At 37.9% G+C, this 72,089-nt stretch overlaps 1 protein-coding gene and 1 long non-coding RNA gene across 2 annotated transcripts; one reads left to right on the top strand and one right to left on the bottom strand.

The window, feature by feature from the left end:
* Window positions 1-9,250: 9,250 nt before the first annotated feature.
* On the bottom strand, window positions 9,251-10,076 carry LOC122139762. The gene is made up of 3 exons (XR_006156519.1): window positions 9,913-10,076; window positions 9,584-9,640; window positions 9,251-9,310 (listed from the first exon to the last, which is right to left on the bottom strand). It is a non-coding gene; the product is annotated as an uncharacterized LOC122139762 (long non-coding RNA).
* Window positions 10,077-21,857: 11,781 nt separating this feature from the next.
* Window positions 21,858-60,356, top strand: LOC109075878 (cytochrome P450 2G1-like). Its single transcript, XM_042738924.1, has 9 exons — window positions 21,858-22,126; window positions 22,910-23,072; window positions 23,151-23,300; window positions 23,402-23,562; window positions 46,838-47,014; window positions 47,101-47,242; window positions 57,944-58,131; window positions 58,256-58,397; window positions 59,546-60,356. The coding sequence occupies exons 1-9, from the start codon at window positions 21,956-21,958 to the stop codon at window positions 59,725-59,727; spliced, it is 1,476 nt and encodes a 491-aa protein (XP_042594858.1). The 5' UTR covers window positions 21,858-21,955; the 3' UTR covers window positions 59,728-60,356.
* Window positions 60,357-72,089: the final 11,733 nt, after the last annotated feature.

The following is a 72,089-nucleotide window of genomic DNA, read 5'->3' as shown; positions in this document are numbered from 1 at the left end:
ATATATTTCAAGTATACTTCTAAGTTACTTGAAAGCCAAGGCCTTACTTAAGGAACACTTTGGAAATGAAGTCAAAATATCTTCAGCATTCATGGACAAAGTGCTCTCTTGGAAGTACATAAGACTTGAGGACTCAAAGGCTTTGCAAGATTATCATCTTTTCCTTAGAGCTTGCTGTAATGCCATGGAGGATGTTCGTTATATGAAAGAGTTAAACTTGGTAACTAACATGCAAATTATTCTTTCTAAATTGCCTTTTAAGCTCAGAGACAAATGGAGAACAGTAGTGTGTGATTTGCAGGAAAACCGTAATGAACTAGCAATATTTAAAGACATTGTTGATTTTGTAGAAAAGCAAGTAAAAATTGCTACTCATCCTGTGTTTGGAAATATTGTTGAGGCTCCTCTGGGAGGTCGAAGCTTGATTCGTTCAAAACCTGAGGAAAGTAGTTTCACCGCTACTGTCACTGTAACAGGAATGGAAGACATTAGGAAAGCTAATAAAGGTGTATCTGTACAGAAATTTCTTGAATTTCTGTACTGTGCGTACCAAAAAACCCCATAAAGAAAAGATAGATTTTCTGAAGAAAAAAGGAATCTGTTTTGGCTGTTTATGCACAGGCCATATTAGTAGAGATTGTAAGCAAATTATATGAAGAGTGTGTGGCTTTAAAGACCCTAGTATTCTTCATGTTTTCCGGCAAATATACTACTTAAAACCATGAATCAAGACAAACTTGTTTCCAGTTATGTCGTCAAAGATTTAGAAGTTGCTGGATTGGATCAAATGCACTATTGTCTTTTGCCTGAAGTGTATACCCAGAAAAGCATGCCAGTATCTAAGGCTAATAATCCCAAGTAGAGTGATCTTGTTCAATGGCCTTACTTAAATCATATATCTTTGCCCTCAGTTGAAGCTGGAGTTGAACTCTTGACTGGAGCAAATATACCAGAGGCACTGGAGCCGTGGCAGGTTGTTCGTGGTCAAAGGAATGGACCATATGTGGTTAAAACCATACTTGGATGGACGGTGAATGGACCTCTTAAAGGAATGGAAAAGTATGGAACTTTCTGTAATGACCAGGCTCAGGTGACTGTAAACAGGATCTCTGTCTCTAAATTGGAGGAGCTTTGGAAACAACAGTTTAAGACTGATTTCACTGAAAATCATTTCTATGTAGATGATTGTCTTACTTCTGTGCCCACAGAATCTGATGCGATCCAACTATATAAGGAACTCCATGCAATGTGTGCTAAAGGTGGGTTTCATCTGACCAAATGGATGACCAATAGTCGTGGAGTGTTGAATGCCATACTAGAAGAGGACCGGGTGAAAGAAGTAAAGGATCTTGACTTGAACCATGATGAGCTTCCGATGGAAAGAGTACTAGGTGTACAGTGCTGTGCTGAATCTAACACCTTCAAATTTAAAGTAGTAATCAAGGACAGACCTTTTACTAGAAGAGGGATACTTTCCATGATTAGTGCCATATATGATCCTCTCTGAATTTTGTCTCCAGTAGTTCTTTCCGCAAAGAAGATTCTTCAAGATCTTTGCAGGGAAAGGATTGGATGGGATAGTGTCATGCCCATCAAATATGTACAGAGATTGAGATCTTCATGGCTTGGAGAAATTTGAGACAAAAAGATGTTTGAAACCTGTAGAGTTTGGAGAAGTCACGTAGGCACAGTTACATCATTTCTCTGATGCCAGTGAAGAAGGCTATGGTGTGAAAAGCTATCATTGACGAATCGTTGATAAGAATGTATGGATGTCTGGAAAATGCAGTCATGCCTGAAGAATCAAAGCATCCAATGATACTGTCAAAGGATCTGCATATTTCTGAGCTACTCTTACGGCATATTCATGATGAAGTTGGACACAGTGAACCCACAACCTTTTGCGCTGCTTACGCAATGCTCTACCACTGAGCCACAAGAACACCAGTGTATAAATATACTGCTTCTCGAAACTGAAGAGGATTTATATATTTTTTTTTCTTTTCTTTTTTTTTGAGCGCTCAATGACGTACGGATGTAATGACATGTATATGATGACTGACTTGTAGACAGACCTTCCTTGGACCCTTTTTGACTGACATGACTTAAGATTTGGACTAAAAGATATACAGACATTTTTTTTACATGGACAGATGCATATACACACATACATATATTTGTATACTTGTAAATTATTTTGTATGTTATACAATTTATTAACGTATTTGTTGTTGTTAATTGATGATGATTATTATCTCTCTTTTTTGTAATAATCATGGGGCCGGAATGTAAGAGCATTAATTGTTTGTTATATCTTATTGGTTATTCACGGTCACATGCGCACAGGTGATCACTTCCGATTCTTTATTATTTCCTTTGTTGGATTGTTTGGGAGGTTGGAAGGGGCGAGGAGTGGGAGCCAACTTTCTGTTGACCGTATTGCATTGGTCTGATCATGTTTTATATGCTTTAATAAAATTCAAAAGCATGTTAAGATCATCAGTTTTCCTTTGATGAGAATGACCGAGTGTGAACAAGTCACAAGCCCACTTCCTAGCCTCTATGTGGCGATTGGATGCCGCTAATAATATTTATATAATGCTTTATACAACCCATACAGAAGTCACATAGATTTAAATATATTTTTAATAAATAGATTTTGATATATTTAAATATCTTAAATTCAAATAGAAGAAAATATATTATATACAATATATTTTGAAATATATATTAAAAAATATATTTCAATATTTGATTTTGGCTACTTTTTAATATTTTTTTCAGATATATTAAATATATGTAAATATATTTTTATTGAAAATATTTACATATATTTATGTCCTTTATATTTAAATATATTTAAATATCAGACTATGTAAATATATTAATTTGCAATATATGTCCATCTATTAATTTCTAATATGTCTTAACATATTTCTGTAAATGTAAATATATTAGATTTATATAAAACCAAATATATCTTAAAACATTAAAATATTCAATTAAATAAACTTAAACATGTTTCATAGAATATATTCCCGTTTACTCAAACTTTATGTACAGTAAATAAATTAAATCTCCACACATGTAAATGTTTTCATTATCGAAATTATAATTTGCCCCTTAATAATAAATATAATACAAACTAAATTTGGAGCCTGAAAAACTGGAAAACTCTCCAGACAATGTAACTTAAAAACAGTGACAATATAAATTGACTAATTAATATAAAGAGTACATTTATCAACAACAGTTCAGCATGAACCAACAAAATTATGAATGCTTATGATGTTTCTGGCACATAAATGAAGGATTACCCTTCTGTAAGCATCCAGGGTCAAAACATTATGCACAAATATGCAAGTCAAGTCAAGTCAAGTCACCTTTATTTATATAGTGCTTTAAACAAAAAAGATTGCGTCAAAGCAACTGAACAACATTAATTAGGAAAACAGTGTGTCAATAATGCAAAATGACAGTTAAAGGCAGTTCATCATTGAATTCAGTGATGTCATCATGCAGCTCAGTTCAGTTTAAATAGTATCTGTGCAATAATTTGCAATCAAGTCAACGATATCACTGTAAATGAAGTGTCCCCAACTAAGCAAGCCAGAGGCGACAGCGGCAAGGAACCAAAACTCCATCGGTGAACGAATGGAGAAAAAACCTTTGGAGAAACCAGGCTCAGTCAGGGGGGCAGTTCTCCTCTGATCAGACGAAACCAGCAGTTCAATTCCAGGCTGCAGCAAAGTCAGATTGTGCAGAAGAATCATCTGATTCCTATGGTCTTGTCCCGGTGGTTGTCTGAGACAAGGTCTTTACAGGGGATCTGTCTCTGGGGCTCTAGGTGTCCTGGTCTCCGCTGTCTATCAGGGCTGTAGAGGTCCTTTCTAGGTGCTCGGTCAGTTCACAAGGCAATAGAAAAAAAAAACTTACCAGTTATGAAAGTTTATGAACATCATTGCAGCGGTCACATAAATTCTGCAGAGTTTTTGAATGGTTGTATACAACAAGATAATAATTCTTTCACCATGCAAATTATGGTCATTTTCGTCAGTTAAGCCTCGTTAGCATTCGGCCTGTTTTAAATCAGACACATAAATGCAGTGCGGTAATGCTGGGTACACACCAAAAGATAATCGGCCTGATTTTGGGCCGATTTCCCCCCTTCCGACAATCCTAGCTATGTCCCGATTATCTTGATGGTTCTGCAGATTATCTTATCAGATTTTCCCTTTGTAGCGTATCAGTCCTGAACCAGACAAATTAAAGATTCGATCGGGAGCATGGTTGAAACAAGAGGAGCCGAATTCCTCAGAAAGGCAACAGGATGTTGTAAATCAACTCCTAGCACCACAGTCTGAAGCAAGATAACCAACCAACTCTTTCACAGAACAGCTTTCAACATTAACACCATTAGAACAATTATTGACAATTTCAATTCGGAGAAGAGAGTTGTCAAATTTGGGGCAAGTAATCCAGATTGATGGTCAAAGAGATGCACAGCGTGACCATCACATGTAAACCCATGATAGTAATCATGATCACAAGCTCTTTGGATTGACTTCCCCCACCTAGAAGGAAACCAGACTGAAATTCCTAAGGAGACCTGTTAACCTCTCTGGTCTTCACAGGACATATCCTTACTCCACAGAATGGCACAGAGAATGCCTTCCAATGCATATATGCACCAAAATGAACTAAAAAAAAGACTTCTCAATGTATGATATGGAGTTAAGCAATGGACTGATATCCATGTAACCCACACATTTGACTATAATGTTTCTAATCACTTATTGTGTATGTCTTTTTAATAGCTATTGAATAGTTTAAGTATTCATATTTATGTTTAGTATGTGTGTGTTCGAATCTTCTTGCTTGAAATGTTTCTGACCATCAGTTATTTGTCAAATGTATCATATTCTTATCATAGGAATCATGTCCAAAATTATACCCTGCAAGAGCGGGAAAATTCGGACCACGTGATTGATAAGATAACATATGATTTAAGAATGGGTAGGACAAACATCGCAACATCCTGAGCAAAGACAATATCTAATTGGTCAAGACAACATTTGAGGTGTGGCCAAAAGGCCAGTTTAAATACTCAGGACACCATCAAATTTTGCTTTTTGCTTTTGCCTTTAGCTTTTGCTTTTAGTCATGCTTTGTCATCACTTTTAGCATTCTTCGAGCGCCGTTCCAGCGTGCTTCGGCCTGCACGCCTGCTGCTTAGCCACGATGAGAAGAAACACCACCTAGTCTCGTCAAACTTTACTTCTGTTCTTTTACTTTAGTTTCTTTTCTTTTCCGTTGAGAGTTTCGTTGTCTCAGTTAAGTTTTGTAACGCCGTGCCCCCGAGTCTGACCTCGCGTGCCCGTCTGAAACTTCAACCAGCCCACAACTCCACATCGTCAACCAACGCCCAACCATGGGCTTCCCAAGACGTCACTTCAACGACTACTGAACTTCCAGCCAATCAGCAACCTCGGGAAACCCCCTTTTCAGCGACAACAAAGGAAACCCTGTTACACAGGCAATGCAAGTAACTTTACCTCCAGACTCTGATCTGTACTGGTTTATCTAATATAATTTTAACCTCATTAAGAAACTAAATGCGAGGGTTAATTAAGTGAATGATGGTTGTTCATGTCTATGCAATTTCACGTATTGCTGTAAACTTGGGATTTCACATTTTCATTCCCTTAAACTCATTCTTTCCTAACTCTCTATCCTCCTGCAACTTGTGTGAATGTGTGAGTGCGTGTGCTTATGTGTTAGATTAGTTTATATGTCTTAGATTTATCTAATAAAGGCTCATTCATATTGAAAAGAGAAGTATCTTGTGTTTTGTGCTTACAAGTTAATGTCTTAAACTGACGATCTTGTTACTGTGCTAATTAATAGTGTTTTCACTACACTTTGGATATTAATATCCAGCGCAGATTTGATGTTAAACGGCTCGTTCAGTGAATCGCTGGCCGTTTCAGTGATCAGCCATGAAACAGTGATTCTGTTCAAATTCCCTTTAAAATCTTAAATGATTCCCTTTGAGCTAAATTGACCTGTTTCCCTTACACCTTGGTGTGAGGTGTGTTAAGAGTGTCCGAACCTGATCGGAAGAACATAGGAGCCACCCCGATCGCGAATCGTAAATAATATAACCAGAATCAGAAAGCGAGATGATGGAAGACGGAAGCAGTCATGGCGCAGCACAAAGTAAAATTGATGTGGACAGCACATTTTTCAACCCTTTTCTTTTTTTCCCCGTGAATTTTCTGTGAAAATCATTCCAAACACTATCATTGCAATTTCTTCCTGCATATCGTCCGCCATGCTTATTCTGAAGTTTCGCGAGATTTCCTATGTTCACAGTCGAGACTCTAGTTGAAAATCTGTTCGTGTGTGGTGTGCGGTCTTTGTCACATCATGGCACATCACAAACTATAGGAGCAAAACGGTTAAATCTAGGATTTTTTATCCTCATGTTTGTGGTCTATCACATTTTGAAAATCTTATGTGTACCTAGCATAAGATCGCATTTATTTGAATGAATTAATTATATAATTTATTTGAATTAGAGAGAGAGCGAGAGAGAGAGAGAGGGAGAGGGATGAAAGTTGCGGGTGTTAACCTGCGTCTGTGTGTCTTTCACTACAAGCAATGAGGCTTAAGCCCTATTCGCACGGGATTAGTATTATCTGGGGACCTTGTGTGATTTTGAAATTACCCTCCCACATCTGAATTTCGTGTGGTGCATTCGAATGGGATAAGCCAAGCCTCTGATTTTACTCGAATTTACTGACTTATCTCCCAGATACCCGGATGTCAAAGGCTTTGAGAGTCCCGTTCTATGGTTCAGATGGATTAAAAATAATAATAATAATAATAATATATTTATAGTTTCTTGTGCTTCATTTACAGTTCACTGGGTTAAAATAATATCTCACGCTTTATGCTTGATTTATATTTAACACATTAACCTCAAAAGCTTTTCAGCTTTCTCTTTCTGCAAATTGTATGGTGTAGCGATATGACAACACCCAAAATACTATTAAACACTCCAACGCAGCTCCATTCTTTGCAAAAGATGGATAAAAAGGCGCACAGGAAACAAAAACCTTGAACAATTATATTCAACCTGCCAAATCACAGAGATGTCGATTCACACGGGACTAATATTATCACAGGACCTCGTGTTCGGCCAAAAATGGTAGATCATTTGCAGGGGAATTTTTACTTTACAAATTACAGACATCAGCTAAACAGGCCCTTAAACAACCCACTTCCAATAATTAATTAGAAATCATATGCAAAAAAAAAAAAAAAAAAAAAAAAAAAAAAATGCAGGTTACATTGTAATGCCAGTAGCTGGGAGCAAGAGACTGTCTTAACGAGTTAGTAGACCACTGAAAAAATACTATGACAAAGATATCACTTTATGGATATACAGCAAATGTGGGGGAAATTATGATTCACACTGGTGCACATCTGAATAGATTATAGCAAACCAAGTTTAATGAATCTCACACCTAACATACAGCATTATGGTCATTTCACACTGCCACAAATTTTGTTTTGATTGGTCAGTGCGTTCACCCTGTTGGAGTATGGCAAGTGTGAAATGGCTTTTAGATGCTTTGAAAAAAAAAAATAAAAAAAATAAAAAAAAAAAAAATATATATATATATATATATATATATATATATATATATATATATATATAATATATATAAATATATAAGGCTTTCATTTGCAAAAAACGATAAATGCTGCTTTAAAAAAAAAAGCACGCCGTGTTCAGGTCAGGTGACAAGGCTACTTTCACTTTGAAAAGACGTGCTAGCTGAGAGGAGTTTTGTCAAAGCAGACTAAAAAAAAATCGAAGATGGATAATTTCAAAGAAATTGATGAACCTGTGATATCTTCTTCAGGGCGTAAAAGGAAAATAAAAGCTGAAACATTTTTACGGAACCTTGCAAAAGTAGCATGTTACAATGGTGAGGGAAAAGCTCTGTGTATTGCTTGTAATCACATACATACAATCTATGATCACAACAACAACAACCTTTGTCAGGCATCTACATTGTCATCTGAGGAGATTACAAAGATTAAACAAGTTTTTTTTGTTTGTTTGTTTTTTTCTCTAAAACATGAAATGTGGAGTTATCTGCTTTTGCCAAAAAACAACTGTTAGAGTTATCAGCTTTTGCTATAAAACAAACTTTTAATATGTAATAAAAAACAAACTTTCAATAAACCTAAATTTTGTAAATTGCCTGTTTTTGTGTTATAATTACTTAATCAAAACAACCTAACTCCAGTTTGATTGATGTTACTTGGAAGGCGTAATAAAAAAATAATAAAAAAACGTGATTTCATAAAAAAAAATTAAAATGGAGTTATCGCTTTTTGCAAATGAACTCTTCATATATATATATATATATATATATATATATATATATATATATATATATATATATATATATATATATATATTAGTTTTCATTATATCTAAAATCAAGTAACATCTGCATGCACCTAACTCTGAAGAGACACATAATATGCTAGTAGACAGCAATCCTTGTGAGTGGGAAGTTGAGGTTAGATCTGGAGCTGAATTCTGTCCAGGTTTTCACAACATCTCTTGATTTTCTGTCTTCATGAACAGCCCTGAAATATAATTCAAATATTAACAATGGTTGTTATAAATGTAATGTGAAGCTTTTACATTCACAATGCTCATTTTGATTTTGGTGGTGAAGTGTGCAGAAAATTTTGCCAGACTGAAATTTAGTCTTTGGTAAACCGTTTTCAAGAGTGCAAATAAGATTAAAAATTTTAAGCACCTTTCAGTCTTGTGTGAGGTTTCCACAAGCAACAAAGTCTACTTGAACAAACACTTTACTAAATTTAATGTTTAGAAAATCTTACTTATAATTCTCACCTTCACCATTGATCTGGCATGGCAGATGACCATTACAGACTGTTTTCACTTTGAAGTGAGGCACAGTCACAGTACTCGGTTCTGTCTTACCAATATTAATTTTCATTTCAAAGCACATTTTTATTATCATCTGTGTCTCATTTGGAATTTTGTTGTACCTCTCTGGTTGTAGTGTCCTCAGTGCAGTGTTAAACAGGGTGGTCTTGTAAGACATACAAGACTCAAAAAATATTGGATATTTATTTGATTTATTTTTTTTTTTTCATATCTGATACATTTTTGAATGTTTGAGGTTTTACTTACTAGTCAGATGGTTCATAGTGCCTGGAGAAGTTCTTCAACAAGAGGTCAGCTCCAACTCTGCTGCACGGTCATCAGCATGGATGAATATAGGAACATAAACAATTTGTCACAGAGCCAACGTAGTAATACGTAGTATAAAATGTCAGTTGTTTTAGAAATTAACCACAGCAGAGGTGACATACAGAAAAGAGAAAGTATAATGTCCAGAACATACAAAAAATCTTAAGAAAAGAGAACTTACATTTTTAGGTTTCAAAGATGCATGATAATATAGGTGAAATATATTGTGAAAAAAGCATTAAGTTATTTAAGGTTTGAGGTTTCTCAGATCACCTGTGTTTCCTATATCTCTAGCAGCAGCTCCCATTAGAGGTTTTTTTTCTCACACTCCTAAAACCACAGTACAATTTTTTATTAATATTTGTCTACAATGAATGATAAAATCGTGTTTGGAATAGTTTCAGCCCATTTTAGTTCATGTAAGTGGATTAACAGTACAGTGCATACTTTTAGGTTAAATTAATTATCTTATTTCAATTCATCCATTAACAAATTGCCAGCAAAACATTTACAAAGCTATAAAAAAACACACATCTACACATAATATGTGATTAAAATCTCAAACTTTCATGAATAAGAACTCAAATGTATAGTTAGCTTACCTATTATAGTTAGCCTCTGTAGTTAGCTCACGGTTGTGATGCTAACAGACTTATTCCGATGACACTGAACCATTTCTGTAAAGTAAATATTCAACAAAAGCATCTCAATTACATGTAAGAAAGTGTCAGGAAAAGTTGTATGCATAATTTGTGTAATTTTAGAGACTAAAAGCAGTAAAAACAACAGTGAGAGACGGAGAGTTTTGCTACTTGTCAGCTGAATTGCCACCCCATTTCCATGGTAACTCCCTCCACTCCAGTTTAAATGCATCTCAAATGTTCAACGCGCGCACCCAACACATGAAAGTTATGCAGCGTTTACATAAATAGTACATAAAATTAGAAACTTGTCCTGAAACTTTATAACATATTAAATAGATAGTAGGCATAAATTGAATGAGAATATAGGATCTATATAATATAATATAATATAATATAATATAATATAATATAATATAATATAATATAATATAATATAATAGCTTTAAAAATCATAAACAGTGTAGAAACAAAATGCATTGCTGCATTGCAAAAATACATTGATTAAAAATCAACGTGGCATGAATATAATTTCACAAATAGCCTATGTAAACACACACACGCAACATATGTATTTTTAAAATATATATTTTCAAAATATATTTCAATATATTTAACAGTGCTTCACATATATGTGAATATATTAACTTTCCATATGGGAATACAGATTATTTGAAAACCGCTTTATAGTGATAAACAAGAAAATAGTGATTCAGTATTGCAAACAAAATTTGATTCTGCTGTAAAGCAGCTCTAAAAAGGCTATATTAAACAGTCATCACCCAGTTGAAATCTGTTCATTGTTGATTCAGTTCGGTTCAATAACTGTGCAAAGTCCATGAATTTTTGGAATGAGTTTAATTTATCTATAAAGCAGCGCTAGAGAAGTGATTTCATCATCATGCTCAGTTCAGTTCTCATCCAATAGTGTCCACGCAGCCAAGTCAATAATATTGCCAAACATCATGTTTTCCCAGCTAAGCAAGCCAAAATGTGACAGTGGCAAGGAACCCAAGCTCTATTGGGACAGAAATTAAGAAAAACAACCTTTCAGAAACCAGGTCAGTTCTCCTCTGGCCAGATGAACCAACATGATGTGGCTTAATTCCAGGCTGGCCATCATAGTTCAGAATTGTGGACTGGGTAACACTTTATAATAACATTCATTAATAAATCATTAATGAACATTATATAATGCTTAATGGATCAGTAGTTATTTTTAATTCAAATAGCTACAGTAGAAACATGAGCTAATGTGCTTGTTAATGTTTACTAATAAACTTATTAATAAACTTATTAAACATTGTCTAATGATTAAAAAAAAAAAATTCACATGCATTAAAATCCTTACAAATGTCATTAAACTTTCACTAATTCAAATGATCATACACTTCTTAAAAATCAACAAATGGTTTTGATATATTTTATACAATGATTAAAGGCTTATTTGTGAATGTAAAATACTTTTTCTGGGCACAATTCTTCACCCCCACCCAGACTTGTTGAAATTTTGGAACTGGCCTCTATGGGAGCCTAACTCCTAAACTGTTGTCTCTTAAATTAGGTCGTTAAGACTATACTGAACTCTAGAGCTCCCTTCACAAAGAAAACTTGGGTAACACTTTATAATAACGTTCTGTTATAAGTCATTTATAAATTATTAGTTAATGATGAGCTAATCATTTACAAAACATGACTATACATTCATAAATGATTAATAAGTAATAAGTTCACATTTTAGTAATGTTTTATTAATTCAGTTATAAATCACTTATAAGTTATTGGTTAATGATGAACAAATAATTTTACAAAACATGACTATATGTTCATAAATGATTAATGAGTGGTATGCTAACAATTTACAAATGTGTTGTAAGTTATCTTTAAAAAAGTTCAAATCATGAAATAAATCAAACGGATCATTAGTAGATGGTTTATAAGTTATTAGTTGATACATTATTTATCACTTATAAATCATTGAAGTATTTATGTCAAAATTGTTTTGTATAATTATCTCAATAAACAATTGTTAATCATGAACAAATGATGAATAAACCATTAGTAAATGATCAGTATATGATTTATTGGCGAATTTGTTAGCTGGTCCGTGTTCAAAAGCACAAACATGCAGGTATGTTAAAGCACTATTTGTAAGAGGAGTAATTAATTTGTTTTGAAGTTGATAAACATTTATAAATGCCTTAGTCAGGTGATTCCAGTGGCTTGTGTCAAATCCTTTCACTCATCAGCACAGACTTGTGTTCTGTGTGGAGTGTGTGGATCTAGTGATGAAGTGGATCCCTTCCACTGAAGCTCACATCAGGTGCACAGAGTTAAAGACTCCATGTGTGTCAGAGAAGACAGCTGTCTATACCCTCACCAGTCAGTACTTAGTACACACTACACAGTGTTCAACACCTGTTATAGATGATGTGTAAACGCATGAATAAATCATTTACAAAGCTTTCTGCATCCCCTAATCTAAAGTGTAAACTATTCATCACTTGTAAATTGTGTTACATATCATTTGTAGACCTTTCTTACGTGTTACACATTATTTGTATATGAACACAAGTCATTTATAACACTTTCTGCATCCCCTAATCTAAAGTGGAAACTATTCATCACTTGTAAATGTGTTACATATCATTTGTAGACCTTTCTTACCTGTTACACATTATTTGTATATGTACACAAGTCATTTATAACACTTTCTGCATCCCCTAATCTAAAGTGGAAACTATTCATCACTTGTAAATGTGTTACATATCATTTGCAGATCTTTCTGTTACATGATCCATCTCATTCCATCACTTTACCCAAGCTTGAACTTATTTTTTTTTAAATAAATAAATTAAAACTTTGCCACCATTTAATCAGCACCTAATTGTTTATTTCTTATTTTGTTTCCCATGGGACAGCTGCTCGCCATAACATGAAAACGCACCATAAACGTAGTCCATTATTTTGTGCATTTTATTCCAAGTCTTCAGAAGTCGTACGATACCACCGTGTGAGAAAAAGATTTGTTTTCCGTAATATAATCATTATACATTAATAACAGTAGATAGCTTCCGTCTCATCCGTTAAAACTTTCAAAATTGGCGCTCCTACACAACGACACTGGTTTGCGGCATTGACGTCAAACCTCACTCCTTATTGGCTGTCACTTGTGATTTGCAACCACCATAGATTGTTTGCGACATGCCAAATTGTGTTGAGTGAGATGCAGCGCGACGCTTTGAAGGATGGAAATGCAGATCAGGAGAATGTTTGCAGCGATTAAACTCTTTAATTTCATTCTGTAACTCACACAAAATTGTTTTGCTGTCAGAACACTGGTAATGTAGCACACGCGTCGTTTTATCTGTTCTTTATACTGCTTTTTGTAATGTTTTAAATAAATTATTGTGACTAACGTACATTTATCTGTCTGTTACACTTTGTATATTGTCAAAATGGTTATGTTTAAGATTATAGGGTGGAGTAGCGAGCTTAAAATCATCTTTTTTATACAATAGTATATTAACTAAGATAATAGTCACTGTCAATATATCTATATTGCTTTTTTTATTTTTGTGCAGTGGCTAAAACGTTGTGTATAAGGGATGTAATATAATAGTAAAATATATTTGCATAAAAAATATTTATAATTTAAATATCATATAAGGGATTTGTATAGATTTGTATATCCTGTAACTAAAAGACATACCACAACCTTTGCATATGGCAAATACATGGTAAATTTACAAACTGCAGTTTGTACATAATTTATAAAGATCTGCAAATTATATGTAACACATTTACAAGTGATGGACAGTTTACACTTTAGATTAGGGGATGCAGAAAGTGTTATAAATGACTTGTGTTCATATACAAATAATGTGTAACAGGTAAGAAAGGTCTACAAATGATATGTAACACATTTACAAGTGATGAATAGTTTACACTTTAGATTAGGGGATGCAGAAAGGGTTGTAAATGATTTATTCATGCATTTACACATCATCTATAACAGGTGTTGAACACTTTGTAGTGAGTACTAAGTACTGACTGGTGAGGGTACAGACAGCTGTCTTCTCTGAAACACATGGAGTCTTTAACTCTGTGCACCCGATGTGAGCTTCAGTGGAAGGTAAAACCAGTTCACATCACTAGATCCTACACAGAACACAAGTCTGCACTGATGAGTGAAAGGACTTAACGCATTGCAATCCCCTGACTTTAAGTCATTTTAAAATGTTTATTCATTTGACAACTATTAATTTATTATTTTAAAAAAAATAGCTTTAGCATAATTGCATTTTCGTGGGTTTTAGCCAACCAACTTACAACCTTAACGATGCATCAAATTATGATATACTTATCGTTTACTAATGTTTTGATCATCATTTATTCATGATTAACAATTGTTTATTGAGATAATGGTACATTGACATTTCAGTGATTAATAATATATTAACTAGTAACTTCATAACCATTTACTAAGGATCTGTTTGATCCTTTTATAATACGCTATTTTTTTTAAAGATAACATGACAGATTTGTAAATTGTTGCGAGCTTATAACTTAATAATCATTTATAAACGTATAGTCATGTTTTGTAAATTATTAGTTTATCATTATCTAATCACTTGTAAATGACTTGTAACGGCATTTACAAAACATATATAAAATGTTAGCATGTCACTTGCTAATCATCTATATATGTTTTGTAAATGATTAGTTCATCATTAACTAACCACTTATTAATGACTTACAACTGAACGTTATTATAAAGTGATACCGAAATTTCACAAAGTGTGGAAATCTTCAGTTGAAAAAGAAAAAAAGTGAATCTTGCACTTGCCTCCATCCAGATCCTCTGAGGTGTAAATGTATCAAGTAAGTTGTAAATATCACTGATAATATGTGTGCTATGTAGTAATTGTGTTATTTTTTTCTATAAATTAGTACTAGTATTAGTGACCATCACAATAATGTTAATAATGTAGTTTAAAAAAAATATATTTTGTCCTCAGTGTCTTTCTTGTAACTCTTCTCTCTCAGTCACACACCTGGCTGAAAGGCTCATTATGCAGCTCATTATCCGGGCCTTTGTCTTCTCAGTAGTGAATCACAGCATTATGCATGATAGTTGACGCCTTCTCGCATATACCTTTCCTACACAAAAAGTGTCTTAAAAACAATTTAATCAATATATTATTTTCTGTGAGAGAGTAATCAAGATGATTTTCACATCATTTTGAAGCATCACTGCCTGTCCTGCCATGGCCAAGGAGGCCATTCAAAAATTCTCTGCCCGCTCTGTCACTGTCAAGTGGTCTGTCCATGTCTCTGCTCCGCCATGGCTTCTTACTCTGCCAGCACAACCCGGCCATCCTGCTCTACCTGCTCCGCCATGGCTGCCTTCTCTACCATGGCTTTTTGCTCCGCCGGCACCACCCGGCCATCCTGTTCTACTTGCTCCGCCATGGCTCCCTGCTCTGCCGCTAGTACACATCTTCTGTACAGAATTTCCAAAAAAACATGAGTGAAGAAGAAAAAGAAACACGATTATCTGACATGAAACATCAAAACTGTAACGTTATGGAATTAAATGTCGACCAATGAAGAGGTAATAATTACAGTCAAGCTTTGGGGTGTTGATCGACTCCATCTACATTTTGATTATCATTCTGAATCCAATTCATAGTCTTTTTTCAGCTTTTTGTTCAAAATGATTTTTTTTTATTTTTATGAAACTTACCCACATTAAAGTGTTTAAAAAAAGAATGCATGAAGCTAGAATAAAATGTTTTTGTTTACAAGTAGATACCATGTTCTTTCTTTGGATGTTTTGTGTGTTCAGATATTCATATAACAAAATGTATACAAATTAAAACCTAAATAGGAACATAGTAGTATACTTAAAGTATGATGTAAAGTTCACTTAAAGAAAACATGAGTATACTTGCAGTATAAAACTACTAAACTAGTAGTTTACTGAGACTATACTTCAAAGTATACAAAGTATTTATTTAGTACACTATCAGTATACCTTTGTTTACTTTTAGTATAATTGCATTACAAACTACAAATATAGAGGTGAACTAGTTGTGTACTTAAAGTTTGCTACTGTTATACTTAAAGTATGCTTAAAAGTATACTTTTATATACTAGAAAGTGGGCCAATTTAGTCCCAATGAGTATTGAAACAGTACACTTACAAGTATACTACTAGAACACGTCACTTCCTGTTTGTTGCTGTCGTATGCCTCTAGTTTGTGCTCCGTCACGTTATTTCTCTATCGTCTATTTTTTATTGTTGAAATCTATTTTATACACCATCATTTTCATTTCTATAACATGTGAATATATCCTCTATCGTATTCTACAACAAAAACAATCAGAGCGCCTTATCACTAGTTTTATTTTGATTTCCAGAGTCCACTAGTAGCTTATAGCCCATTAGCACCACCAGCGTGGTTGTCGCTAAACCCGCGTGCATCGCTAATACTCTATTCACACACATTACAATTGCTTTACTCACTGTTACTTGCTTTAATGGCGGATGTTTGTCTACCTTTGAGTGCAGGTGTATGCAGTGTGCTACTAACAGTCCCACCACCTCCACCCTGTGTTTCTCTGCACAGGCCCGGTGCACCCAGGACGCGTTCTGCCCCGATGTCCTTCACTCCGGCGCCGGGACACCACGGACCCTGGGTGCATCTGCAGCGGAGGACGCGAGTCAGGCCCCGGGCGATGACTTCTCCCCCTCGGGTCTTCGAGATCTCCACACGGAACCGCTTCTCTCCCCTCCGCGAGACGGAACGCAACGCTGTGATCATCGGAGACTCCATCGTCTGACACGTCCGTGCTACATTAGCCGAAGGTAAAGTGCACACTCACTGTTTCCCTGGTGCTCATGCTCTCGATGTTTCTGCGCAGATATCCGCGATCCTGAAGGCCGACGAGAGCCCCAGAGTGGTCGTGCTTCACGCCGGGGTTAACGACACCACGCAGCAGCAGACGGAGACGCTGAAGAGGGACTTCAGGAGCCTGATCGAGACGGTGCGCAGCACAACGCCCGCGGCGATGATAATCGTGTCAGGACCACTGCCCACGTATCGACGAGGACACGAAAGGTTCAGTAGACTTTTTGCTCGAAATGAATGGTTATTGTCATGGTGTAAAGAACAGAAACTGCTCTTTGTTAATAATTGGAATCTTTTCTGGGAGCGTCCTAGGCTTTTTTGCGCTGATGGCCTGCACCCCAGCAGAGTCGGAGCGGATCTCCTCTCGGACAACATCTCCAGGACTCTACGCTCCATATGACTAGTAAGCCAATTCTCAAATAACTGCTATGATGGCTTTTGTTCTGCCTGCTTAAATGTTAGAAGTACTTGCGCTGTCCAATCTATTAAGACTGTGTCTGTTCCCCGAATAGTGAGGTCAAAATATAAATTTAATGTAGGATCTAGAAAAAATCTTATCGTGATTAAACCAGAAAAACGTAAAATAAATGAACAAAAACAATTTTTAAAGTTTGGGCTCATAAACATTAGATCACTCACACCCAAAGCAGTTATTGTAAATGAAATGAGCACAGATAATAGTTTTTGATGTACTCTGCTTGACTGAAACCTGGCTAAAACCAAATGATTATATTGGTCTAAATGTGTCTACTCCACCAAACTACTGTTATAAACATGAGCCCCGTCAGACTGGTCGTGGGGGAGGTGTTGCAACAATATATAGTTACCCAGAAAACAGGATACAGGTTTAAATCATTTGAAATACTTATGCTTAATGTTACACTGTCAGATATGCAAAAGAAATCTATTGTATCTCTTGCTCTGGCTACTTTGTATAGACCACCAGGGCCATATACAGAATTACTAAAAGAATTTGGAGATTTCCTCTCAGACCTGTTGGTTACCGCTGATAAAGCGCTAATTTTCGGAGATTTTAACATTCATGTTGATAATACAAATGATGCATTAGGAATTGCGTTTACTGACTTATTAAACTGTTTTGGAATAAAGCAAAATGTCACCGGGCCCACTCATTGTTTTAATCATACGCTAGATTTAATTATATCGCATGGAATCAGTCTTACTGACATAGATATCGTACCTCAAAGTGATGATGTTACTGATCATTTCCTATCGTGCATTCTGCGTATTGATGATAATAACTATATAGCTTTGCGTTATCGTCCGGGCAGAACTATTGTTCCAGCCACCAAAGACAGATTCACAAATAACCTGCCTGATTTATCTCAACTGCTCTGTGTACCCATAAATACACATGAACTAGACAAAATGACTGGCAACATGGGCACTATCTTCTCTAATACATTAGAAGCTGTTGCCCCCATCAAATTGAAAAATGTTAGAGAAAAACGTACTGTGCCATGGTACAGCAGTAATACCCACGCTCTCAAGAAAGAAACTCGTAGTCTTGAGCATAAATGGAGTAAAACTAATTTGGAAGTTTGTAGAATTGTGTGGTAAAACAGTATGTTCAGCTATAGACAGGCTCTAAAAACTGCCAGGTCCGAGCATATCCACAGACTCATAGAAAACAACCAAAACAATCCAAGGTTTTTATTAAGCACAGTTGCTAGATTAACAAATAACCAGACGCCACCTGATCTAAATATTCCCTCACAGTTAAATAGTAATGACTTTATGAATTTCTTCACTGAAAAAATAGATAACATCAGAAATACAATAACAAATGTAGATTCTACAGCGTCTAATACTTTAGTTTTATCCATCGCACCCAAAGATAAACTGCAGTGCTTTACAACTATAGGACAGGAAGAGCTAAATAAACTTATCACTGCATCTAAACCAACAACATGTTTATTAGATCCTGTACCCACTAAATTACTGAAAGAGTTGTTACCTGAAGCAGAAAAACCGCTTCTCAATATTATTAACTCGTCGTTATCTTTAGGTCACGTCCCAAAACCTTGTTAAAATTACAAATGACTTGCTTCTTGCATCAGACCAAGGCTGCATCTCATTGCTAGTTTTACTTGATCTTAGTGCTGCGTTCGACACCATAGATCACGACATACTCATAGACAGATTACAAAACTATACAGGTATCCAAGGGCAGGCTTTAAGATGGTTTAGATCCTACCTGTCCGATCGCTACCACTTTGTTTATTAAAATGGGGAGTCATCTCATTTATCACCAGTAAAATATGGAGTGCCACAAGGATCTGTCCTAGGTCCTCTGCTATTTTCAATATACATGTTGTCCCTTGGTAATATCATTAGAAAATACAGGATTAGTTTCCACTGTTATGCTGATGATACTCAACTATATATCTCAACAAGACCAGGTGAAACTTCAAAATTATCTAAGCTAACAGAGTGTGTTAAAAATGTAAAAATCATATTTCCCATGTTACAAAAACTGCATTCTTCCATCTTAGAAACATTGCCAAGCTACGAAACATGTTACCTGTTTCTGATGCAGAAAAGCGAGTTCATGCGTTCATGACCTCTAGATTGGACTATTGTAATGCACTGCTAGGTGGTTGTCCTGCATCCTCAATAAACAAGCTACAGGTAGTCCAAAATGCAGCGGCTAGAGTCCTTACCAGGTCAAGAAAATATGATCATATTTCCCCAATTTTACAGTCTCTGCACTGGCTACCTATTAAGTTCCGTATCAGATACAAAATATTATTACTTACTTATAAGACCCTTAATGGCTTAGCTCCTGCGTACCTAACTAGTCTTCTACCACGCTACAACCCATCATGCTCCCTAAGGTCACAAAATGCTGAACTTTTGATAGTACCTAGGATAGCAAAGTCCACTAAAGGAGGTAGAGCTTTTTGCATTTGGCTCCCAAACTCTGGAATAGCCTTCCTGATAATGTTCGGGGTTCAGACACACTTCCTCTGTTTAAATCTAGATTAAAAACACACCTCTTTGGCCAAGCATTCAAATAATGCATCTCATAATTTTGGACGGCAGTTATATCTGATCAAATGCGCATTATTATTCTTTAGCTTGGGTTAAACTAATTAATTTTACTTGGCTGGAACAGCAGCTACGCTAATTATGTCTCTATTTGTTTTTCTGTTTTGCCACGGGATTTTTGTTCTCAGAGGACCTCAGATGATGCTAACCCAGAGACAACATACAGAACTACCACATTTTGCTATAAGTTTGATGCATAATTGCTGTTAATAGTGTTCATCGTCTGTTTGATTATGTCTTTTATTGATTTTTCTGAACATTTCTGCCGTATGCACATAAACTGACAGTCATCACTGATAAGCTACTACTAAATATTGTAGAAACTTAATTTTCTGTTGCTTTGCAATGATTTGTATCGTAAAAAGCGCTATACAAATAAACTTGAATTGAATTGAATTGAATTGAACACTGATATTTGTATACTTGCTACATAAAGTATACTTAAAAATATACTTGAACTTTAAGTATAATAAAATAAACTTGAATATACTACTTTTTGTTAAGGGTAGTTTTATATGTGAAGATGAGACTTAAATGTGAAGGTTAGACTTACAGAAGGTTTTAAAGCATAAAGTGTCAACAATTTACTCAACTTAATACTTTTTTCTTTTTCTGTAAAACATGTTGGCAAACTTTACTCACAGCAAAACCTATTTTGTATTTTTAGTACACAAGGTGATGTTATAACTGAAGACTGCAATATTGTCTATGAGAGATGTTTCACAAGTTCACCCTTACATCTAATCTGAGCAAATAGTAAGCATATTTTGACGTGCTTTCCTGGGGGAGGGCCCAGAGCCCTGAATATAGACCGAACCCAGAGAACCCCCTTATCCCTAGTATAGGATGAAAATAAATAAAGAGTTAGGAGCTAGGGTGGAGGAGAGATACCAGAAAACTGTCGTAGGATAGAGATAAGTAGGCTGCATATATATATTCCAAACAGCAACCAGTGTCGGGCCAGATCTGGCCCGCATGTATCCTAACCCTAACCCTAAGTTATGTTGCTGTCTTGGAACATTGTGCTAGTTAGGATGGTTAGCTAAACGAGTTACACCTGTGCCAAACTGGTTGATTATCTGATCATGCTCCTTCCGAACCTTGTTAATAAAACATAATTTATTGTGATGTCTTTAAAAAATGCAAGTTAACTAAACACTGACCAACTTGAGTGAAAATTCTTCTTTCGTATTTTTGTATAATTGTAAAAAAGTATAATTATAATTTATAGTTTGTACATAATCAGAAAAATGGCTGCCCACTGCTCTGGCTGTGTGTTCACGGTGTGTGTGTGTGTGTGGGTGTGAAATGCAGAGCACAAATTCCAATATGGGACACCATACTTGGCCACACGTCACATCCTATCCTTTCCTTTCCTTTCCTTTAAAAAAAAAAAAGATTAAAATTTGAAACTATATAGGTTTGATTTTCTCTTATATGGGAGGGCAGTTTCTCTGTTACTTGAGACTGACTTAACTCAAATTTATAAGACATAACTCAAATTTATATTGCAAAGTTTTAATGGATGACTATATTGCAGTTTTAATGGAACGGTTTTAATGGACTTGCAAAGTGTTGTTCACAGAACTAAAGTGTATAAAATATAGTTGTACAGACTTTTTGCATGCGAGGTGGGTTTTTTTTTTATAATGCAGTTTTATAAAATCTTACAGAGAGCAGACCCAATGCAGGTCCCTTCATAAATGCCATGATGAAGATGATATAACAGAACAATATCATATTACAATATTACAGAACATTGAAGAAACCCCTTGCACTCATGAGCTGATACATTTCATGTGTATGTTGGTGGAAAGACAGAAGAAATTAGGTTAGGGAGCACTCTGGTTAATGTGTACATGAAGGTCCTCACCTCTTTCTCATTCCTGCTTGAACCACCCCCTTTCCTATTCTGCTCCCACTGTGCATATAAAAACCTTTAAAGCCGACATAGACACATACAGATACTGAAAAAGAAAAAAACTGACCTGAACAAAACATCTTAGGTAAGAGGGATGGAATTGTCTAGCTCATTAGTGTTGGTTTTAGTCTTGGCTGTGTTGATGTTGGTCTGGTGGAAGGGGAAGGCGAGTGGATTTTATTTGCCCCCAGGGCCACTGGCACTGCCACTGATTGGAAACTTACTAATAATGGACAAGCGTGCACCCTTTAAAAGCTTTATGCAGGTAAGAGGACTTTGTGTCTGAATTTTATAAATAAAAGCATTTTGGAACTCAACCCTGTCTTTGAAAATTAGTTTTGAATTTGCAGTCAATTATGAGCAGTTCATTTTAACTTAGAAATGTACAGATTTAAAGTTACATGGCATCATATAAAAAAGAAGAGTGTGCTATAAACACAATCATGATAAATAAAGTCATGATTGTCAGCTATAGAATCACAATTATCCTTTTAAAACTTTTTTACTATTTTTATACAGAAACAGGCTTAAAAAATCTCAAAATTCTAATATTATATTTTTATGTATATCCGTAAATGCACAGTTGTAATTTTACTTGCTTTATAAAGAAAAAAAGAAAGAAAAAAGACAGAACTCAAACACATTTTTCACTCATTAGGACCATGCCCCTGTAACAACAAGCCATAAGACTGATATTTTTTTAGATTTATAGGTTCCGATTTTTCGATTTATATTTGATTTTTTTATCCTTCCTTTTTAGCTTTTCTAGCAAGACAGAAAGGTATGCGGTAATACAACTGGTGCAGGTTCTTGTCAGATCTTGCCTAGGGCACAATGTGATTTGTCAGTGCTAATGATCATTGGGCTGGGGCACCATGAAAGTCTTCATGAATCCTTTCAATGTCTGCAAAATATAAGGAATAATCTTCTATTATTTCTTATCTGCTGTAGCAGAGAGCAGTCTATTTACAAACGTGAACTGTCACAGTGATCAAATTGTTAATGCTTGCACTGGTGTGTGATGGTAAAATCTGTTCCCTTAAAACAGTGGAGTAAAACCTATGGGCCCGTGATGACGGTGTACCTTGGGCCACAGAGAATGGTGGTTCTTGTCGGTTATGATGCAGTCAAAGAAGCTCTAGTGGACCAGGCAGAAGACTTTTCATCAAGAGCCCCCATTCCCTTTCCGAACAGAGTTGTGAAAGGCTACGGTACGAGTAATCTTTCTGTTTACTACTGTTTATAGAAAATCAGTTCAATGTAGTTTAGCCTACATTACATGTTTGCAGGTTTGCTCATCAGTAATGGAGATCGCTGGCGTCAGTTGAGGAGGTTCACTCTCACCACGCTGAGGGATTTCGGAATGGGACGCAAACGAATGGAACGGTGGATTCAAGAAGAGAGCAGACATTTGCTGAAGAGTTTTGAGGAAACCAAGTGTGAGGAACTGACAAATATGCACCAAAAATTATCTACTAGGGTTTGTTTAAGTTGAAAGTTCTGCATTCAAAATGAGAATGTTAAGGTTTTTTTCCTTCAGCAACACCAGTTGACCCAATCTTCTTCCTGAGCCGGGCAGTGTCCAACGTGATCTGTTCATTGGTGTTTGGTCAGCGCTTTGATTATGAAGACAAAAATTTCCTGGGCTTGCTCCAGATCCTCTCCAGACTCCTGCGCTTTGGCAGCAGCCCTTGGGGTCAGGTGAGCAGATGTGTAATGATCCCTGTCTTGTGTTTTGGACTTTTATTCTGAAGTGTATCGATCTGTAATGCTGGAGCAGTGAAAGTGAAATGAGACAAATCCAAATGCAGTAAAGATTTATTAAAATGGTCAAACTTTAAATTAAAAGTACATAAATAATCATCTACTAATACCTGAATTAATACTTACTGAATACTAAACTAATACTTAGTCAAAACTTGAGCTAATCATGAATCAGTAAAGAGCTATCCAGTCACGCTTCGTTTTAAGGTCCACTTCTCGCTATTAACAAACCATTAACTATGACTTTTGCCTCAATAAACTTCTAATTTGCTGCTTATTAATAGTTAGGGTAACACTTTATTTCAATAGTTCACTTTAGATACTCTACTAACAGTAAGTAACTTTGCAACTACATGTCAACTAGCAATTAGTTGAGTATTAGTAGACTGTCTGCTTAATATCTTCTAACACTTTCTTTGTCAACTTATTGTCAACTTATACTAACCCTAAACCTACCTAATAAGCAACTAGTTAATAGTGAGAATAGGTCCCTTTATTAAAGTGTTACCAGCTATTCTTAACTATTATTGGAGTTATCGCAGCCTAAACTACATCAGTTAGTTTGATAGTTAATGGAGCATAGTGTTAGTTCTGGCAGATCACGTTAGTCAAGCTCGCATCAGCTGACACTCAGCTGATCCATGTCTACCTATAGGAATACGACCCCAATCATAATTCCCTTTATAAGGTCCTTTCAGTCATTATTCAGCAGCTATCGCTTTGCTCAGGAGATATTCAGACAGTGAATTCCATCTCTATGGGAAGCATTCAATCAGGAATTTTGTGACAGGTTCGTTTCCCACAGAGTATCTCACCAGATTCAAGTTTGTGAACTTGGAAGCTAACTCGCCACATTGATTGATTGGTAAGCTGATAGACTTGCAAGTGACTTGAGTGAGCACTGCTTCTCACAATTGACATAGACTCTTTGCACGCAATTCATCGCTGAAGTTGTGCTAATGTGACTGCATCAACAATCACTGCATCACTTTTACATGAGACCTGCTTTTCCCGCTGGAAAAAGGAAGATTTGAAGAAGGGTTAAAGGATCCTCATAACAACTGGGCATGTCACAGTTGGGGCAGCTGTGGCCTAATGGTTAGAGTTGGACATGTAACCCGAAGGTTGCAGGTTCAAGTCTCAGTGCTGGCAGGAGTTGTAAGTGGGGGGAGTGAATGAACAGTTCTCTCTTCCACCCTCGATACCCATGGCTGAAGTGCCCCTGAGCAAGGCACTGAACCCCCAGTTGCTCCCCGGGCGCTGGATATAGCTGCCCACTGCTCCAGGTGTGTGTTCTCGGTGTGTTCAATACTCACTGCTGTGTGTGCACTTGGATGAGTTAAATGCAGAGCACAAATTCCGAGTCTGGGTTCACCGTACTTGGCAAATGTCACTTTCACTTCACTTCACCTTTTTAATCTCTGAATGTCTTCACGAAGTTAAGCTAAGCTAAGTTTCTTATTTCATTCTCATTGCCTAATGCTATGTTGGCAGATATGCTATTGTCAAATACTGCTCATTGTTTAAGGCTAGTTGTTCAGTCTGCTAGGTATGCTGTCGTATTTTGACATGCTGGTAACATTACCCAGTTAAACTTACCACAGCGAGCCTTGTTTTAAATCTGTTGTTTAAGGCTGTCTGATATGAAATAGGCTTGCTGCTTCAAGCTCATCTAGTATTGGGAATGCTGTTTCATTAAATTTATCAGACTATTATTTCCAACAGGCTGTGCTTTAGTCAGTGATATGCTGTTGCTTAAAGCTATCTAGTGTATCGGTAATGTGCTTGGTACTTAACACGCAGTATGTAGATTTTGCATTTATCTGGATAAGGGCAACATGCCTGTTGCCTAAATTTTGAGTATTGACCATATGCTGTACTGCATTAAAGGGGCATGCTGCTCTTCTCAGCTGCTTATTAAAGAAGAGCACCCCTTCGCTGCTTCTCTTCTTCTGTAAAGGTCATGCTGCCCCAGCCTATGCTATTTCAAAAGGTATTTGCTTTAAAGCTATTGGGATTTTGCTTGCTTGTTAAGGCTTATTTATTGTCAGTATCATGTTTGTTGCTAGACCTGCTTGTTGCTTTAAGCTACGGGATGTTACTGCAAGTGCTGGTATCCGGGTAAACTTGCAACAGCAAGAAGCTAATGTTTAAGTTGTTTAAAGCCGTCTAATTGTTCTTGAAATATGCTTGCTGCTTATGGCTCATCTGGTTATTGGGAATGCTATTTCTTTAGGTTCTCTGACTAGTGCAACATGTTGTGATTAAGCAAGCAACATGCTTGTTGCATAAAGATATTGAGTGTATCAGTAAGGCACTTTGTACTCACACAAGTTATCAGATTGAGGACATGTATCAATGAGCGCAAATGTCAATGGGAGGCGACAAACCTTTAAACTCATGAGTTGATTTATTGAGTCATATGCTATTTTATTGAGTTTTTGAATGGATCTTAAAGCTTTAGGCCAGGTAGAATCGGCAATCTCTGAATCAGTTCATTTGCTTGCTTCTACAGCTGCAGTATGCTGTGTTTGCTGTGAACTGGCAAACTAGGCTGCAATTCTAGTGGGTTTTCTGCATCTTTAATCATTTTTAGGTAGTTTATTAAAGGGGCTTGCTGCTTTTCTTAGCTGCTAATAAAGAAGAGCACCCTTTCACTGCCACTGTCCTCCCAAAGGGGTAAGCTTCTCTTATTACCTGCTCATAGCAGAAGAGCACCTCTTTGCCGCCACTCTCCTTCCGTAAGGCATTTTCAGTTAAATTACTGTCAGCATGTGGTTGGGTGGCGTTAACCATATGGTTTGTTTTGGGGGGGTTATTTATGCTCTCCCTGCTCCTATCCATACTAGGCTGCATAAATGGGCAGGGAGTGTTGCCCAGAACAGAACCAAACCCCTAACCTAAAATGTGGTCCTGACAGAAATGGAGCGTAGTGTTAGTTCTGACAGGTCATTTTAGTCAAGCTTGCATCAGCTGACACTCAGCTGATCCACATTTACCTATAGGAATACGACGCCAATCATAATTCCCTTTATAAGGTCCTTTCAGTCATTATTCAGCAGCTATTGCTTTGCTCAGGAGTTAATCACCCACCACCATCCTCAGCTCCTCCTCTCGTCCAGTCAGGACTTGGCATTGGATATTTCTTCTTGAGTCAGAACACTGAATTATGTTAATATATATAGCGTATATATATATATATCTGCTACATTAATCATTAACCCTCTGAGGTCTAGGGGGTTTTATGGGGCCTGGAGAAATTTTGACATCCCCTGACTTTTGTGCTTTTTTCAGTTGCTTATAAATAGATACAGGGCTAAAGTCTAATAACACTGTAATCAGTACAAACTGGACTACAATAATATGTTAAAAGCATGCATGTACATGATTGTGTTTTTGAGAAAACAACGTTTATGCATGGTTAGTAAAAAACTACAATTTTGAAGTTACTGAAATAAGGTCATAAAACACATACAGAGCATTTGTTCACAAGACTGTCAAACCTGGAGCTTGTAGCCTAGAATTTTTGCTTCAAAATGATGTGAAAATCATCTTGTTTACTCACTCACTGAAAACAATAGATTAATTTAAAATTTCTAAGACCCCTTTTTTTCAAAAGGGCATATCCGAGTAGGCATCAACTATCATGAATATTTGTGTGATTCACACTTGAGAAGACAAAGACCCACATAATGAGCTGCATAATGAGCCTTTCAGGCAGGTGTGTGACTGAGAGAGAAGAGTTACAAGAAAGGATGTGAGGACAAAATAAATGTATATATTTTTAGGTTTGTAGTTTATTTAGAATATATTTAATTATCCCACAAAATAACTTGGGATTCACTTGCGAGTGCAGTTAAACAGTTTATTAGGAACAATCAAAGCTGAATTTCAAAGCTAAATTTTTAGCATTATTACTCCAGTCACACAATCTTTCAGAAATCATTCTAATATTCTGATTTGTTACTCAAAAAAAACATTTTTTATTGTTATTATTATTATTATTATTATTATTATTATTATTATTAATTTTGAAAAGAGATGATTTTTTTTTTTATTAATTGAAAGAACAGCATTGTTTCTAACATGATTATTGTATTTATCATCACTTGTGTGCTAAATAAGTTTTTATATATAAATTTTTATATATATATATACTGACTCCCAGCTTTTAAATGGTATAGTGTATATTGTTACACTTGGAGTAAGACTGGAGTAATGATGCTGAAAATTTAGCTTTGATCACAGGAATATATTACATTTTAAAATATATTCAAATAGAAATCAGTTATTTTAAATAGCAAAAATATTTCACAATATTACTGCTTTAGCAAATGCAACTTTCTGTATTTTAGATCAAATAAATGCAGGCTCATGTGTCATGTTGAAATATATAAATGAACGTCACATATCTGGCATTTCCAAAATCTATATTGTTTATGTTCTCTGAAGGACATACTTTTTTGAAGAGACTTTGAAGAGATGGGAGTGTGTGCCTCGCTTGGTCTTAGCTGTGTTCCAGATTCCTGAGTGGGCTGCTTATTTGCATTGGCTCGCTTTGCAACAGGTTATTATTTATCTGAAATAAAAAAGTAAGTATGCTGTTTACGCAAATAAACTGCATTATTAACATTATTGTGATGGTCACTGATACTATTAGTAATTTACAGGAAAAAAAGAACAATTACAACATTGCCCATTTATTGTCAGTGTTATTTCCAGCTTACTTGATAGCCTTTTTTTAATTATTATTATTTACACCAGAGCAGATATTGATGAATAGAAGTTACATTCTTGAAAACACAAGCATGCTTTGTATGAAGGCCTATACAATATATATAGTTCTAAACATATTTGGCTATTTGCTGACTCTCTCCACATGGACGTGCCTTTAAACAGAAATACAACCTTCACAGATTACATGATGCTTTCATTTTGAATTGATTCTTTTAAAATACATTTCAAGCTTTCTGTAGATATATTTCTCATGTATGTGAGACGCCACAATTTTCAGTTATTTCATTATTAGGAAAAAAATTACGTGATCAAGAGGGCGCCTCCCTGTCATGCATGCGCATTAATAATTTTTGCACAAACACTTGAATATAAATAATAATTCACATTTTGCATATGCATTACAAAGTAAATATTTTTTTACATGCAATTATCCAAAATAAAACCAAACAAGATTTGTAATGAAGATAAAATATGTAGACAAATAAGAATAAATGCTGCGTGCACTCAGCATCATGCAGAGCAAATCTTGCACTGATATTTTACGGAATATTATACAAACCTGCATTTAAATGCGGCTGCAATTTATTTATTTGTTTTATTTATTTATTTTTACTTTACTTAAATTATATGAAAGTAAGCAAAGAAGACTCCATTTAAAATCACTGAAGTTGTCAATTAATGAAGCTCTTTTTTTTTTTTTTTTTACATCGTGTGCACTTTGTTGATAAGTGAGGACGTTTTATTAATCCATCCATTCTTTAGAGTTGCAATGATTTAGTTAAATAGTGCAGGTTTAATTTATTTGTTTCTTGTTTTAATTAGGCCTAAATAATGGGAGCAAAATTATACAGTGCCTTACGTTTTACTAAAATAAAGAAACTAATTTATAAAACACGCAAGCCTAGCTCACAATAGGCTATCACTTTTAATGCTCCGATGCAAAGTAAACCACATTTTCTTTTTAATAATATAACACATAATTCATATTATATAAATAATATTGCACACTATTTAAATGTGTCTAATCTAAATTATGGTGTAGAGAATAAGCACAGGCTCATAGGCTTCACATTTATCCTGCTTGAATTCGTTCTAAGAAACGCACATATCTTCATAAGGACTAAACTTTCATCTGTGAATATTAAATATTTTTTCTTTCATTTTCCCCGACTGCAATCAAATATAACACTTCGGTGAGGCAAAGCTGACGTCTATTTGCGAAAATGTGCTTTGATGCGCTTGTTTGAAAACCTGTGATTAAAGCGCCACTCAGCGGTCAAAAAGCTGCAAATGCACTTTGCAGACGCCGCGGCGGCGGTACGAGCGGCGGTAGAAGTAACGTTTTGGATGTCTACCTACTGTGTGTGTATATATATATATATATATATATATATATATATATATATATATATATATATATATATATATATACTAAAACATAAAACTGTTTCAGATTAAAATTTAAAACAAATTTAACTAATTAAAAAAATATATATCTAATACTGTTTAAATTTTAACCTCTCCCCATGCATTACACATTTTGAAGGTTTACATGAACTAAAAGGACAGTTTTATTATAGGTTTGCATATAGAGGTCAGTGTTTGCTTTCCTCAACACAAACGTGTGACGTGCAAGAACAGACCTCAGCTCTGCACATTTCTTCTTTTTTTGGTTTTAATAGTACCTGAACACACACATTTGAGCATCTTATTTTTGGTTTTAATGGAGGTTGGCAAACCCACTTATGGAGGCTTACCCCCCCAACTGCACAACACTGGTATGACAGCTGACTTAAAATAAAGATTGGGTTCAGGACAGCCGATACAATCAGTTAAAAAAACACTTGATCGGCCCTACAATTGAGATCGGCTCGGGACATCCCTAAATATAATTAATATAATATTGTTAACAATCACAACACACTGCTTAAACTTTATAAAACCCTATAAAACTAACTGAACACTTGGATTGAACACTTCAGTTGATAAAATGTTTATATTATACTTTTAAATACATTATCATTTTTACAACCTATAATAAAAATACATATCGAGGTGTCCTGAAATATATGGAACCATATGGGTAGCAAAATTCATTTTGAAATGCAAAATGACAATGCAATATGTAATATGGCAATGTATTTGTGTATTTACATTTACATTTTCCCATACATATGTGCAACATTTAGTGCGAAATGAAAATGAAAATTCAATTATATAATTTAAATTTGCCATTTTCTACACTAGTTTCAATATGTAAAAACTTATTTTAACACTTTATAAGTTGCAAAATTAAAATGAAATTGTATTACCCAAATTGATGAGATATGTTTAACATGTCCAAGCAAAAACTTTAGCAAAATTATAATTTAAGTGCCATTTTTCCTAAATGCATTTAGACTTACGGGTAGGACACTTGAGATTGCATTTTCATCGTGATACTGCATGATAATTGTAGCAAAATGCAGTGTGAATTTCAAAATGCATTCTGAGTCAAATGTGCAACAAAGTGGTTGCAAAAATGGTGATTTAATTGTCTTTTATTTTTCTTAAATGCATTGAAACTTACACTTAAAACGTTTCAATTGCAATTTCATTAAATACCCCACGATAATGCAGTTTAAGTCACTGTGGATTTGACAAATGCATTCAGAGCTGATCACGCACCCAACCTGTCAATCATTATATCAAGGCAAGGCTCAGCAACAAAATGTACAATAGGTCAATATTCCCCATTAACCAAAGCTTTTCACCTGCCTCAACATCTCTCACTGTTTTACACTCCGATTGATGCACATAAGCAGACAGAGCAATTCTACACTTTAACCTATTTGCTACCATACTTTATTCTTCTCCTATAATGGATTGCATGTCCCCGAGCACCTAAGCATTGCAGGTGCATCGCACATCTCACTCTGCATGCCGTGTGATGCATATATAAGCAAATTCTACACTTATTTACCACCTTACATTAAATTGTATTCCTCTCTTTTAATCCATAACACAGCGCGTTTCGTGGCACCTAAAGGTCACGCACCTGCCACAAGAGCTCTCACTTTTTACAGCCACCGGACACCACGATTGATGCCCGTGGTTTTTAATAATAAGTTATCTCACTTTATCTGTGGCATGTTCCATGACAGCTGTGTCTAGATCAGACTGGTGAAGTGTCATCTGGGCAGGCAGGAGTAGCAGCGGTCACACTTTGTGACCATTTATTCTGCCTGTGTGACTAAATTTTGTGTGCGGTCACACTGGCGCAACCACCACATTGTTCAACTCATAAGCGATGCCATTTCTGTTGCACATGAGAAACATCAAACGGCAACTCATTTGAAATGCGCAGTGCTTAGTGTAGAGCCTGTTTTTTTTAATACTTGCCATGTAAGCAGGAGCATGAAGGTGCGCGCAGCAAATATTACACAAATATTGAGAACACAGTGGATGGTTTTCATGCTAAAGTAAAGTAAAAGACCACTTCTTAAACCCGAGAAGGTGAACATGTTGGTATTCTTGTGAAAAAGAAAAAAAAAAAAACCTTGCTAGCACTGTCACCGACAGCAAGTTTAGTTTTACTTTTCTTTTTGTTTTCATTTTGAAAACTTATCTTTGCTGTTTACCTCAAGTTATGCTATGGAAGCTTTCTTTTATTTATTTATTTTTATTTGATTCCTCAGGTTTTTACTAAATGTTCTGTAATTTATTAGTCAGTATACAATACTATGCCATGTCTCATCTTATTCATTTTGTTAATAAACGTTTTGTAAGCTAGTTTGTCATTGTATCTTACTGTTTTATTGTTGTTGTGCTTTTTAATTAAAAATAACAATAAATACATCTTTTGGTTTAGTTTTAAAAAAGTGAAAGGTGTTTGATGTAAGCAAAAGAGACAATTTTATTTTATTGTAAAACTTGACAACAGAGCCGTCATGGTCATTAAAAGTGAGGGGGCACGTGCTCCCTCATATTTTTGAGCCAAGAGGATTTTGAATGCAGCTTCCAAAAGGCAAAAAAATAGCAGATTAATATTTTCTATATTTAATACAATAAACACTGGTGCGATTAGAACGTTAAGTGAGTTATATCATCAGCTGCTAAATTCAAATCTGCGTTCACTGGCTGGTGCTGAGCCAGAGACAAATGCGTTTTTAAAGCACTGTGCAATAACCAATCACACACAATGCTGTTGAGCTTATGAATGCAATGACCATTTAGAGGTGTTCAGATGAGTGCCTGAAATGGTGATGTTTTCTTCACTCACTCACTCACTCACTGAATACCTCTTTCTGGCAATTTCTCTTGTCAGAAACAACAAAGGTATTAATTTCATACTGTAAACAGCTTTAGTGTTTTTAATGGGAGTTTTTGAGAGCACTTGAACTAGACTGTCAGTGAAAATGTTCTTTGATGATGTAAATGTTTTTTGCCCTCTTCCTGTACAATGAAAGTGTTATGATTAGTAGCCTAACTTGCAATGTTTTTATTCACATTAACTTCAATGTGCCCTATCAATGTTAAATTTGCATTAAATATAAATTCAGTTGTATTAAAAATATGTTATGGCATGACACCCATATCTGTTAAGTAAACAGACAGGTTTTTATGCATAGTTAATAGATTACATTATTATGTTATTTTGACCATCGCCCACTATAAATCAACACCCTGATAGCTCACGTACATCACAGAGAAGTCTATCTGATGTCAGCATCTAGTATTTTTTAGAGTGTTTGCTCATCTGCAGTTCAATTCAATTAAATTCAAGTTTATTTGTATAGCACTTTTTACGATACAAATCGAAAATGATGTTTTTACAATATATTTAGATTAAATTAGATTAGATTAGATTCAACTTTATTGTCATGGCACATGTAAGGTACAATGCAACGAAATGCAGTCAGCATCTAACCAAAAGTGCAATAAGCAGTAAGTACAGAATATTCAAGGTCTACAATATGTTACAAATGTACAATAAATATACAGATAAGGCAGTACTATGGACATAATTTACAGATTTTTAAATACTATCAGCATGATATACAGATAGGTATGCTATGAACACACTATACAGATGGATTATGTAAAAGTGTATTTACACTATAAGCAGAAACTATGAACATATGAACATCATTTACACTAGTGCAATGGACAGTAAAGTGCATAGAAAATATTTCAGTGTGCAAATGGATTACTCAGTATTCTGGATTAACAGACAGTAGTGCAAGTAATAACAAGTTTACCCTTGTTTGCTTGTTTGTAAATAAATAAATAAATCAGATGTAGTGATGAGGATGGGTAAGGAGTCTGTGTGTGTGGTGTGGGGGGGCGTGGGGGGTGTCAGAGGGAGCATGTGTGGGTGGTTAGGTGTGTAGGGAAAAAGCTATTCCTGAATCTGCTGGTCCTTGTCCGGAGGCTCCTGAAGCGCCTCCCAGAGGACAGGAGGTTAAACAGTCTGTGGTCAGGGTGAGAGGAGTCCTTAAGAATGCTGCAAGCTCGACGTAGACAGTGTTTCCTCTGGATGTCCTCAACAGCAGGAAGTGGTGTCCCTGTGATGCGTTGGGCAGTTTTCACCACCCTCTGCAGTGCTTTGCGGTCAGCAACTAAGCAGTTCCCATACCAGACTGTGATGCAACTGGTCAGGATGCTCTCGATCACACACCGGTAGAAGTTCACCAGGATGGCTGAAGACAGCTGGTTCTTCTTCAGTGTCCTGAGGAAGAAGAGGCGCCGGTGAGCCTTCTTGACCAGGCTGGAGGTGTTTGTGGTCCAGGACAGGTCCTCCGAGATGGTGGTTCCCAGGAAACTTGAAGCTTTAGTAATAGCTTGTCAGTGGTGACTGTACGTTCATGTACATATGGCAGAATTGTACGGAAACATCAATTAAAGACGTAATCAAACAGATGATGAACACTATTAACAGCAATTATTGTATGATGCAATCAAACTTTTAGCAAAATGTGATAATTCTGTAGGTTGTTACAGGGTTGGCATCATCTGAGGTCCTCTGAGGGGTTGGCATCATCTTTTTTCAGGTGTTCTGGATCCAGACTGAAGCTTGTGTAAATCCTAGTTACCACAGGATGTAAATCCCATCAGAAACAGAGAAACAAATAGAAACATAATTAGTGTAGCTGCTGTTCCAACCAAGTCCAAAATAAATTTGTTTAACCCAAGCTAAAGAATAATAATATGCATTTGATCAGATATAACTGCAGTCCAAGATTATGAGATGCATTATTTGAATGCCTGGCCAAAAAGAAAGTCTTTAATCTAGATTTAAACAGAGAGAGTGTGTCTGAACCCCAAACGTTATCAGAAAGGCTATTCCAGAGTTTGGGAGCCAAATGCAAAAAAGCTCTACCTCCTTTAGTGGACTTTGCTATACTAGGTACTACCAAAAGTCCAGAGTTTTGTGACCTTAGGGGGCATGATAGATTGTAGTGTGGTAGAAGACTAGTTAGGTACGCAGGAGCTGAACCATTAAGGGCCTTGTAAGTAATAATATATTTTAACTGATATAAAAACTAAAATATGTAGCCAGTGCAGAGACTGTAAAATTGGGGTAATATGATCATATTTTCTTGACCTGGTAAGGACTCTAGCTGCTGCATTTTGGACTACCTGTACCTTGTTTATTAAAGGGTTAGTTCACCCAAAAATGAAAATTATGTCATTAATGACTCACCCTCATGTCGTTCTAAACCCGTAAGACCTCCGTTCATCTTCGGAACACAGTTTAAGATATTTTAGATTTAGTCCGAGAGCTTTCTGTCCCTCCTTTGAAAATGTATATACGGTATACTGTCCATGTCCAGAAAGGTAATAAAAACATCTTCAAAGTAGTCCATGTGACATCAGAGGGTCAGTTACAATTTTTTGAAGCATCAAAAATACATTTTGGTCCAAAAATAACAAAAATTACGACTTTATTCAGCATTGTCTTCTCTTCCGGGTCTGTTGTGAGTGCATTCACAAAACTGCAGTTTAGTGATATCCGGTTCGCGAACGAATCACTCGATGTAACCAGATCTTCTTTGAACCAGTTCACAACTGAATCGTTTGAAATGGTTGACTTCTCCAATAAGCATTAATCCACAAATGACTTAAGCTGTTAACTTTTTTAATGTGGCTGACACTCCCTCTGAGTCAAAATAAACCAATATCCCGGAGTAATTCATTTAACGTTACTCAAACAGTACACTGACTGAACTGCTGTGAAGAGAGAACTGAAGATGAACACCGAGCCGAGCCAGATAACGAAGGAAAGATTGACTCGTTCTCGAGTCAAGAACCGGTTGCACCCTTTAAACATGCAGGACAACCACCTAGCAGTGCATTACAATAGTACAGTCTAGAGGTCATGAATGCATGAACTAGCTTTTCTGCATCAGAAACAGGTTACATGTTTCGTAGCTTGGCAATGTTTCTAAGATGGAAGAATGCTGTTTTTGTAACATGAAAAATATTGAAAATAGCAGAAGACCTAGGACAGAACCTTGTGGCACTCCATATTTTATTGGTGATATTTGAGATGACTCCCCATTTACATAAACAAAATGGTAGCGATCGGACAGGTCATGATCTATAGCAGGGATCCTAAAATCTGGCCCACGAGATCCACTTTCCTGCAGAGTTTAGCTCTAACCCTAATCAAACACACCTGAGCATGTTAATCAATGCCTTCAGGATCATAAGAAAATCACAGGTAGGTGAGTTTTATCAGGGTTGGAGCTAAACTCTGCAGCGTATTGGCCCTCCAGGGCAAGATTTGAAGGACCCTGATCTATAGTATTGAACGCAGCACTAAGATCTAAAACTAGCAATGAGATGCAGCCTTGTTCTGACGCAAGAAGCAAGTCATTTGTAATTTTAACAAGTGCAGTTTCTGTGCTATGATGTGGCCTGAAACCTGAAATTCTTCATAGAAGGAAGGAGCATAGTTGAGCAGACACAAATTTTTCTTAAATTTTAGACATAAACATAAGATTTGAAATAGGTCTGTAATTTGCCAGTTCACTAGGATTTAGATGTGGTCAGTGCCAGCTTGAACGGTTTTGGGACGTGACCTAAAGATAACAAGTTACAGGTAACAAATCTTTCAGTAATTTAGTGGGTACAGGATCTAACAGGCATGTTGTTGATTTAGATGCAGTGATAAGTTTATTTTGCTCTTCCTGTCCTATAGTTGTAAAGCACTGCAGTTTATCTTTGGGTACGATGAACGAAGCTGGAGTATCAGACGCTGTAGAATCTACATTTGTTATTGTATTTCTGATGTTATCTATTTTATCAGTGAAGAAATTCATAAAGTCATTATTATTAAACTGTTAGGGAATATTTAGATCAGGTGGCGTCTGGTTATTTGTTAATCTAGCCACTGTGCTAAATAAAAATATTTTGGTTATTTTCTATGAGTTTGTGGATATGCTCGGCCCTGGTAGCTTTTAGAGCCTGTCTATAGCTGGGCATACTTTTTTTCCATGCAATTCTAAAAACTTCCAAGTTAGTTATTTTGCGCTCAAGACTACAAGTTTCTTTCTTGAGAGAGTTGGTATTACTGTTGTACCATGGCACAGTACGTTTTTCTCTAACCTTTTTCAATTTGATGGGGGCAACAGCTTCTAATGTATTAGAGAAGATAGTGCCCATGTTGCTAGTCATTTCATCTAGTTCATGTTTATTTATGGGTACACAGAGCAGTTGAGATAAATTAGGCAGGTTATTTGTGAATCTGTCTTTGGTGGCTGGAACAATAGTTGAAAGTGAAAGTGAAGTGACATACAGCCAAGTATGGTGACCCATACTCAGAATTTGTGCTCTGCATTTAACCCATCCAAAGTGCACACACACAGCAGTGAACACACACACGCTGTGAACACACACCCGGAGCAGTGAACACACACACACCGTGAACACACACCCGGAGCAGTGGGCAGCCATTTATGCTGCGGTGCCCGGGGAGCAGTTGGGGGTTCGGTGCCTTGCTCAAGGGCACCTCAGTCGTGGTATTGCCGGCCCGAGACTCGAACCCTCAACCTTAGGGTTAGGAGTCAACCTCTCTAACCACTAAGCCACGACTTCCCCCGTTCTGCCAGGACAATAACGTGGAGCCATATAGTTAATATCATTAATACGCATAATGCACGATACAAGGAAATGGTCAGTTACATCATCACTTTGAGATACGATATCTATATCAGTAAGATCGATTCCATGCGATATCATTAAATCTAGCGTATGATTAAAACGATGAGTGGGCCGGTGATGTTTTGCTTGACTCCAAAAGAGTTTATTAGGTCAAAAAAAGTTCTAATGCATCATTTGTATTATCAACATGAATGTTTGAATCTCCGACAATTAGTGATTTATCAACGGTAACCAACAGGTCTGAGAGGAAATCTGCAAATTCTTTTAGGAAATCTGTATACGGCACTGGTGGTCTATACACAGTAGCCAGAGCAAGAGATACGATAGATTTCTTTTGCATATCTGACAGTGTAACATTAAGCACAATTATTTCGAATGAGTTAAACCTGTATCCTGTTTTCTGAGTAACATTGAGAATATCACTATATATTCTTGCAACACCACCGCCACGACCAGTCTGATGGGACTCATGCTTATAACAGTAGCTTTATATTTTGACCTCACTATTCGGGGAACAGATACAGTCTGAACAGACTGGACAGCACAAGTACTTCTATCCTTTAAGTGGGTAGAACAAAAGTCATCATAGCAGTTATTTGAGAATTGGCTTACTAGTCATATGGAGCATAGTGTCCTGGAGATGTTGTTCAACAGGAGTTCCGCTCCGACTGTGCACCGTCTCGATCAGGCTCCTGTTAACCCCGGCATGAAGCACAACCACTCCGGGGCTCTCGCCGGCCTTAAGGATCATGGATATTTGCATAGAAACATTGAGAACACGAGCACCAGCGAAACAGTGAGTGTGCTCTTTACCTTCGGCTAACGTAGCAGGGACGTGTTGGACGATGGAGTCGCTGACGATCACAGCGTTGCATGATTTTTGAAATTAACACTGCATTTTGCTACAATTATTATGCGGTAATAATGAAAATGCAATCTCAACTGTCCTATCTGTATGTCTAGATGCATTTAGGAAAAATGGCATTTAAATGTTAATTTTGCTACAGTTTTGCTTGGACATTTTAAACATATATAATAAAAATATAATACATTTGGGTAATACAATTGCATTTTAATTTTGCAACTTATAAATTGTTAAAATATGTTTTTGATTTACATATTAAAACTAGTGTGGAAAATGGCAAATGCAAATTATATAATTGAATTTTCATTTATCTTTTGCACTAAATGTTGCACATATGGTATGGGAAAATGTAAACTTAAATACAGAAATGCATTGCCATTTTACAAACAAAAAATACTGTGCTCTCATGTTTTAACTAATATGAACGATCGTCATCATAAAAAGTAATCAATTCATGGACATTATTTTTTATTTTTGGCATGTCATGAGCAGGACATTCAAGAATATAGGCCTACTGGAATAGCTGTATCAAATAAGGACAGTGACAAGTGACATGACATGTGGACAAGTATGGTGTCCCATGCTCGGAATGCTCTGCATTTAACCCATCCAAGTGCACACACACAGCAGTGAGTAGAAAACACACACTGTTAATTCAATTCAGTTCAATTCAAGTTTATTTGTATAGCACGTTATAAATCATTGCAAAGCAGCTTTACAGAAACACGCCCAGAGCAATGGGCACCCGGGGGTTCAGTGCCTTGCTTAAGGGCACATCAGTCGTAGTATTGAGGGTGGAAAAAAAGCCCTGGTCATTCACTCCCCCCACCTACGATCCCTGCCAGTAACAAAACTCGAACCACGGCCTTTGGGTTACAACTCTGCAGTCCGACTCTCTAACCACTAGGCCGTGACTGCCCAAGATAGAAATCAAGATAACAAGTATGTACGTGGCCTCCCAGGGCAGCAAAATGAGAGAGATTTTATTTTATTTTTTATTTTAATTAATTTTTTATTTTGGAAATTAATTTGGAATTATTGCACTCATATCAACAAGTTATCGGTTATATAAATCTAAATTAGCTTTCCTTCATAATAGTGCCGCTCCACACAACCCTCAGCCCACCCTTACAGCAGCATCAGTAGTCATCATGCAAAACACCCTGATGTAGCTCCATTCAAAAATGTCATCAAAATGAATAATAATAAAAAAAAAATAATAATCAAAATGAATAAATGTATAAAACTATCTGGACATGAATGCAAAAGATGACTTTTGCTGCTGGTGATGACTGCTTTTAAAGTTCGAAATATGGTACTAAAAGGTAGCCTACAAGCCTACTGTATTTGAAGAAGCGGGGGAGAGGTCATGTGTCTCACCTTATTGATTGTGTAAAATTTCTGTATGTCATATATTAATATTTATAATATTTATAACCGCTACGAAAAGCAGTGCACATGCAACCAATGGGATTTCAGTGAACACCTCCACATTGCCGCTAATAGAACTACCACTGATTTGTCAGCGGTTTCCGTGTGTCTGTCACTGAGAATAATCTAGTGACTTGTGCTTTCTGCATCCTGTGTAAACTGTCTTTATGTCTAAGTGGTACTGCTGCTGGCCCATTCATGAGCGGCCCACCTGGAATTCTCCCAAATATTCAGATCCACTCTGGGCCTTCTCATTCAAACGCACTTCCAACCAACCAACCAACCAACCCTCGCCTCCAAATTCAGAAGCCTTCATGCAAATGCTGAGAACTACTCCTTTGAAATGCTGACTGCAGCGGGGCATTGGCAGTTTATCAGTGCAGCCTGTAGAAGCTAACATAAAAATATTTTAATACCTTTATCACACCACTGACATGTACAAGATTGCTTACTGGTGTTACAACAACAACAAAAAAATGTACAGTACATACCGATTTCTTTATTACGATCCAAGTCTTCCCTGTTATTTTTGTCTCTGGACATGGCTTGTTCTCTTTTCCAGAATGCTGTCAAGACAGTATAAGGGTTAACATTCAAGTACAACCCATAATGAATGTCAAATGAGGTAAACGGAAAAATAGGTAACCGAATAACTAAATTAAAAGGCTTTCTTACCCTTCGTTTGTTGCCCGCACAAACGGCTTGGAATAAAATGTTTTTGCCTCGATGTCTGTTTCTGACAGGAACTGCAAATGTCCACAGTGATTTGTTTGATATATTTTATAACTAAGGACCTTCTCTCCAAGAAAATAGTGTGAATGCTTTCGTATTGACTGCATTTAGACCAAAAATGCCCAAAATTACCATTTGAAAAGACTGAAAAAAAATGGTTAGGACAACCACTTGTTCATTACAACTATTCTTTTAACATTGCTGGCTTTTTAATATTTCAAGTCAAGCCAAGTCACCTTTATTTATATAGCGCTTTAGACAAAACAGATTGTGTCAAAGCAACTGAACAACATTAATTAGGAAAACAGTGTGTCAATAATGCAAAATAACAGTTAAAGGCAGTTCATCACTGAATTCAGTGATGTCATCATCCAGCTCAGTTCAGTTTAAATAGTATCTTTGCAATCATTTGCAATCAAGTCAACAATATCGCTGTAAATGAAGCGTCCCCAACTAAGCAAGCCAGAGGCGACAGCGGCAAGGAACCAAAACTCCATTGGTAACAGAATGGAGAAAAAACCTTGGGAGAAACTAGGCTCAGTTGGGGGGTCAGTTCTCCTCTGGCCAGATGAAACCAGAAGTTCAATTCCAGGCTGCAGCAATGTTACATTGTGCAGAGTACTCAACAGGTTCCTGTGGTCTTGTCCCGGTGGTCATCTGAGACAAGGTCTTTACAGGGGATCTGTATCTGGGGCTCATCTAGTTGTCCTGGTCTCTGATGTCTTTCAGGGCTGTAGAGGTCCTTTCTAGGTGCTGATCCACCATCTGGTCTGGATATATACTGGATCCGGGTGACTGCAGTGACCATCAGATCTGGATACAGACTGGATCTGGTGGCTACTGTGACCTCAGAATAAAAGAGAAACATACTAATATTAGCGTAGATGCCATTCTTCTAACGATGTAGCAAGTACATCGGGTGTTATGGGAAGTGATCCCGGTTCCGGTTTACCTAATTAATGCAGCCTAAAAATCCTTTAATGCATTTGGATATTAGAAGCGTATTAGTGTGTTACGTGTAAGCCAGGTTAAAGAGATGGGTCTTTAATCTAGATTTAAACTGCAAGAGTGTGTCTGCCTCCCGAACAATGTTGGGTAGGTTATTCCAGAATTTAGGCACTAAATAGGAAAAGGATCTGCCGCGCGCAGTTTATTTTGATATTCTAGGTATTATCAAATTGCCAAGGTTTTGAGAACACAGCGGATGTGGAGGAGTATAATGTAACAAGAGCTTGTTCAAATACTGAGGTGCTAAACCATTCAGGGCTTTATAAGAATAAGCAAGATTTTAAAATCTATACAATGTTTAATAGGTAGCCAGTGCAGTGTTGACAGAACTGGGCTAATATGGTCATATTTCCTGGTTCTAGTAAGAACTCTAGCTGCTGCATTTTGAACCAGCTGGAGTTTGTTTATTAAGCGTGCAGAACAACCACCCAATAAAGCATTACAATAATCTAACCTTGAGGTCATAAACACACAAATTAACATTTCTGCATTTGACATTGAGAGCATTGGTCATAATTTAGATATATTTTTGAGATGGAAAAATGCAGTTTTACAAATGCTAGAAACGCAGCTTTCTAATGAACGATTGCTATCAAATAGCACACCTAGTTTCCTAACTGATGACAAAGAATTGACAGAGCAGCCATCAAGTCTTCGACAGTGTTCTTGGTTATTACATGCAGAGTTTTTAGGTCCTATAATTAACACCTCTGTTTTTTTTTTTTTTTTTCAGAATTTAGTAGTAAGAAATTACTTGTCATCCAGTTTTTTATATCGACTATGCATTCTGCTAGTTTTTCAAATTGGTATGTTTTGCCGGGCCACAAAGAAATATCACATTCACCTGATAACTATCGCACACAGCTTCCACCAATTACACACACTGAGCACTATCATCAGACACGCTTTATAAACATTGTACTTCCTCTCACATACTGCCGAGTATTGTTCTGCATATATCCCTCTCCTAGCGTTTGCTGCGATACCTGGCCTTTCCATGTTTGTTTTCATAGTCTTGTTTTAGTTTCTTGTTTTCATAGACTTGTCTTAGTTTCTTGTTTTCATAGTCTTTTCTAGTTTTATTGTTTTTATAGTCTTGGTGTCTTGGTGGAAGCTGTGTGTGATAGTTATCAGGTGAATGTTTATAGTTTATAGTCAGTTTATAGTTTTCATAGTCTTGTTTCTGTTTCTTGTTTCCATAGTCTTGTTTCAGTTTATAGTTTTCATAGTCTTGTTTCAGTTTATGGTTTTCATAGTCTTGTTTCAGTTTCTTGTTTTCATAGTCTTGTTTCAGTCTTGTTTCAGTTTATAGTTTTCATAGTCTTGTTTCAGTTTCTTGTTTTCATAGTCTTGTTTCAGTTTATAGTTTTTATAGTCTTGTTTCAGTTTAAAGATTTCATAGTATAGTCTTTTCCTTGCCCTGCCCTTTTTCTCGTGTTTTGACCCATTTGCTCTGGTTACTGGATTACCCCTCTTGTCTACCCCTCTGGATATTGTTAGCTAATCGAAGACCCATGCTTGCCCTAGGATTATTCTTGTGTCTTGCCCTCTTTATACCTGTTTGCCAGTGTTTGACCCATGCCTGTTATGACCACGTCTCTGTCTAATAAAAGCTCACACATGGATCCGACGTCTCACGACTCATCAGCCCCGTTACAGGTAGACTCATTTAAAATAATGTAATCATCAAGTTTTAGCCAGGTTTCTGTCAATCAGAGCACATCTAGGTTATGATCAGTGATCATATCATTTACAAAAAGTGCTTTAGTTTTATGTGAAATGGTGTTCATTTAGTTTATGTTTATCATTTGTTTATCTGTATTGCATCTGTTTTTTATTTGTTGAACATCAATTGAATTGTTACTCTTAACCCTCTGGGGTCTAAGGGGTTTTGGGGCCTGGAGACTTTTGTGCTTTTTTCAGTTGCTTATAAACATATACGTGGCTGAAGTCTAATGACACTGTAATCAGCACAAACTGGGTTACAATAATATGTAAATACCATGTATGTACATGATTGTGTTTTTGAGAAAACAACGTGTATGTGAAAAACTACAGTTTTGAAGTCACTGAAATAAGGTCATAAAACACCTAGAGAACATTTGTTCACAAGACTGATCTTGATTTTCATAAAATATTAAATGTCTGATAAAGCTTCAATACCACTCTGATGATGCAGTGTTTAATTATATTTCTATCCTTTTTCCTTTTTGATGTGCCATTGAATTTTTTATTTATCAAAACTGTGCCCCGCGATTTTTGCGACTGTTATATACTATGTGTTTTTGTGAATCTGTGACATTTTATGGGGTGTATCACCCACTGAAATTTGTTACAAATGATAGTTAAAGACTGATGAATAAAATAATAATAATAATAATCTGGTCACTCCTTTCAAAAAATTGGCTAACAAAAAAACATTATACACTCAATTCTCTGTTGCACTTTACTGTTTCTTTTTGCATGCACAAGCAGGCATCTTTAAATTTGAACAACAACAATGTAGGATCTCTCTCGAACAGACCCAAATAACTATGGATTCTTAGCATTCCAAAGGAAAACCAAAAGTTCTCCTCCGCAGCCATCTGCGGCCGTAAAACTAATTAATGATCCACATGACGCCTGATTGTCTGGACCGGCTTCCTGAAAAGGCCTGATCCTTATCCCTCAGGGGATCGGAACTGCTAAAACCCTAACTCAATAACTAGGAGAGAAGAAACTCCCTCTGTCTGAAGACCCTTCTAGGGCCAGCTGTGCCATGATACCCGTGACCATTTAATGCACAAATTGATAAATCCAATCAACAAAAGAGACAATTTTACAGCTCCATACATACATATATGCTTGATGTGTTTATTGTAACCTATGAAGTTTAATCAATGCTTTATAACCCCTTTTAGTAGATACAATTATTAATGTGTATGCAAACTACCCTATATTTGAGCTTGAATGAAAGCTTATTTTGTGAAATGTGGGAAGTATGTACAATACTTGCATTAAGAAACTTTACAAAAGTATTAACAAAATTCTGGCAAGGATGCTCCCCACATGATAAATTGAAGCATCATGTTAATTTATGCATGAAGAGGAACCACACAGTGGCCCCGCCTTGCAACAAGCCAATTGGAAGACCGTGAAATGGGAAGGACTTATGTGGCTCGATCAAAAACCCAATGCCCGGACAGATTAAGTGCTCTTTCACCTTTGTGTTGACCGCGCTCTTTCACTCACATGCTGCACCATCAAGCGATCGGGTCATCCAGAACTCAAACACTCCATTGAAACACCGTGACTGCCAGAAATCTTCTAAGTCTTGCAAACAAAGAAACCCTCAGACAAACTTCTGAAGCTCCTACATCACAAGGCAAACCTCCTTTCAACCACAAGGGCTCTCCCAAAAGACAACAGCCGAATGACCAATCAGCAATGCAGTGATTCGCCCCTCTAAGCTCTCAACCCAAACGCAAGTAAAACAAGGTCTCCTTACTAGCTGGAAAACTTGTGCTGAATTGATCTTAAGCAGTAAAGATAAGACAAATCTCTGCTTTGTGATTTTCTTAGGTTGCAAGGTAAAGAACTGGTAAAGAACTTACTAGACTCTTAGGACTTCATGCAAATTCTGTTAATCCTCATCATTTGAACTGTATTTATATGTGTGTGTGTGTGTGTGTGTTTTCATTAGTTTTACATCCATGTAATCTAGATTAGCAAATAAATTCTAGTTTTATTATAAGAATCATTGTCTTGGGTCTTGTATTTAAAGTTAAACTTTGCCCAGATCTTGCTACCTAGCTCGTAGATTATAAATTATCACTAGCATGTATTAACCTGTGGCCAGGGAATAATACAAATATCCAAATTGTTAATATATACTGATATACTGATATACTGATGTTAACATTTGCTGGACGAACAATTGATAAAGTGTAAACTATCAAATTTGGAATCAGTTCAATCAGGTTGATACAAAGGATCAAATAATGATCTGCTTTACACTCATGTGTACTTAGATTTTTCAGTGTCCTTATTACCATATCAAATATTTCTAACACTATTTTATTTATATTTTATTGTGAAAGTTTTCTCACAATCACAATATTACATGCAGTTAATATTTTATCAGACACTGATAATTATGTTAAATCTATTTTTAAAATGTAATGTAATGTAATGTGTAATGTAATATAATGTAAAATGTAATGTAATAATCTATAAGCATATTTAACAATAGGTCAAAGATGAATAATTGCAAAGTGTTTATAAGTGATTTCAGTCTGGCCTGTAGATACAGTATTTTGTTCCATGTGCTATCTGGTGGATATTCTGTGAAGTACAGCACATTTATTTAAATTCTGAAAACATGCTGATGGGATTTAGCGGCATTCTGCTGGATGAATTGCGGCATGCCGTGGGAAAAGAGCACATCTGTAATTAGTAGTCATTTAATGTTATAATCCTATATTATTATTATTTAAATACAATTAATTTATTTCATTATTTTTTATCTTCATTCATAAGTGAAAATGTCATATTTTCAACTTTTGTTAATTTCCAACAATGTCAAGCGGCCATTTGCGTCAACAGTTGTTGATTTTGAGGATGAGTTTCACATGTGACTGAGTTGTATTTACTGCTGTGCCATTGCTGCTGTGGTAATAGGCATTTTGGTTGACTACCTACTGCAGTACTATTTGTAATGAGGAGTTGGGATCCATGTGCGGCTTTGTTTAAAGCATATGCAGCAACACAAACATGCAGGGGTCGGCCGCCAGCAATGGTAATAGCCAAGGCAAAACAGAGACATGGTCACAAAACATGTCAGGGCAGGCATCAAACAATCTCAGGTAATATCCAGGCAAACAAGGCAGAAACAATAGGCAGGGAGCAAATGGTCAAAAACAGGGCAAATAGTCCAGGGTTATACGCAGGCAAGGCAAACATAACGGTAGAACACTCAGAAATGTCAGCCGGAGCAAAACAAGACTTTGCAAGGACTGAGTGTAAGTGTGAGGTTTAAATAGTCTGGTAAACAGGGAGTAGGTAGAGAAGGAGTCAGTTCCAGGTATGAGGATTTTCAGTACTTGGGTGATGGCACCCTCTGGTTGTGAGTGGCAGGAACCTCAGAGGCAAAATTTGTGACACTGTTCTCTATACCAGTGTTTCCTGATCCAGGTCCTAAAACAGCCCCATCACTGCACATTTTGTCTTTGTTATGTAACACACCTGACTGTTCTCATGATAAGGAAAGTCCAATAAGATTGGTTTGTGATGCTGTCTTCTTATTCCCAACAGCTGTACAACATCTTCCCTCGACTAATGGAACACTTGTCTTGGAGTCACCACACCATCTTAAGAAAGATTGATGACATCCATACCTTCATTTTGAATAAGGTTAAGGAGCATGAGCAGAATTTAGACTTCCATGACCCAAAGGATTTTATTGACTGCTTTCTTATCAGGCTTACTCAGGTATCCAGTCTTTATGATGATTTTAAATTAAACTATGTAGCCTACATATAATTGCTGTTCTACTATTCCTTTGTGTTTAAAAAAAGGAAAAAAACAATCCTGACACAGAATTCCACAAAAACAACTTGATGGCAACAGCTTTAAATCTGTTCATAGCTGGTACAGAGACCACCAGCACAACTCTCAGATATGCCCTGATGCTTTTGATCAAACACCCCCACATACAGGGTAAGACGTTTATAAAATCACCTTTTATTTCTGTAGCATTTTATACAATACAGATTGTGTCAAAACAACTTCACAGAGATTAACAGGAAATAGCAAAATAATTTATGGAAACTCAACTATAGAGACAGTTCAGATTATGCTGTGAAGCATCTCTCAAAGAGAACAGTGTCATTTTTCAGATCCAGTGAGTTCAGAGTTGGTTCAGTCCAGATCAATAATCGTGTGAAGTTAACCGATCAGAAAGTAGTTCTACAAAAGGCAGTAATGTAGTTTTTCAGCTTGAGTCAGTGCAAAGTTGATTCAATTCAATACCATGTCGTGTCAATGTTGCAAGATGCAATTAAGCTGTAAAGCAGTTTTAGAGGAAAAACAGTGTTATCACCCAGCTTAGTTCATGTTATATTTTTATCCAATTGTGTCATTCAACGCTGTCAAGTATAAATCAGGATTTGTCACACTGGTGGGGAAGGAAGAGCTGTAGTCTCTCCAGCAGGTTGAAACATGAATATAGAGTTGTTATTTAGCCCATAGTAGATGACTGGATTATCATTGCATTAAAGCAGTTCTTGTTAAAACTGAATTGTCCCAGCTGGTCCTAACATGACATGTTCATAGCTGACTGTAGGGATCTGTGCTGAGGGCTCGTCTTGGCAAGGTCTTCTCCGACCATGGATGGCTGTGTTGTGGTCACTAAGGGTGAAATTAAGTTTCAATTAAAATCCAGTAATTAATCATAAAATAACATAATAGGTATTTTTATAAATATCATTCAGAACCTGCATTTGAAATAATGACTCAAAAAAAAGGAAAAAAGAAAGACAAAGATATTTTGATTGATTTTTTCTTCAGCATGCACAGCACAGAGTTGTTCTTGTTAGAGTACCTCAGTGGGTTTGTGTTGAAGTAATCAATTATAAATAATGTTCTCTAAAACGTTTAAGTTTAATTCTGCAATGCACAAATGTTGTGTAGGGCCTAAATTGTGACTTAGTGCCCCTTTATGCCACAACATGACAGTTGTAAGGCCCTTTAGGTGGTTCGTGGGAATTTTTCAGTTCAAATAAGTTGCCATTGGTCGCATAGTTGGGATGAAGGATCGCGCACACTTTATGGATGACACAAGCCACTTATTCTAATGGTGATGTGGACGTTTTGCGAAAAGGCAGGTAAGGTGCTGAAATCGGCCATAGGCCCCATACGGATGCCTCTGGAGGTGCCCAAGCACTGCGTGGGAGGCCCACAAAGAGTTTTATGATGCCCCTGACTCTTCACCGTTGTCTTCCTCCGTGCCACAGAGCGCCTATTTTGACCCCTAACCACCTAAACTTCAACATAGTCTTCCCCGTGCCCGCAGAGTGCCTATCGTGACCCCTAAACACCTAAACTTCACCGTAGTCTTCCTCATCATCCCCTAACTCAGGGGTTCCCAAACTTTTAAGCCCGCGACCCCCATGATAAATGCGCTGCTGCCCCGCGACCCCCCCCTCCCCCCCCACACACACACACCTCAACAACCCCTTTTTTTGGAGCCTCCACACGCCTTTAACTTTAGCAAACAGCGGGATACGTTGTGTTGCTGCGCGTGATGTACGTACGTAACTTGATTGTGATTGACGCTGACGTAATCTCGTAATGTCTGGGACAAAATTACAATTTGAATTAAATTTTTTATATATATAAATATATATATATTTTTTTTTATTTGTATCAGACTTTTCTGCAAACACCATTTAACAAGTATTGAATTAACCCTTTCACACGTAAGTTTAAAATATTCTGGCTGACCCCCCAGCGTGAGTTTTTCAAGGCGATCGTTATTTAAGATGTGTCACTTTATGGTTTCCATGGTGACACGTCATTGCTTGTCACGTGACACACCGCAGAAACAACAGAGCTGAATGAATGATGATCTGCTTTTATGTCATTTTTCCTTTTTTATTCAAAATATTCACAAATTTGTTAGATATGGCATGAAATAGCTGATATTCTGATTTTTCAAATATATGCAAGTGGAAGTTGTTTTGTTGTTTAAACACCTTTATAACGATCGCGTTAGTTGAGCTGTATGCACGACGGCATCTTAGTTTGTGCCGCAGACGCAGTTCAGAGAATCGGATCTGTTGGATTTACAACACGTGAATTCATCCACTTCTCCCGAAGTACATAAAAGTAAGTGGATGGTGAACTGGGAGAATAATAGAGTAAACTTTAAAGTTACTTAAACAATGTGTATCTGATATGCATAAAACGTGTCTAATTATAATGGAAAGGATTATTATTGCCTCTTCCTTTGACATCAGTGTGTATTTTACAAACTCTAAATGTATTTTTTTTTAGTACTTATATGTCTGAAACCTAAAATAAACATTATGTGGTTGAAAACACTGAAAAGTTCTGATGACAGCTCTGAGTCTGAGCGCGCCTGTCTCTGGCTCAGCGCCAGCCAACGCGCGAGAGCACATTTGAATTTCACGTCATGCACTGACCGGTGTGATCGTACACTCCAGGGACCAGCCTAGACTGATCATACCGGTGTGATCGTACGTGCGAAAGGGTTAAATTAATTGCAACAAAAATATATAGGGCCTATATATTTTTTCCACTTTTTTTATAGAAATCATCTCGCGACCCCCACTTTGGGAACCACTGCCCTAACTGACCAGAAAAGCTCTTCTACTGGGTCTCCTCAAGGGTGTGTGCTGTCACTTTTATTAATTATTCTTTACACAAATATGTGTCAGAGCAGCTATAAGAATAAAGGCACTATAAAATATGCAGATGATTCTGTTATTGTTAGTCTGCTTCAGGAGGATGAGATCAGCCATGGCCCAGTTGTTGATGACTTTGTTCACTGGTGTGAGAAATCTTACCTTCAGTTTAATATATCAAAGATACGTTCATTGATTTTAGGAGGAAGTCTCGCATGAACAAAGCTACTTTAATAAAAGGCCAGACTATAGAGTATGTGCAATCTTATAAATAACTTGGGAATATTATTGATGATAAATTGAATTTTGATGCTAATTGTGCAGCTGTGTGTAGAAAAGGTCACCAGCAATTGTATTGTTTGAGGAAATTATCACACTTTAATGTTGACCGAACGTTAATGACCATGTTTTATCATGCTTTTATTGAATCAATTTGTCTTTTTCTCTGGTCGTATGGTTTGGTCAACATCTTTAAAAACGAGAAATTCTCTTTATCACATGGTTAAATGGTCTAGTCCATTGATGTGTGAGTCACAGTCGGATCCAACATCATTGTATACCAGACAGTTGCAACAAAAGGGTACTTCTATTTTAAATGATGACTCCCACCCTTTGCACAGTGAGTTTCAGCTTCTTCCATCTGGACGGAGGTTTTTAATCCCAAGGTGTAAAACAAAGTGATATAAAAACAGCTTTGTTCCCACTGTTTTAAAAAAGCTGTAGGATGGGGAGTCTTGGAGAATTTATATCATGTATCTTGTATCATACTTTTGTTATCTTTTGTGTTATATTTTTTAAATGTGTTTTTGAATTTGTGCTATGGACGGTTGTCACTGTCATTTTAATACAAGACACATTTATCTGCAGGTATGAATAAAGTAACCTAAGCCTAAACCAAACTGCCTAAACTTCACCATAGTCTTCCTCGTGCCAGTGGAGTGCCTATTTTGACCCCTAACCACCTAAGCTTCACAATAGTCTTTATCGTGCCCACGGAGGGGCTATTTTAATTCTTAACCCCTTACTGGTCACCCCCCATTTTCAGCATGGAGACACAAATGACATACCATACCATTATACCATGGTGTCACACTGTTTTCCTTAATCTTCCTTAAGCATAAAGGAGCAACCATATCTAAAATGCTAGAAAAGAGAGAGTCCATAGTTTCTGTTACATCATCAAGTTTTTCTGAGCTATGTGCTGAGGAATTGAGATAAATCAGGTAGATTATTTACAAAGCAGTCTTTTGTTGTAGAAGTGATGGTTCTACCATACTTGTAACAAGGATTAGAATTTACAGTTTTAGCTATATGAAGTTTGCACAAGACTAGATAATGATCTGAGATATCATCGCTTGGCTGCATAATTTCACCACCATCAACATCAATTCCATGTGGCAGTATTAAATCTAGAGTATGATTTTGACAATGAGTAGGTCCTGACACGTGTTGTCTAACCCCAATAGAGTTCAAAATGTCTATGAATGCTGATCTCAGTGCATCTTTTTTCATTATCAACATGGATATTAAAATCACCAAGAATTAAAACTTTATCTGCAGCCAGCACTAACTTGGATAAAAAAATCAGCAAAGTCTGTATGGTGCCCTTGTGGCCTGTATACAGTAGCCAGTACAAACATCACAAGGGATTTATCATTAACACTTGTTTCTATGGATAATGTTATATGAAGCACCATTACTTCAAACGAGTTATACTTGAAGCCCGCCCTCTGAGAAATACAGAAATTATGGTTATAAATTTTAGCAACACCTCCCCCTTTACCTTTTGGTCGCGGCTCATGTTTATAAAAGTAATCTTGGGAGGTCGACTCATTTAAAATAATATAATCAACATGTTTTAGCCAGGTTTCTGTCAAACAGAGCACTTCTAGGTTTTGATCAGTGATCATATCATTTACAAAAAGTGCTTTCGTAGAAAGGTACCTGATAATCAATAAGCAAAGCTTAATCATTTGTTTATCCATATTAAATCTGATTTTTATTTGTTGAACATCCATTAAATTGTTACTCTTAAATTAGTTTGAACTTTTTTTGTATTTTCTAGTTAGGGGAACAGACAATGTCTCTGAAGTGTGATATCTAGATGTAAGAGTCTCTGTGTGATGAGAATTAACTGATTTCTGTGGCATGAGTCGGCTAGCAGACAGTAAGTTTAGCCAATCTGTCTGCTTCCTGACCTGGACCTAGGGTGGCCAAACGTGCCATTTTCGCAGGACACGTCCTGGCCAGGATTTCTATATTGCCTAAAATATCCAGGTTTTGGCTTATGTTTCCTGTTTTCATACTTAATGAAGGTAATGATCGTTTGACCAATAACATGCAGACGTATGTAATCGATCAATCATGGTGTGTGATAAGGTGGGAACTACAGAGAAGGCTCAAAGCGATGCAAATATGTGTTCATATTAGTGTTGGACTTGAAGCAGCACTGAGCAGACTGATCGGTGTATGACATCAAAGTACCGTGAGAGCGATTCAAAAGCATAAGAAGCCGTCTGCTCTCTAGAGCTCTCACAGTATTTTATACAACAATTGGTCTGTGCAGCGCAAACAAAGCCAAAACGTAGATATTTTAGGCAATATAAAAATCCTGGCCAGGACGTGTCCTGCGAAAATGGCACGTTTGGCCACCCTACCTGGACCCCAGTTAGTTAAGTGCAAACTCTAAGACTATGAGCCATATTTCTAGACAGAAGAGCGGAACTACCCCTTTTCAACAGGTCATGTCAACCTGTTGAAAACCTTTGTTATTCTGCGGGCACCACTTAGACATCCAGCCACTGAGTGAAGACAGTCTGCTATGTATCTTGTTGACACGGTAAGCAGGAAGGGAACCAGAGCATATTACAGAGTCTGACATCGTATTTGCAAGTTCACACACCTCTTTAATGTTATTTTTAGTGATCTCCGACTGGTGAAGTCGAACATCATTAGCACCACCGTGAATAACAATATTACTGAATTTACGTTTAGCATTAGCCAGCACTAATGTGGCTGGTGTCTCTATTTTCATGTTTCGTACAATAGAATCACCAATAACTAGAATACTTTGATCAGGTTTCTCAGTGGGTGCATCACTGAGTGGGGAGAACCTGTTTAATGTTTTGATCGGAATGGAAGAGTGGTGTTTAGACCCGCGACTATGCCGCCTCACAGTCACCCAGTTGCCCTGCTGCAGAGGCGCTGTGACCGGAACCGAACAATGTACAGGACTCCCTGAGCTAGTCTCATCCAAAGCCGTATCTACAGCCCTAACATTCTTACTGTCCTCAATTAAAGTTTGGATGCGTGTCTCTAATTCTGAAACCTTCACTGTCAGCCTAACTATTTCCCTGCATTTCGCCGACAGAGAGAGCTAAACTATACATGTGGCAAGGGGTGCAAACAACAATAGCAGGAGAAGAAGCCATTACTCACCGTGATTTAAGAATGATTCTGACTTAACAATGTTGTTTGATGAACTCGTGAAAAACAGTGCTAGAGAGTAAAGAAATGGGACAAGAGAAAAAAGAAAACGGTAATAGAAACGTGAATGACAAGCTAACTGGCTAACAAATGCTAACACACTGTACACGTGTTGCACTCGTGATTTAAAATTTAAAGCAAATGGTCAGATTAGTCAGATTAGTTTGATAGATAATATTGGATATATGGTGGGAATTAAGTTTATATTTTATCTCTTTAGACAACAGAGAGATTTAGTAAGATAGAGATTCAACAGAAAAGCGAAGCTACATGAATCTACAATCACAAACCACTCATCAGCAATGTGTATATACATGAAAATTGTCTTGTATTTAAATGGAAATGATTTAATGATTTTAGTAATTGAACATTGGCTCATGAATGATGACATCAATATAATTAGTGATTTGAAAAGTGGGTGGAGGAATTGAATTGCTTTGCACACTGAGGAAGGCTTTGACCCAATAGTTTTTGTTTCATATTTAATTTGATTACATTAACGTTTAAATTTAGATTTAAGCTACAAGATATATTTTTTAATGCTAATATGTAAAAGGAATACTGCTGTAAAAAAGCATGTTATTTGTTTTAAGTGTTTGCAAACCAAATGTGATTGCACTTTTGTTCATATAGCAGTACTTTTAAAAGAAAATTGTGCAATACATGATTTTTGAATTCATTATTGAATTTTGTGCATAACTAAAAAAAAAAAATTTAACCGCGATTAAAAATTTTCATCGTTGCCCAGCACTAATATATATATATATATATATTTTGTGCATAACTAAAAAATATATATATATATCTATATATATATATATATACACACACACAATTAAATTTAGTCATTTAGCAGATGCTTTTATCCAAAGCAACTTATAAATGAGGACAATGGAAGCAATCAAAATCAACAAAAGAGCAATGATATACAAGTGCTGAAAAAAGTCTCAGTTAAGACGAAAACAGATAGAATAGAAAAAGAATACAGCAAGCTAGTGTTAGAGGCCTATTTTGCTTTTGTTAATTGGATAATAAATAAAAATAGAACAAATAGATAGAATACAAAAAAATTAGAGAAGCTAGTGTTATTTTTTTTTTAAGAAAACAAGCAGTGCAAGTCTAAAACGGCAAGTTCCCTTTCGAAAGGGAACTCCACGCTGCGTCCTCTAGAGGGCGCTATGGGAATGCTGTCAGCGTTGCTGGTGTCTGAAGCATGAATGAAAAAACGACAATGAACTTGACATTGGCAGGCGGAAGCCTATGACGTAAGCTAATGAGCGACTGCGGATATAAAAAGGGCACTTGTAGAACACATCATCCTCTTTTTTGTCTTCAAGCCTTGTGAGTACTAAGCATGTGCATTTGACTCACGAGGGAGTAGGATGCGCTCACTGTTGCATTCGCCGAACTACTAGAGCAGAGGTCTGTACTCAAGTTTTTGCCAGCGTTTGCACGAGCACGTTCGCCTCTCGGTGGAGTTGAACAAGCTTAAAGCGATGCATTTGCGGTGGTTTCTGTTCTCGCCTGATTCTTGAGGGAATTAAGTGTTTGATCAGAATGTATGGTTCTCAGGGGAGATAGCCACGCTGCGCGAGGTGATTGCATTGAGAATGCCTGATTCTTTTGAAAATTTAGCGCCTCTCACCTGCGTTCCGGGTCTCGCGGCTGCTGAGGCAGTTAATCAGGCCAATCACGGGTATTGTAGGCGGGGCATGGAAGGAATCTGACGTGGAATGCTTTTTTCTTCCAGAATTCCTTTTGTATAGATTTTTAGAATAGGAACGGTGTATAATGTGGGTTATCTACATTATTGGTGAAGGAGGCTCCTGACTTTTTTTTTTGAGTTGTTAGGCTCTTGTTTGAGCCTCCTCTGACCCTCCTCATCTTCTCAGCCCAGGTGTGAGGCTCTCTGTGAGCCTCCCTGATCAGCGTTCTTGTGGGGGCTAGGCTGAGATCACAGTTCCTGGTTCTCTCAACGGAGCTCTGTGGAGCCGATTAGACAGAACTATTAGTATGTAGGCTCTATGTGAGCCTCACTAACTGCGTCTAGCATTGAGTAGTCAGGTCCTCTCTCGTTTAGAGAGACGTTACGTTGAGACCTCCACTCTTAAGTGCTCCTCAACTAGGTTGGGTGTTGGTAGGCTTCCTCTCGTTTAAAAGTGTTATCCTGCTGAAGCCTCCACTCTCCATAGCTCCGCTTAGACAGCACTATTGGTTTGTAGGCTCCTTTTTTGTGAGCCTCACTAACTGTCTTTAGCTCTGAGTGTTGTCAGGCCTCCTTTCGCTCCTGAGGGTTGTCATGCTGAGGCCTCCACTCTTAAGAGCTTCTCTAAGAGGGTTGAGTGCTTGGCTTCCTCTCATTTTAGAGTGTCATCCTGCTGAAGCCTTCACTCTTAAGAGCTCCGTCATGGGCAGTGATTGAGTTTGTAGGCTCTTTCTTTGAGCCTTGCTTACTGCCTCCGGCACTGAGTGTAGCCAGGTCTCCTCTCGCTTTAGAGAGTCGTTATGCTGAGACCTCCACTCTTAAGAGCTCCCCTGCCAGGGTTGAGCGTTGTTAGGTTTCCTCTCGTTTAGAGAGTCATTCTGCTGAATCCTCCGCTCCCCAGAGCTCCGCCTAGGCAGTATAGGGGTGTAGGCTCTTCTACTGAGCCTCACAAACTGCCTTTGACGCTGAGTGTGGCTAGGTCTCCTCTCGTTTTAGAGAGTTGTTATGCTGAGGCCTCCACTCTTAAGAGCTCAAACTAGGATTGAGTGTGTAGGTTTCCTCTCATTTAAGAGAGTCATTCTGCTGAAGCCTCCACTCTCCATAGCTCTGCTTGGACAGTAATATTGATTGGTAGGCTCCTCTTCTTTGGGGAGCCTCGCTAACTGTCTTTAGTGCTGAGTGTAGTCAGGTCTCCTCTCGTTTTAGAGAGTCGTCATGCTGAGGCCTCCACTCTTAAGAGCTTCTGTAAGAGGGTTGAGTGTTAGGCTTCCTCTCGTTTAAGAGAGTCATCCTGCTGAAGCCTTCACTCTTCAGAGCTCCGCCTAGGCAGTAGAGACCTCACTACTGCCTTTGATGTTGAGTGTGGCTAGGCTGAGGCTTCCACTCTTAAGAGCTCCCCTACCAGGATTGAGCATGGTAGGTTTCCTCTCATGTAGAGAGTCATTCTGCTGGAGCCTCCGCTCTCCTTAGCTCCGCTTGGACTGTAATATTGGTAGGTAGGCTCCTCTTTTGTGAGCCTCGCCAGCTGTCTTTAGCGTTGAGTGTTGTCAGGCCTCCTCTCACTCTAGAGAGTTGTCATGCTCAGGCCTCCACTCTTAAGAGCTTCTCTAAGAGGGTTGAGCATGGTAGGCTTCCTCTCATTTTGAGAGTCATTCTGCTGGAGCCTCCGCTCCCCAGAGCTCTGCTAAATAAAAAGTTATTTTTGTTTTTTGGGTTCTTTTTTTTTTGGGCTTGCTTTTGTGTGTTTTTAACTGTGTGTTTTGTGGGTGTTTTGTTGTGGGGTCTACTCTTAAGAGCTCCCCTGCAGGGTTGAGCGTCGTAGGTTTCCTCTCATTTCAGAGAGTCATCTTGCTGAAGCCTCCGCTCCCCAGAGCTCCGCCTAGGCAGTAGTCATTACCTGCTGCTGGTGTGGAGTGTAGCTGGGTCTCCTCTTGCTTTAGAGATTCGTTAAATACTGAGACCTCCACTCTTAGAGCTCCAGACATGGACGGTGAGTTAGTCTATAATGATTGAGCATGAGCCTGCCGTAAAGCCTAGCGTTTCGCTAGTAGGGATGCTGTTCCTAAAGTCCTGACTTAGGGAAATGGATACCTAGGCACTTTTCCCTCAGCATGGCGGCGTTGGTATACCGTTCCCATAGCGCCCTCTAGAGGACGCAGCGTGGAGTTCCCTTTTGAAAGAATGAGAATAGGGAACGAGATGCTGCGTCTCTGTGCCATGCTTAGGCATCATGCCGTGTCTCCTCAGACAAAAAAGAGGATGATGTGTTCTACAAGTGCCCTTTTATATCCGCAGTCGCTCATTAGCTTACGTCATAGGCTTCCGCCTGCCAATGTCAAGTTCATTGTTGTTTTTTCATTCATGCTTCAGACACCGGCAACGCTGACAGCGTTCCCATAGCGCCCTCTAGAGGACGCAGCGACTCGTTCCCTATTCTCAGGGAACCATGGTTACATGCGTAACCTGAGACGTTTTTTTTAAAGAATATAATTAAAATAAAGAGTGCTAAAGTTAGATGTGTTTTTAGCCAATTCTTGAAGATGTCTAAGGACTCCGATGCTCAGATTGAGTTGGGCAGGTCATTCCACCAGGAGGAAACATTAAAAAAAGTGAAAGTGATTTTGTGGCTCTTTGTGATGAAAAATAAAGCAACATTCACTTGCAGAATGCAAGCTTCTAGAGGCACATAAGTCTGAAGTAATGAATATATATATATATATATATATATATATATATATATATATATATATATATATATATATATACATATATAGTTGTTTTTTTCTTATTGTGTTGCTTAAGAACAAATGCAGAGGGAGATTGACAGAGTTATTGGACAGAACAGATTCCCTACAATGGATGACAGGAAGTCCCTCCCCTTTACTGATGCTGTGATTCATGAAGTACAGCGCTATCTGGACATTGTCCCTCTAAATGTTCCCCATTATGCCATGAAAGACATCACATTCAGAGGTTATGTAATTCCAAAGGTAATAGTTAACCATATGATAATCAACTGTTTTCATCTTGGCAATTATTTCATTTTTCAACATTAGCTGTTGAATATTTTTGAGTCTGGAAATATAAAATTTTAAATGGATTTTGTTTCCCTAGGGCACAGTAATTATTCCCATGTTGCACTCTGTCTTAAGAGATGAGGGACAGTGGGAAACCCCTTGGACCTTTAACCCAGAGCACTTTCTGGATGCCAATGGAAACTTTAAAAAGAATCCAGCTTTTCTGCCCTTTTCTGCAGGTAAGCTCTGGACAGTTTACAATCCCTGTTGAAATAGATTGTGCCATCGACCAACTAAAACCTGGTCTAAAGTCAATGGTGCAGTATTTATTTGCTATTTAAAGAGAGCGTTAGTAATATACGCTATAGGCGGGTCCACAACACGCGTACACTCTACTTATTACACACACAGGGACGTGCAGCAGCACACAAACATACCAAATATTACAAATTAAAGGCTTACAATGTAAAAGATTATTATTGTGTAGGCTACATAAATATAAAAATGCCTACATATAATGGATAGTCATTGCATGTATCAGAATAAAGCTACCTATTTGCTCACGCATGAGCAGCTCTGTTTCCTCTTTGGAGACGCTTTCAGTCTTTACTCTTGCAAATTCCACTGTGTAAATAGCTAATCTGCCATGGCACAAACTCAACTGGCTTTTAATCTGAATTTGTGTTGAGACTTTGATTGGTCTATTGCACGTTATACCCAAAACACACCCATTACTCATTAAGAGAATAGGGACAACCCTTTTAGACATAGCACCGGGCGTGCCGTCATTTTTTGAATTGGTTTTAATTTTTTAGAGTGTGTTCATGGGTGTGCTGACTGTTTTTGCTGCCTGTGCTTTAGACCATGTGCTTAGATCGTTAAAATAGGGCCCATTGTCTGCCTCCTAAACAACACTAGGTAGACTGTTCCAGAGTTTAAGTGCTAGATAGGAAAAGGAACCTTAAAGCTTTAAGCCTTAAAGTTTTAAAATTGTTACACATTGTGAAAATAGTCAAATGTCTTTCATTTTCACATAAAACACACATGATTAAAGTTTAAAATCAAGCATGAATAAAATGTTTAACCAGACATATAACACTCCTAAAGAAGACAAAGCATATTCAAGCAATTTAACTTGATATCATCAATGGAGTTGTTACTTTAAAGAGCTATTCTTACCTAATTTGACATTAAAAAATGCATTCATTTGCATAAACCATTATTCTATTATTTTCTATTCTATTCTATTCTATTCTATTCTATGTTGATAACATTTGATTCAAATAATGAGTTTTTCCATTTTTTAGCACAATTTGTTTTTTAGCACAATTGCCTGTTATCCAAATTGTGACCATGGATAAATCTCTTCTTTGTTGTATCTCTGTAGGTAAACGTTCTTGCGTGGGTGAGTCTCTGGCTCGTATGGAGCTCTTTCTGTTCGTTGTCTCTCTGCTTCAGAAGTTCAGTTTCAGTAGTCCAAAGGGTCCAGATGGGGTAGACACCAGTCCTGAACTCAGCAGCTTTGCAAACATGCCTCGACTGTATCAGCTCATTGCCTCCCCCCGCTGAAAAAAAAAAAAAAAAAAAAAAATTCAAGTCACCAAGATGGAAACCCCTTTCCAAACCACACCAAGTTTTATTTTAGTTGGTTCTTTATCCATTTGTGGTATTTAGTAGTTACTCTTGCCTATCTTTTTGTTAATGATCCCTTTAGTACACTTTTGTCATGTACCGTTGGCAACACCCAGATACACACCTTTAACCACAATTAAATTATATTTACTTATTTTACTTTTTATGTACGGACACCCAACAGAAATAACAGTCAAATTTACATTTTTACACACATCTCTAAAGCCACCAGTTACAAAAAATAACAAATCACAAAAAAAAGGTAGAAGAGGAGGAGGGGTGGGGGGGAGAATAACAAATAGTAAATAAAATCTAGATGAAAGATTGCCATTGTAAAATAATTGTTGCAGTTTCTATGATCCTACAGTGAGGGAGGTTCAAAGACGACCTATGTCAAATATACCCTATGATAATTTTCTGACAGTTTCATAAATTCAGCATGATCACCACACAGTGTGTTTGTCGCTACCACCTATGTCTACTGACCAGCCAATAAAAAATGCAACATGAAATGGCATGTTGATCAACGCGACATTGCATTAAAACTTAAAATTGCTAAGCTCAAACTCTTTTTCCTTCTTTCACAGTTTCCTCTTTTTTTCAGCACACATAAAAAGAACAACTGCCAAACTGTAATGTCATGCTCTTTTTGTTTACCACTAGCGCATGCTAATGATGTTTTATTCTTCAATAGTAACCTGCGTCATAGCCTACGAGTCACTAGGTGCCATCATGTCAAGTCAAGTCAAGTCATCTTTATTTATATAGCGCTTTAAACAAAAAAGATTGCGTCAAAGCAACTGAACAACATTAATTAGGAAAACAGTGTGTCAATAATGCAAAATGACAGTTAAAGGCAAGTTCATCATTGAATTCAGTGATGTCATCATGCAGCTCAGTTCAGTTTTGAATAGTATCTGTGCAATAATTTGCAATCAAGTCAACGATATCGCTGTAAATGAAGAGTCCCCAATTAAAGCAAGCCAGAGGCGACAGCGGCAAGGAACCACAAAACTCCATCAGTGAGAGAATGGAGAAAAAAAACCTTGGGAGAAACCAGGCTCAGTCGGGGGGCCAGTTCTCCTCTGACCAGACGAAACCAGCAGTTCAATTCCAGGCTGCAGCAAAGTCAGGTTCTGCAGAAGAATCATCTGTTTCTTGTGGTCTTGTCCCGGTGGTCGTCTGAGACAAGGTCTTTACAGGGGATCTATCTCTGGGGCTCTAGTCCTGGTCTCCGCTGTCTTTGGGGCTGTAGAGGTCCTTTCTAGGTGCTAATCCACCATCTGGGCTGGATACATACTGGATCCGGGTGACTGCAGTGACCCTCTGACTTGGATAACGACTGGATCTGGTGGCTACGGTGACCTCGGAATAAGAGAGAAACAAGACTAATATGAGCGTAGATGCCATTCTTCTAATGATGTAGCAAGTACATCGGGTGTTATATGGGAAGTGATCCCGGTTCCGGTTTACCTAATTAATGCAGCCTAAACAAAAATCCTTTAACGGATTTGGATATTAGAAGTGTATTAGTATGTTATGTGTAAGCCAGGTTAAAGAGATGGGTCTTTAATCTAGATTTAAACTGCAAGAGTGTGTGTCTGCCTCCCAAACAATGTTAGGTAGGTTATTCCAGAGTTTGGGCGCTAAATAGGAGAAGGATCTGCCGCCCGCAGTTGATTTTGATATTCTAGGTATTATCAAATTGCCAGAGTTTTGAGAACGCAGCGGACGTGGAGGACTATAATGTAACAAGAGCTCGTTCAAATACTGAGGTGCTAAACCATTCAGGGCTTTATAAGTAATAAGCAAGATTTTAAAATCTATACGATATCATCATACACTCTGCATTCATGTCATACCCAAGTTTATTACATTCATGTCACACAGTGTGATTTGTAATGATCTTGTTAGTTTACAACATGGCGTGAACGCAGCATTAGTTTAAGTCTTCATTCAAACTTACACAAATATATTTTTAAATACCTAGTCACATAAGTAATATAAAGAATACTAATTATTTCATGATAATAACATATTTGCCATATACAGTTCATATATGTGCACATTTTTAGTAAATGTTGAATTTCTCTCTCTGATAAATTCACACACACAGTTAGGCTTTTATTTGTGCACATAACGAATCAATCTATATAAAGTATGGTGGCTGCTTTGTCTGACAGAATGTCTTTCACAGGCTTTTGGTTGCTTTATTTTTATTAACCAGCAGATGGCACTGTTTTTGACACTCTCAAAGCTTTGAATCCTTTCCTGGCACAGTCAGAGGAAAGTCTCAATGCTTCATGAGGCCTTCCTTGCAGGTGATCTGCCTCAGGAACAACTCCTCCTAGGTGCACCATTCTCAAACTTTTTATTCACTGCTCTCATTATTAACACACCACTTTTATAACTTTAATGAAAATTAAAGTAAACTTGAGCACTGGCTGATCTGCTACATTTTAATTCACTTTTATCACTTTATTGTATTTTATATTAAGGTTTTTTTGGTATTTTTTTATGTTTATGTATAATTTTTCTATGTATAAATTATTATTGGTAGAATGGGTAGGATTAGGATGGGTGGGGCTACAATGATGTAATTTATTAGGGGTAGAATGGGTAGGATTAGGATGGGTGGGGCTAAAATTATGTAATTTAGTAGGGGTAGAATGGGTAGGATTAGGATGGGTGGGGCTAAAATGATGTAATTTATTAGGGGTAGAATGGTTAGGATTAGGATGGGTGGGGCTGAAATGATGTGTCTGAGGGGTGGAAATGGTAGGATTAGGATGGGTGGGGCTAAAATGATGTAATTTATTAGGGGTAGAATTGGAAGGATTAGGATGGGTGGGGCTAAAATGATGTGTCTGAAGGGTTGAAATGGTAGGATTAGGATGGGTGGGGCTAAAATGATGTAATTTATTAGGGGTAGAATGGGTAGGATTAGGATGGGTGGGGCTAAAATGATGTGTCTGAGGGGTGGAAATGGTAGGATTAGGGACGGTGGGGTTGTGTCCATAAGTGGTGAAATGGGTAGGTTTTAGTTATGGTAGGGGTCAGTCGGTCCAGGGTCCCTTCGGTCCAGGGTCTGTGACGGGTAGGGTTAGTGGATGTTTTGTTGTTCCCCTCAGTGAATATAATGTAGCTATACCAATAATAATCTATATGTATATGAATAATCTCACTATCTTCAAAGACAGGAATCCAAGTCTACTCAGTGGCTCTCACCCATTTCTTAGGCCTCATTCAACCCTCTTGGATACAGAGTGTTGAGTCTGTTTATCCAAAGGCTTTCTGCTCTTAATCTGTCCCTTAGACTCCACAAAGGGGTTAGTTTGTAGTATAGTAGCTCTAAGAGAGGGGAGGCCATGTAATAGGAAATGTTGGATCAAAAACCTGCGTTTGTGGATTTTATGAATGATGTTGTGAGTGTGCTGGTATATTCTCGTTCTCACCTCATTCTTAGTCTGTCCGACATACTGTTTTTTGCACTTTGTGCAGAAAATTAAGTAGACACAATTGGTGGTGTCTGGAGAGAGAGTTCTGTCGACTTGATAGATTTGTTTCGTGGTTACATTTTTTATCCATTTTAGAGCCAGATAGTACTTGCATGGTCTCTTTTTTTCTCGGTTGTTCTTTTACTTCTAACTTTACTTTGTACTAGAATATCTAGTAGGTTTTTGTTCCTTCTGTAGGCCGCGATCGGTTTATGTCTTTGTAAAATCTCTGTGTCTTCTAGAAATTTGGAGAAATTTTGTTTAGCAGTCGAATTGAGTTGTTTGCTCTGAAATGAATAAAAAGCCACCAAGGGAAGTATTTTTGTTTCACCCGTTTGAGTTGGCGCTTTGGGGTCCCTTATGGATTTAAGGAAGTTTCTGAGGACTGATCTTAAAAAACTTCTACCGTATCCCCTATCTTTCAATGCACTGAAGAGTGTTTTAGTGGCTTTTACGAACTCCTCCTCCTCCGAGCAAATTCGATGGAATCTTAAAAGCTGGGATTTCAGTATCCCTTTAAAAGTATGCCCGGGATGAAAACTGCTTTTGTGTAGAAGACAGTGAGTGTCGGTCTCCTTAAAGTAAACACGGTAGTCAGTGTTTGTTGTTCTCTTCAAATTTGGTGCCTTTATACGTGATCACGTCCAAAAAGTTGACTTCTCTACTGTCCAACTCATATTTCACTGTAATCGATTTCTGATGTGTGTTCAGATGCTCAATAAATTTAAGAAACTCCTCTCTCGAATGCTCCCAGACACCCCAAATGTCGTCCAAAAATCTGTAATAGGCGAACGGTTTCAAAGTGGCCGTCGCCAGTGCGGTCTCCTCCCAGTGCGCCATGAAAATGTTGGCGTACGAGGGCGCGAATTTCTTACCCATGGCAGTACCCTTGGTTTGGAGGAAGAATTTCGAATCAAACTCAAAATCATTTTTGGTCAAATTGATCTCCAGTAACTTCAAGATATACTCATCGGGTCTACTGTCATGGGGAAATTTATTCATGCACCCTCGTACGGCCGACAATCCTGCCTCCGTCTCGATGTTCGTGTAGAGACTGTCGACATCGATTGTGAAGAGCAGGGCGTCGGTGGGAATCCTCAGGTCTTTAGTCTTCTCAATGAAGTCGTACGTATCTCTCAAATAGCTTGGATGCTTTTGTGAAATAGGGTTCAAGTGGTACTCAATGAATTCCGCGGTGTTGTACGTTTCGCTATTACAGTCCGATACAATGGGCCTGCCGGGTGGGATTTTATCCGGCAGGCTCCATTTTTTTCTTTCTTTGTGGATCTTTGGTAAAAGATAAAACCTGCGTGCCCTTGGCACGGCAGGGCCTGAAAGGTATTCCCACTGCTTTCTGTTGATAATCTTTCTATCGTACATCTCCTCAAGTATCGCTTCCACCTCAACTTTGGTTTGTGGGTAGATAGGTTTATCAAGAGGAGTATAATGATCCGTGTTCTCTAACTGCCTCATTCCCTCCCACAAATAGTCTTTTTTATCTAAAAGTACTACAGCGTTGCCTTTATCGGCTTGCTTGATGACGATATCCGTATTGTTTTTGAGAAGATTGAGGGCCCTTTCTTCTCCTCGGGTCAGATTGGGTTCCTCTCTCCAGTTCCAGTGCAGATGTCGAAACGCCTGTAGGTCGGCGTCGATGATCTTATGGACCTGTGTGGGAAGTCTGGAGAGAGGGGGTGTCCAGTCCGATCCGAGGGTGAAGGGGGTCTTTTCCTTCGACTTTTTCTTTTTCTCAAAGTAGGCCTCTAATTTGATCCTCCTGTGGTACTTTTGTAAATCTTTTAGTAGCTCGATCTTAAACGTTTTCAAATTTCTGGGTGCCGGTACGAATGACAGACCTTTCGATAAGAGTGATTCTTGTGTTTTTGTGAGATGGAATGAAGCGGTCAGATTCACTATGAGTTTCTCGGTGCTATTTATTTGCCTGATGGACCCGGCCAGTTTAACTGGTGCGCCCAGTGTTCCAGAATGGCCTTGGCGGTCTCTGTGGTCCAGTGGATTAAATCCTGCCCCACTTTGAACCTGTCATGTGGTAATTGTTCTAGGTACATTAATGTTTCTCTTATGTACTCGTTTACGCCATCTAGGTGCGTTCTTTCTTCCCACACCAGTAGTTCTGAGTAATTGATGATCGTGAAAGACAGCCGAGCGTTAGGCAATCTGTTTCTCGCCATCTTGTACGTTCGCTGTATTTCCTTGGTGGTATTCTGTACGCACCTTTGTGTTCTGTTGTTTATGCCGAAGGAGAATATGACCAACTCAGGCTGTACCGTTATGGTGGCCTTCTCGATCAGATTCCCCGCATGCTGAAACTTAGCTCCTGGGAAGCTGTCTATCTGTAGGTCTGTGTGAGTAAAATTTCTAATTTTAGAAACATTGGAGTCCCCTATTATTACGTACTTCTTTTGGAGGGTAAGACTCCAGTCTTGGTTTTTCCTGTTTGTGTTTGCGTGTCTATTCGCTGTGTTTACAGGCCCGGATCTCTCCTGTTCCTCAGGAAGGGCTTGAATCAGCATGCGGCTACTCCGATTTTCTACTTCGGAGTCGGTCTCACTCCCTTCCTCTATCACTCTACGTCCCTCTTTTAAAAACTGCGAGAGTGCCGAAACCCCTTCAGACTCCTCCGAGTCTTCGGAAAAGAGGAAAGGAGAAGCCATGAGCCTGGTGAGAGACGGCCTTGAGATCGGCGGTCTGTCATCTATGTTCTTTCTCTTCTCGACATGTTTCTGGGGGGTTACATTATCATCTGTCACGACCACGTACTCATTTTGATTTAAAACTCTTTCTGGTGTCTCTGCATTAGGGTTAACCGCCCCCGTCTGATCTCCGTCCTCAACAACCGTCTCTCTCTCAGGTTCGTTTAATGTTTCTAAATCCACCAACACCTGAGTGACGCCCCTTCTGCGGGTTCTCTGCTCCAGGGGCTCTTGGTGTCTGGCGGGTGTGGAGGTAGGTGTAAGTGGTCGAGGCTCTTCGGGAGGGTTCTCCTCCGCATCGAACGACCAATCCCCCCTCCCTGTAGGGGTGCGTGAGGGGACTGGTACGTTCAGCGGTGAGGTCTGTGCGTCCACAGTAATCCTCTCCCGTCTTGTTGTCTGTTGTACTACCGTGTCCGTTTGTCTGTTAGTGCCCGTGTGTGTTTGTGCTTCAGTGTTCATTTGTACAACATAGAGGGCCTCCACTTTTTCAAGCACCTCTTCGTTCAGTCTCTCACGGAAGTTTTTTCTCGCCCAGTTTGAAGCCACCTCAAACGCTTGTCTCCAATCCGCTTGATTGGTTCTTTCTTTTAATTCTGATAGGACCTCATGTGTGTGGGTCTCGTAGTGTTCCTCTAAAATGAGCTGGGTATTATGTAGCCAGTTTCTGGCGTTGCCTTCCAACAGCTCCTCCGTTCTTTTAGAAGGGGCAGCTGGTTTAATGGTATCAATCAGAAACTGTGCCATTTTTCGGAACCCAGTGGGTGTGTTATCTTTGATTTTGGTCGTTACATTATGCAGATGGTGCACCGCACGAATCAGCTCGTACATTAGTTTCATGGTGAGCTTTAACCTGGGCGAGGGAGGTGTATAATCAGGGTTTCTATCCGTATTAGATTCTCTTTGACGCCCTCCCCCCCTGTTGTTTCCGGGGAGGAAACGGTTCCCTCTATCTCTTTGTGTGCTGTATGTGTTGTGTGAATCTTTTTTATAATAAGTCATTCTGGCCGTGGGTCGAGCAGAGTTATAGTAGACCTCACGTCTTGCTCTGGTGTTTGGTCTGGGGTCTAATGGTTCAGAGTCCTGATCATCGTACTCTGTGTAGCGGTCTTGTCTAAATCTGTCCCCAGTGCCGTGTGCGTGTTGGTCATTTCTGTTTGTGTATCGATAGAACCTGTCGGTATCCGCATTGTATCTCTGCTGATTTTCAAATCTGTTGAGATTACTTCTTGTAAGATTCTCAGAGGTATTTCTGTCGAATCTGGATGAAACTCTCTCATGTTGTGGGTACTCAGGTTCTATCAAAATGCCAACTGAGTTTTTATATTTGTTTCGACCCTTTCTGTTTTTGTTGTTGTTGTTGTTTTTCTTTTTTGTCTGATTTAGTTGAAGCACCAACTGGTCGGGCCTCCTCAGCATTGTGTCTCTTTCATCAAACTGATCGTAGATCCTATCCCTATAATCGTCTTCAGGAATGATCTGTAATGATTCTGGTTGTCTGTTATTCGTTCTGTTTGTATTATTATATCTGAGGTCCCGGTTGGTGTTTATAGGGTCAAGTTCAGTGTATCTGTTGTCACGTGCAGTATAAGTTTTGTCATATTCGGTAGATTTGTCATATCTGGTGTTTATTTCTTTTTGAACAAAGTCAAAGATTGTAGGCAGGCGGCGTCCGCCCCTGCCCGTGTCTCTAGACCCCCTGTGTGGTAGAGCGGTCTGTGTGCGTGCGTTGAAGAGCACTCCCATTCCATCCATGACGGGCGTTCTGCTGGAAATCCCTGTATTTAGGGTCCATATTCTCCCACCGTCTTGGATATTGGGGATTATCCTCTCTTTGCTGTGCTACATAGGATTTAGAGTAAAACTCCCTTCCCCTAAAAGCTGGAGGATTATTTAAGTGAATACGTGTGCGAGGTGTTTCGCCCCTCTGTCTGTATTCCTGATAATCATACATCTCCGCTTTGTGAAAGATAGGAAGTCAGTAAGAAATGAGAAATAAAAATGAAAATAAAAAGTTTTCAAATGAGATGAAAAGAAGTTGAAAGAAAAAGGAATTCCTCTATTTGAAACAGACGCTTTCTCTGTGCCTCTGCGACGTTTCGAAGTGTGATCACTTCTTCTTCAGGCTAGCAACAGTAAAAAGCGTCGTAGAGTGTCTTTTTCTAATGATCTGCAACCATAAACACGAGAGTCAGAAGTTGACGGCTCGAGCGATTCCGGACGAATGGCTATGAGCTCGCCCCCGCGACAATGTAACCCTCTGCGGTGACGTCATCTTCATGCGACCCCTCACGTCGTTGATTTTTCACAAAAACATGAATAAATATGTGTTTATAAATACGAATTTCTCCAATAAAGGCATCAAAAAATTCCTTTATTCATTCTGCATCACGTCATGTGCTTTTTATGTTTTTAGAATGCCGCGCCCTCGATCGCGATCCCGAAAAATATGAATAAATGTATGTTTATAAATACGAATTTCGGCAATTAAGGTATCAAAAAATCCTTTTAGTCATTCTGCATCACATCATGTGCTTTTTACGTTTTTAGAACGTTGCCCTCGGTCGCGATCCCGGAAATACTGTTTCTCCCGGTGTTAAACTGTAGCAAACTAGACTGGAACAGTGTATGGATACTTTATATCATGTTTCAGTTGTTTTATCCTCGAATATGTTCCAGTAATTGCATCTATGGAGGTTTATGTTTTTTAAAAAAATAAATAAATAAAAAAAAAAAAAAAAAAAAAAAAATTATTCTAATTATATGTGTTATTAGATGTTTTTGTGAAAATCAAACTTATGGTGTGTTCAGTTGCTGTTGTTATGAAAAGATCCTTTAGTTGTTGTTAAAAATTCATAAAACAGTATGTCGTGAGATTGCTTCCTTCCTGTAAGTGTCCTTGTTCTATTTTGTCTCCAATAAATCTCTTTATGAACTTTTACATGAGTATTCATAAGTGTTTTTAAATGTGAGAATGGGTCCAGGACGTGGGGCCTACCCCGGACCAAGACAAGAGAGTCCAGAGGCGAGGCACGGGCTTGGTTAGGATTAGAAAAAATCCAAGAGCTGAAGCACAGTCCAGCTCTGGTAATGCACAGTCCTTCAATACTCCTTCTGGCCGCTCTCCTGCCTCGGCCAAGGCCTGCCCCCACGGCCTAGGCCCACTACTTCACCACCAATATATTTGGTCTTTTTAACGTTGAACCACAGATAGTGAGATTTTTTAAAACGTATAGACGAGTATTGTTTTCAATAATAAATGTTGTTTTTTATCTTAAGGTTTTTATAGTATTTATTAATATTTATGGATAATACTTCTCCATATAAATTATAGGGGTGGAATGGGTAGGATTAGGATGGGTGGGGCTACAATGATGTAATTTATTAGGGGTAGAATGGGTAGGATTAGGATGGGTGGGGCTAAAATGATGTAATTTATTAGGGGTAGAATGTGGGTAGGATTAGGGTGGGTGGGTGCTAAAATGATGTAATTTATTAGGGGTAGAATGGGTAGGATTAGGATGGGTGGGGCTAAAATGATGTGTCTGAGGGGTGGAAATGGTAGGATTAGGGTGGGTGGGGCTAAAATGATGTAATTTATTAGGGGTAGAATGGGTAGGATTAGGATGGGTGGGGCTAAAATGATGTGTCTTAGGGGTGGAAATGGTAGGATTAGGATGGGTGGGGCTAAAATTATGTAATTTATTAGGGGTAGAATGGGTAGGATTAGGATGGGTGGGGCTAAATTGATGTGTCTGAGGGGTGGAAATGGTAGGATTAGGGACGGTGGGGTTGTGTCCATAAGTGGTGAAATGGGTAGGTTTTAGTTATGGTAGGGGTCAGTCGGTCCAGGGTCCCTTCGGTCCAGGGTCTGTGACGGTTAGGGTTAGTGGATGTTTTGTTGTTCCCCTCAGTGAATATAATGTAGCTATACCAATAATAATCTATATGTATATGAATAATCTCACTATCTTCAAAGACAGGAATTCAAGTCTCCTTAGTGGCTCTCACCCATTTCTTAGGCCTCATTCAACCCTCTTGGATACAGAGTGTTGAGTCTGTTTATCCAAAGGCTTTCTGCTCTTAGTCTGTCCCTTAGACTCCACAAAGGGTTAGTTTGTAGTATAGTAGCTCTAAGAGAGGGGAGGCCATGTAATAGGAAATGTTGGATCAAAAACCTGCGTTTGTGGATTTTATGAATGATGTTGTGAGTGTGCTGGTATATTCTCGTTCTCACCTCATTCTTAGTCTGTCCGACATACTGTTTTTTGCACTTTGTGCAGAAAATTAAGTAGACACAATTGGTGGTGTCTGGAGAGAGAGTTCTGTCGACTTGATAGATTTGTTTCGTGGTTACATTTTTTATCCATTTTAGAGCCAGATAGTACTTGCATGGTCTTTTTTTCTCGGTTGTTCTTTTACTTCTAACTTTACTTTGTACTAGAATATCTAGTAGGTTTTTGTTCCTTCTGTAGGCCGCGATCGGTTTATGTCTTTGTAAAATCTCTGTGTCTTCTAGAAATTTGGAGAAATTTTGTTTAGCAGTCGAATTGAGTTGTTTGCTCTGAGATGAATAAAAAGCCACCAAGGGAAGTATTTTTGTTTCACTCGTTTGAGTTGGCGCTTTGGGGTCCCTTATGGATTTAAGGAAGTTTCTGAGGACTGATCTTAAAAAACTTCTACCGTATCCCCTATCTTTCAATGCACCGAAGAGTGTTTTAGTGGCTTTTACGAACTCCTCCTCCTCCGAGCAAATTCGATGGAATCTTAAAAGCTGGGATTTCAGTATCCCTTTAAAAGTATGCCCGGGATGAAAACTGCTTTTGTGTAGAAGACAGTGAGTGTCGGTCTCCTTAAAGTAAACACGGTAGTCCAGTTTGTTGTTCTCTTCAAATTTGGTGCCTTTATACGTGATCACGTCCAAAAAGTTGACTTCTCTACTGTCCAACTCATATTTCACTGTAATCGATTTCTGATGTGTGTTCAGATGCTCAATAAATTTAAGAAACTCCTCTCTCGAATGCTCCCAGACACCCCAAATGTCGTCCAAAAATCTGTAATAGGCGAACGGTTTCAAAGTGGCCGTCGCCAGTGCGGTCTCCTCCCAGTGCGCCATGAAAATGTTGGCGTACGAGGGTGCGAATTTCTTACCCATGGCAGTACCCTTGGTTTGGAGGAAGAATTTCGAATCAAACTCAAAATCATTTTTGGTCAAATTGATCTCCAGTAACTTCAAGATATACTCATCGGGTCTACTGTCATGGGGAAATTTATTCATGCACCCTCGTACGGCCGACAATCCTGCCTCCGTCTCGATGTTCGTGTAGAGACTGTCGACATCGATTGTGAAGAGCAGGGCGTCGGTGGGAATCCTCAGGTCTTTAGTCTTCTCAATGAAGTCGTAGGTATCTCTCAAATAGCTTGGATGCTTTTGTGAAATAGGGTTCAAGTGGTACTCAATGAATTCCGCGGTGTTGTACGTTTCGCTATTACAGTCCGATACAATGGGCCTGCCGGGTGGGATTTTATCCGGCAGGCTCCATTTTTTTTTCTTTCTTTGTGGATCTTTGGTAAAAGATAAAACCTGCGTGCCCTTGGCACGGCAGGGCCTGAAAGGTATTCCCACTGCTTTCTGTTGATAATCTTTCTATCGTACATCTCCTCAAGTATCGCTTCCACCTCAACTTTGGTTTGTGGGTAGATAGGTTTATCAAGAGGAGTATAATGATCCGTGTTCTCTAACTGCCTCATTCCCTCCCACAAATAGTCTTTTTTATCTAAAAGTACTACAGCGTTGCCTTTATCGGCTTGCTTGATGACGATATCCGTATTGTTTTTGAGAAGATTGAGGGCCCTTCTTCTTCTCCTCGGGTCAGATTGGGTTCCTCTCTCCAGTTCCAGTGCAGATGTCGAAACGCCTGTAGGTCGGCGTCGATGATCTTATGGACCTGTGTGGGAAGTCTGGAGAGAGGGGGTGTCCAGTCCGATCCGAGGGTGAAGGGGGTCTTTTCCTTCGACTTTTTCTTTTTCTCAAAGTAGGCCTCTAATTTGATCCTCCTGTGGTACTTTTGTAAATCTTTTAGTAGCT

Source organism: Cyprinus carpio, chromosome B15 (genome assembly GCF_018340385.1).
Source record: "Cyprinus carpio isolate SPL01 chromosome B15, ASM1834038v1, whole genome shotgun sequence".
Taxonomy (NCBI): Eukaryota; Metazoa; Chordata; class Actinopteri; order Cypriniformes; family Cyprinidae; genus Cyprinus; species Cyprinus carpio.
Note: the sequence above shows the minus strand (reverse complement) of the source record. Positions and strands in the feature narration are given on the sequence as shown.

Excerpts from the sequence above, each read along its gene's own strand:
- LOC109075878 (XM_042738924.1), top strand. The coding sequence starts at position 21,956 with ATGGAATTGTCTAGCTCATTAGTGTTGGTTTTAGTCTTGGCTGTGTTG. Across the intron at positions 47,015-47,100 it reads TTCTTATCAGGCTTACTCAG|GAAAAAAACAATCCTGACAC; the intron begins GTATCCAGTCTT and ends GTTTAAAAAAAG. Across the intron at positions 58,132-58,255 it reads GAGGTTATGTAATTCCAAAG|GGCACAGTAATTATTCCCAT; the intron begins GTAATAGTTAAC and ends TTGTTTCCCTAG.